We start from the raw sequence: 72089 nt of genomic DNA, 5'->3' as shown, positions 1-72089 counted from the left end.
AAAACTCTTAGAAGAAAATATAGGAGTAAATCTTTGTGACCTTGGATTAGGAATGGTTTCTTAAATATGACACCAAAAGCATAAGCAACAACAAAAGAAGGTAAATTGGACATCATCAAAATTAAAAATTTTGTGCTTCATTTCAAGAAAGTGAAAAGACAACACACAGGATGGGACAAAATATTTGTAAGTCACTTATCTGTTAAGGGACTTGTACCAGAATATACAAAGAATTCTTAAAATTTAACAATAAAAAAGAAATAACCCAATTAAAAATAGGCAAAGGACTTAGATATTTCTTCAAAGAAGATATACAAATGACCAACAAATGCATGAAAAGATGCTCAACGTTATTAGTCATTAAGGAAATGCAAATCAAAATCATAATGAGAAACCACTTCACACCCTCCAAGATGGCTATAAGCAAAAATTTGGACAATAACAAGTGCCAACAAGGATGTGGAGAAATTTTGACCCTTATTATTTGTTGGTGGGAATGTAAAATGATGCAGTCACTTTGGAAGGCAGTTTTAGTTCCTCAAAAAGTTAAACATAGAGTTACCATATAATCTAGCAATTCTAGTTAAAAATATCAGTATATGTTCACACAAAAACTTGTACACTAATATTCATAATTGCATTATTCATAATAGCTAAAAAGTGAAAATAACCTAAATGTCCTGATGAATGGATAAGCAATATGTGGCATATCCATAAATGGAATATTATTTGGCCATAAAAAGGAATGAATATGAATGAACCTTGAAAGCATTATTCTGGGTGAAAGAAGCCAGACGCTGAAGGCCACTTATTGTATGATTCCATTTACATAAAATGTCCAAAGTAGGCAAAATCCATAGAGACAGAAAGTTGATTAGTAGCTGTTGGGGTAGGGGCACTGGGGAGTGACTGTTAATGGGTATGGGGTTTCTTTGGGGGCTGATGAAAATGTTGTGGAATTTTGGCTGATAATTGTACAACTCTGTGAATATACTAAAAACACTGAATTGCACACTTTGAAAGGGTAAATTTTTTGGTATGTGCATTACATCTCAATAAACCTACTGTAAGAAAGAAAGAGAAGGGAAGGATGGAAGGAGGGAAGGGAGGGAGGGGGGAAGAAAAATAAAGAGGGCTGTATAGAAACTCATCTGTGATGGTTAGGTCACCATCATCCCTGACAGCTTCAATGCTGTCAGGTATTTGGATTTATTAGCTTGTATTTAGTTGTGTTTTTCCTTTTTTTTTTTTTTTTTTTTTTAACGTTGAGGCTTCAGTCCAAGTCATCCAGCCAAATAGATACTCAAACACGTGTTTCCAACATATCTGAGTCCACGGCCAAATGATCCAGATTCAGCTAGGAAATCACGACCCAATTCATTATGTTATAGATTAACAGGCGGGGGGGGGGGGGGGGGGGGCGGGGCTCTAGAGAATAGGTTCCCTTTAGTGCCAGGTTAATAATAATAATCAATTTAAAAGTTAGAATGAATAACAAATGGAATGAAACACACACAGACATTCAAACATATCTTGAGGAATCTTTTATATTACTGTATTAAGACTACATAAATATAAAAAAAGAGCTGTACCTGTATAATGATTTTGGGTGGTTATGCAGCGCCCTTCTTTTGAATTGCTCAGACTGCTTTATAGCATTTACTTGAACAATTGTCACAACATCCTTGTGGGTGGCAAGCATTGTGCTAACAGTGCAGTACAACTGCAGGTCAGACAACCAAGGGACACACAGTTATCACAACAAGTCTAGAGCACAGGTAGGCGTGAAATCCAGATGGTCCATCTAATAATGCTTCATCCACATCTGACCGAAGTGGCATCCTCTTGGACTGATAACCTCTCTAACCAATGATGGTTTTGAGTTCTTATTACTCTGGATTTTCCAAGAGTATCTGCCATTTCCTAAACAGATGGTCAGTATCACACGACATGACTGTTTTTGATGGCAATAGAAATCACATGGCTAACACTTCCTGAAAAAACTGGATTAGATATTGAAAATTGGACTTTGGGGGTTTTTTTTTAAATTTGATTTCCTGTTTCATTTCCAGAAAAGCATAGGAATACTGAAAGTTTATAATAGAAATAGATTAATGTCTACATTTGTCACATGGCATACAATTTGGAGATTTGAGAAGGACCTATAGGACAAGACATATTTTGTTTCAAGAGCAAAAATAGAGAGGCCAAGAGCACAGCCAGTTTCACTTATACAATATTTTAGGCCTCAGTTTCCTGTGTAAAATAAAAGTTTGGACTAACTGATCTCTTAGGTCCCATGCAGCTATTTGATTTGGTGATTATGATATTTTCTCTGATCAACTCAAAGCTTAGGCAGGGATATGTGTGTAGGGACAGCATCCAACTTATTTACCACTATATTCCCTATGCTTAGCACAGTGCCTGGAACATAGCATGTGCTCAAAAAATATCTTTTGAATAAACACACACATCTACAGTATTTTTGGGGAGCAGCCCACCAGCTGCTCCCCTGATGTTACAGTTCATTTGTTATTGAACAAAATAAACACACATCTACAGTATTTTGTTTTATAAGATTTTCTATGACTGTGAAGCACTACAGTTGAAGTTAAATTTATCATAACAACCCCTCCCAGGGATATATCTGTTGTATTGCTAATGTGCTTTTATTTTTCCAGATTTCTTTCATTCCTAATCACTCTTGACTGACCATTCACAAAAGGATATTAAGCTTTGAAGATTTCCAAACTCCTCTGGCGAGGGAATTTCTGCAACTGTTCATATGTTTCTCACTAAATTTTAAAAGGTTATTTATATCTGCAGTATTTTTGGCATTTTAACAAATAATAACATATTCACATTACATCAATACTTACTTCATTGTTTTTCCTTTACAAGTTCTTTTAAAAAAATTTCAACATCTTCCCTGGTTTTATTTCCTTCATCTCCATTAGTTACCAGTGCTGACTCTATTCTCTTTATTGCCAATATTCCTCCAGAAAACTTAGAGGAGATGACCTATTTGTCTTCGATTTTTTGCTTCCAAAGATGCTCCACCAAAGAATAGAAACTCCTTATAGAATGCATACGCTTTAGGGGCATCTGGCTCTGTCTTTAACTTGACAAAAATAAAATAATAAAGTTATGTGTTTCCTTCACACATTTAAAAGCCAGAAATAGATTTAGACGTACATTTTTCAATCCGCGTGCCAACCTAACAAGCCGAGCGAAACAGACTGCGGCGCGGAGGGCCGCCTCCGCGCGCCCCTGCCACGATCTTCCTCTCCACCCCTCCCCGCCCCCCCCAGGGCCCAGCCTCCAGTAGCCCAGCGGGAAGTCCACCAGCTGCTCCCCTGGCACACTCGCCTCTGGGGCTGTTCCTGGGCGTCATTAAAATCACAGCATCACGGCATGACTTTGGACTAGCTCCTTTGACACCACTGAACTTCTGCAGATCGTTTACTCTTCACACTTGGCCATCGGGAATGGACTTGGGGAGGCACTGGGGCCAGCTGACTGTCAGCTGTGACATCCTGGGCATGGCTGGTCAGTCTCCTCTGAAAGCAGAGGTCCAAAGATGTGTTCTAGGCCCCCAGGGAGATGGGCCTGACGGTGGGAGGCCCACCTGTTCACTACTTTTTCACCCTTCAAGGAAGGAAACCTCCCTGAGAATTTAGAGCCAACAGTGTAACGTGGTTTTAACTAGCAATATATACGATACACATTTTTTTTTTTTTAAAGATTTATTTATTGATTGATTGATTACTATGTTGGGTCTTCGTTTCTGTGCTAGGGCTTCCTGTAGTTGTGGCAAGCGGGGGCCACTCTTCATCGTGGTGCGCGGACCTCTCACTATTGTGGCCTCTTTTGTTGCGGGGCACAGGCTCCAGACGCGCAGGCTCAGTAGTTGTGGCTCACGGGCCTACTTGCTCCGTGGCATGTGGGATCTTCCCAGACCAGGGCGCGAACCCGTGTCCCCTGTATTAGCAGGCAGATTCCCAACCACTGCGCCACCAGGGAAGCCCTACGATACACATTTTTCCTTAGAAAATATAAAATCAGTTCTGTAATGCCTGTAACTTCAGTCTCTGTTATCACACAAATTATTGAGTGAAGAGTATCCCCCCGGCCTGAGCTGGGCAGATCAGTCTTTCTCACTGGAGTGTGAAATTGAGACAAAAATGCTCATTTCAGTCTGTCCTGGTTTCTCCAAAAGAGGAGAGAGGAGAGATGGGGAGCTGTGGATCAGCAGTGCTTGGGGCTGTGCACCCTGAGGAAGTAAAAACACCTGCAGAAAAAGAGGAAAGAGATCTACAGAGAGAAAAGCAGAGAGGAGAAGAGAGCGGGCTTCCCTGCTTCCTGCAGGCTTCCTGGCTCTTGGTTCTAGTCCCTCAGGAGACAGGGCTGCCTCCACCCTTGGCCTGAAGTTCACTTCTCTTCTGTGCAATGTTAAAAAGTCTTTGCTAAAACATTGACTCCACAAGTTATCTGACAACAAAGCACAATCGTAGGCTTTTTATCAAGTTCAATTATCCAAACTCTCAAGAACTTTAGAACACAGAAGTAATCCTACGATATATCCAAATAGTAAAAGGTATGTTTTCAGTCCAGAATGATACAGAGCATCACTTGCAGCTGCGCCTAACCCTGCCAACTATCTTTCCTCAAAAAACCAGTAATTCACCATATATATATTGGGCAGCTGCTATAGGCTCTATTCCAGGTCAAATACTGAAGGTTTAAAAACCATTAAGACACAGCCCCTGCCTCCTAGGAGCTCTCTATCTAGTGGAAGTTAAATAAGAAGAGTGTACCATATTTCCCTAATGTATACTGGTGAAAGAGTTCATTCTCCTTAACACTGCTCTCAATGAAAATCTCCGTGTTAAGAAATTATAATACTACTTTGTAGATTTTATGTTTCATATTTCAAGAAGCCAAGCATGAACATCAGCTACAAAAATCTCAAGAATTTTTAAGGTTTGACTAACTAAAATTCTTTCAAAGGTGTTGGATGAGTGTTGCAGAGTTCTAGATGAGGAAGAAACAGTGTCTTCCAAGATGCTTACATGTCCAACCAGATGAAGCAGATTACACACGATTTAACTTCCCTCCTCTGGTTGTGTAGAACCACCAACTTTGATATGATCATGTTGAATTTTGAACCAGGCTATCTGTGTTGACAGTACAGCAAAGTCCTTTTCGTCAAGGTAACAAACCTTATTTAGACACTGTCAGAGACCAGTTATAGTATCAAGTCATTTTAAGAGATTAAAGTATAGAAATCTTTATATTAATATTTTTGCCACTTTTATATTGATTATGGATCAAAGTTCATGTTGTATTTTTAAGTTAATTTTGTGTTTAGAATAGGACTCAAAAATAACATCTATCTGATTATAAATTAACACGTATTTAATGCAGAATATTTGCATAACATAGACCAATATTTTCTGGCCTAACTCACAAAGCCATTTTATTGCTATAGTCATATCTTTATTTTTATAATAAATTTCTTAGACCTTTACTTGCCCTATCAGCAGAAAGTCTAATATAGACTCTCCTCAAACTGTCTAAAGACGTCAGGGGTTTAGTCCAAAGGACAAGTGTGAGTTGTGTTTCCAATGCCAGGTCTAGAGGGAAAGATCTAGGCCCTTTCATTAGTACATAGTCCATTTTGTGAAAATGCCTTTGCTGGTTTTGGCCCCTGCCCAGCCATGGTAGGGCCCTGACCTGTGGATCTGCAGTTGCAGCTCTCTTCAAGTCCTTCACATACTCAGCAATAGTTACCATTTTCCCCTAATGCACAGTATTGGGCCAGGGTGGCTGGGTCCCAAGGAGCTTCCAGCCTAGCCATGTACTATGCTTCCTCCAAGAATGCCTAGGCTCTTATGTTTATGACAGGACACCTAAGTCTGCCCATTCCTAAAGATAATTTTATTTCAGGGCCTCATTACTGTTCTCTGTTAATGGGCTTTAGCCAGGCAATCCTGATAAATCTCAAAAAGAGCAAAATAGAGTGTTTGTCCCTGCCTTTCCAGATGGTCAGAGCTCCATACGCAAATTGTCCAGCTATTTCAACAAAAATCAATTTTGTGGTCACTGTAATATATGGTAATATATGGTCACTGTAGAATATGTTGACTATACAGAATATTACAAAGAAAAAAATTGAAATTACCCATAATCTCAACCATAGGTAACCACTGCTAATGTTGTACAGAAGGATTCTTGTCCTGACTTAACTTCTTAACACCCTCTGTGCCACTCTCCCATACCCACCCTTGATACGGAGTGAGCATGCCCTACACTTTACTTCTCTGTCCATTGTATTTCCTTTTCCTGGAATGCTTTCCTCACTGTTTTCACCTGTTGACATGTACTTCTTTCAAGGCCCGGAATGCCACTTCTCAAAGGCATTTTGATCTCATCCTAGACTGACTAGCCACACCTAGACTGACTAGCCACAATCTGTATATCTCTAAAGGCACTTATATTATGCTCTGGTATTGTTCTTACATGTCCAGCCAGATGAAGTAGTCTCAGTAGTAGTCTCAACACTCTGATTAAATTGCAACCTTGAGAGTAACTCTTACTTGAGAGTAAGGATTTTCTTTCACTCAACTTTTCATCATCCATATCAACTGGTGCAATGCCTTCCTTGTAAATAGTAGGTACTCAGCAAATATTTGTTGAAAAATATATGTATGTACCAGAAATAGAAGGATGACATATCAATTTAGTTAGCCCAGTCAAATTCTTTAACTTTATTAAAATCAAAATGATATGTATTAAATGCCTAGTACATGTAAGACACCAGATATTTACTATTTCAAAATTTTCTTAAATTTATTTTGAAAAAGTTCAGATGTGAAAAATTTAAAGAATAATATAATAAATACTCATACATCTACCATCCATATTGAAAAATAAAACATTACTAATGTAATTAAAGCCCTGTGAACTCCATCTGAATACATTTTTTTCCCCTCTCCACCATCTTGAGCCAAATGCTGAACTTGGGGATTACTCTTTCCAAGCATTTATTTATACTTTAACCATGTTATACATATATTTATAATGTCTGTTTACTGAATTATTTATAACTATTCAATTCTGAAAGACTTGTCCTCTGAAAACTATAAGACACTGATGAAAGAAACCAAAGAAGGCAAAAACAAACGGAAAGATATACCATGCTTATGAATTAGAAGAATTAATATTGTTAAAATGACCATACTACCCAAGGCAATCTATAGATTCAATGCAATCTCTTCCAAAATACTCATGACATTTTTCACAGAGCTAGAACAAATAATTCTAAAATTTGTATTGGGACCATAAAAGACCCAGAATAGCCAAAGCAATCTTGGGAAAGAAGAACAAAACTGGAGGTATCAAGCATCCTAAAACTATACTACAAAGCTATGGTAATCAAAACAGTATGGTACTGGCACAAAAACAGACACAGATCAATGGAACAGAATAGAGAGCCCAGAAATGAACCCACACTTATATGGTCAATTAATCTATGACAAAGGAGACAGGAATATACAATGGGGAAGACAGCCTTTTTGATAAATGGTGCTGGGAAAACTGGACAGCTACATGCAAAAGGATGAAACTGTACTACTTTCTCACATCATATATAACAATAAATTCAAAATGGATTAAAGACTTAAATATAAGACCTGAAACCATAAAACTCCCAGAAGAAAATATAGGCAGTATGCTCTTTGACATCAGTCTTAGCAATATTTTTTGGATCTCCTTAGGCAAGGGAAACAAAACCAAAAATAAACAAATAGGACCATATCAAATTAAAATGCTTTTGCACAGCAAAGGAAACCACCAACAGAACAAAAAGGCAGCCTACTGAATGGGACAAGATAATTGCAAACAATATATCCAGTAAGGGGATACTATCTAAAATAAATAGCTCATATAACTCAACATCAAAAAAACAAGCACCAGACTGGGCAAAGAATCTGAGTTGACATTTTTCCAAAGAAGACATACAGATGGCCAACAGTCACATGAAAAGATGCTCAACATCACTAATGATGAGGGAAATGCAAAAAACCACGATGAGATACTACCTCACACCTGTCAAAATGGCTATCATTAAAAAGGCAACAAATAACAAGTATTGATGAGGATGTGGAGAACAGGGAACCCTTGTGTGCTGCTGGTGGGCTTGTAAACTGGTGCAGCCACTGTGGAACACAGTAAGGAGGTGCCTCAAAGAATTAAACATAGAACCACCACACCAATCCAGCAACTCCACTGGGTATTTACCCAAAGAAAACAAAAATACTAATTCTATAAGAAATATAGGGCTTCCCTGGTGGCGCAGTGTTTGAGAGTCTGCCTGCCAATGCAGGGGACACGGGTTCGAGCCCTGGTCTGGGAGGATCCCACATGCCGCGGAGCAACTGGGCCCGTGAGCCACAATTACTGAGCCTGCGCATCTGGAGCCTGTGCTCCGCAACACGAGAGGCCGCGATAATGAGGGGCCCACGCATCGCGATGAAGAGTGGCCCCCACTTGCCGCAACTAGAGAAAGCCCTCGCACAGAAACGAAGACCCAACACAGCCATAAATAATAAATAAATAAAAATTTAAAAAAAGGAAATATACACACTAATGTTCATAGCAGCATTATTTAAAACAGCCAAGATATGGAAGCAACCTAAGTATCCATTGACAGTTGAATAGATAAAGATGTGGTATATATATATAATGGAATACTACTTAGCCATAAAAAATGAAATCATTTGTGACAACATGGATGGATCTAGAGGGTATCATGCTAAGTGAAATGCACCAGACAAAGACAAATACCATATGATCTCACTTTTACGTGTAATCTAAAAAACAAAACAAACAAAACAAAATGAAAACAGATTCATAGATACAGAGAACAAACAGGTTGTTGCCAGAAGGGAAGGGGGTGGGAATGGGCAACATAGGTGAAGGGGATTAAGCAGTAACAGCTTCTGGTTATAAAATAAATAAGTAACAGAGATGTAATATACAGCATAAGGAATATGGTCAATAATACTGTAATAACTTCATATGAAGACAGATGGTTACTAGACTTATCAAGGTGATCATTTTGTAATGTATGCAAATGTCTAATCACTATGTAGTACACCTCAAACTACCATGATATTATATGTTAACTATATTTCAATTAACAAAGAATATTCAATTCTGCTTTAAAAAATAAGAGATATGAATACATAGGGAGAAAAGTGAAACTAGAATTAAAGCAAATAGCTTATGAGACAGGCAAATTTTGTAAAATACGTAAGATAAGTCAGTAACTTCTGAGACATGTTAGACATAGATAAAGTAAGTAGACCATTTGAATAATGAACTATAATGAACATAATTCTAAATGGATGGAAAGACCAAGAAATACCTAATAGTCATGATACACTAAACATATATGAGGCCATGAATCATCAAATACTCATGACACACTGAAGATACAGGAGGCGCATGAGGCATTCACTATTTACGAGGTCTTAGTTCGGCTGACCATTGGCTCCTCACGTCCTCTGCACAACTAATGCAAAATAAAATCCATTACTGCTCATCAGGCTAATTACAATACAGCTATCAGCCAGATGCACTTGCTCCCAAACCTGCAGAGCAAGTGTGCATTTTGACACTAGGCACCTTCTATGTGTTGGGTCGCTTTGCTCAAATCTCAACTCTGGTCCTTGCTAGCATACCCTTATCGAGGAAGATAGGGACAGGGCTGAGGATTCAGGTAGTGTCATCTTAAACTACCCCAGCTCTTTCACCTTGCTTTTGGCTGTGTGTTTTCAATTGATTTAATAAACCATGAGATTTAAGCACCTCATTTTGGTCTGTAAGAACTTCTGTTCTGTGATCTCTTGGATAGCTTGCCTGTAGTTATACTTAACAGGCTTCCGTAGCAGCAAGGTAATTTCCCACACAACAATAGTATTTACAATTTTTAACCTGGATATAAATGTCATCATATTGTACACATTTATCTGCCACTTGCTCTTTTATCCAACATCATATTTGTGAGATTCTCCCATGGAAGATATGTAGATCTATTTCATTTATTTTCACAGCTATATCCACTGTATGAATATATCACAATTTACTCATAAATTCTCCTATTGATATAATATATCAACAGGTTGTTTCCAAGTTTTAAGTACTGCAACCAGTGATGCTGTGAATATTCTTGGGCATAGGTAAGAGAGTTTCTCTGAGAATATACCTGGGAGTGCAATTTCTGGGTCAAAGAGTATGCACACCTTTAACTTGACTAAATATTGCCAAATTGCTCTCTAAAGTGATTACATCAATTTATACGTATATGAGTCCTTATGCTCTTAATCCTAGCCAACACTTTGTGTTGTCAGACTTAAACATTTTTGCTGATCTAATGAATGGACTGACAGACTTTGGTTACAAAGTAATAATTTTGGCAATTAAAAATCCTTGCGGCATTTCCTCAGTATTCCAGTCATGAGGAAAAAAATCTGCGCACATTTTGTGTCATATTTTTGGACTTTCCCATTCTCTGTTTTAGGCCAAGTAAAGTTTCCCCTTTCTTTTTCCAACTCTGTGAACACCAAAGGAAAAACAAAATTTGTCTTTTTTTTTTCCCATAGGGATTACGGTTTGGAAGAATACCATGTTGGCTGCTTTATGTCACAAAAATATCCCTCTGATTATAAAGGGGCACAAGAAAAAGAATTTAGCTGCATCCATGTAAATCACTTATCCTTAAGTACATGACATAACAATGGTGGGTCAGTAGCTGAACAACTATTACTCATAGGCTAAGCATGCACTCATTTAAAAAATTCTAGAAAGTTGCTCCTTGCCCCAGAATATCTACCCCACGGGCGTGTTCCATGCCTTAAATTTGACTATTAGAAATTATTGTACTGGGGTCAAATTTTTTCATATTTAAGAAACCCCCAAAAGAAAACACATCTCAAAAAATACATTAGCACCTTGTTTGTCACATCTCTTTCAAAAGCAAAGAGGGAATGGGATATAGGACCTGCAAGTGCTATTGGGTATAAGATGGAAGCCTCCTCAACGTGTTGCTCTCCCTAATCCAGCACATGCAGACAGGCAAATCTTTGCTCTTAATTTCCTGCTTAAACATTTTGGGTGACTCCCCAACAGCCCTAGCAGTGTTCTCAAAGTGTGGTCTAGGGGTCCCTTTTGGCTTTAGATCCTCCAAGGTAATTGTTTAAAAAATGCAGATTCCTGAGTCCCAGCCCAGGCCTACACTCAAGAATGTCTGAGTGTGAGGCCCTGGAATCTGTGTTTTGAACAAATTACCCAGTTTGATTAAAAAGAAAACTTTTTTACAATTGAGAAGTGTAACATGCATTAAGAAAAGTACTGAAATCATAAATATACAGTTCAATAAATTCTTACAAAGTGAACAGCCATATAAGCACAGTCTAAAACAAGAAAGAGAGCCTTGCCAACACTTCAGAAGTCCTGATTGTTTCCTTTCCAATCACCTCCCTCTTCCCTAATTTTAACTACTATTCTGATGTCTAACACTACCAGTTTGATTCTTGCACTCACTGAAGATGAGGACTATACCAACAGGATAAAACCCACAACTGCTTAGAGTATCATATGAGGATGCTACCTAATTTGTTCTTTGCAAGCTCATCTTCTGCCTCTACCCTCCTCACATTTCATTGTGAAGTCATTTGGAACCAGTTAGGTTTCATTTTACAATTATTGCCCTAATTCACTGCTCTTGCTTCATGCTGTTTCACTGCCTCTGTACTTGCTGGGGAGTGCCCGTACTTCCTGAGTCTTTCTATTAAATTCATCCTTCAAGACCTGTCCAATTGTCACTTTCTTGTAAGCCTCATGACTTTCACCCCTGTGCCCCATCCAAGGCAGAATCATCACCCTTTCCATTGTGTGACTAAGAACATCTTACAATGTGGAGCAACTATTCTTTCACATGTCTATTCCCCTTTCTAGACCAGGAATTAGGGCAGAGGCTTATCTATTTATTTTTCAAATTCTCTTGAGTATAGTACAGTGTGTGTGTCCTTCAGTAGGTGTTTAGCTGTTGCTCAAACAATCTCCAGGTAGGCACATCTTTGGAAAAGTAGCACACTGCAACATTAACACCTCCAGGTATATCTGGATCAGATCATATTCTTCCTTCTCAGGAAAGAAACCAAACTCAGACATCAGGAGAACACTGGGTGCCTGACGGGGGTGGGGGGGGGGCCGGTGAAAGCTAGTGAAGGAAGTAGGATGAAATCCAAAGTGATGTTGCCTGGATCTCTGTGCAGCCCTGCAGAGCAAGGAGCAACCACGTTGTTCCCGGCAGCACTGGGGACCTGCCTCACCTGAGTCCCCCTTTCTTTCTCAGACAGGACACCTAGCTGTCAGACTGCTGTGCTGAGTGGGAAGCCTAGACTATTCTTACTTCTTTTTTTTTTTTAAATTAATTAATTAATTTATTTATTTATTTTTGGCTGTGTTGGGTCTTCGTTTCTGTGCGAGGGCTTTCTCTAGTTGCGGTAAGCGGGGGCCGCTCTTCATCGCGGTGCGCGGGTCTCTCACTATTGTGGCCGCTCTTGATGCGGAGCACAGGCTCCTGACGCGCAGGCTCAGTAGTTGTGGCTCACGGGCCTAGTTGCTCCACGGCATGTGGGATCTTCCCAGACCAGGGCTCGAACCCGTGTCCCCTGCATTAGCAGGCAGATTCTCAACCACTGCGCCACCAGGGAAGCCCCAATTCTTACTTCTTTACAACATCTTGTCCTGCCTCTAATGGCCGTTCCACTGTCCGTCTGTTTCTGGGTGTCCATTCTTGTTTGAAAAACGCCACCTTATAAGTAACCTGCCTATTTCTTGACCTTAGCAGACAAGGAAGGTGGAGCGTTCAGTTCTTCAAAACTCCTACTCCTCCATAGTATGTGTGAGTAAGAGTGGAGGGCGACAACCGGGCACACAGAGGGGCCTTGTGCAACTACCCTGGTGCTCAGAGGATCTGGATCGTAAGCATCTGGGCAGCCTGCCACGGGAACCTTCTCAGCAATGTAAACAGTCCTTACGCAAATGAACCTCGACTGTTAGGCAAGCTGAGAGGCTGGAAGAACAGGAATGAGAAGAATGACTCATAATTTATATAATCCAGAAAAGATACTGTAAGACAAATTTAAAATCTATCAGAAAGTAGTCTGAAAGAGAGCCACTGCCGGCAGTTTGATTCCTGGGATGGGGATAGGAGTGGCTTTGAGTCTGGAGCTGACCAAGGCCAGCATGGAGCCAACACTCTTGGGAGATGGTTGTGTTTGTGAAATGAAGGAAGAGCAGAGCCCTGCAAAGGGCAGTCTTGGAGATGGAGAGTGGGCTCCTCTGTCCTCCCCTAAAGAACCACGCAGGCTGCAGAAGGGTCTCAGCAGTACTGGACCAGCACTGCATCTGGTGGGCCCAGTTTACTGCGGCAAAACAGGGGCAGTGAGAAACAGTGACACCAGGGGCTGCCCAGAAGCCAATTCTGTCGCTGTTTGCCTGTGGAAGCCCAATGAAAGAATTACAAAAGCCCAGGGACTGCATACGTCCCTGCAGTAGGGGCACCTTCAAGAAGATACAAGTTTATACCTGCCTGAATGATTACTCAGAAAAATAAAAGAAGGATGACTATATTTGTAACATTATATATATATATACACACAGATATATATAATGATATATACACACATATAATGATATATATATACACATATATATAATGATATATATATATACACACACACATATATTCACATCTCACACATGGTAGGCTCACAATACACAGAGTTATACAGGACTAATAACGTACGAAGGGCTCCATACACACATATTTGTTGGATAAGTTCCTGATTTTTGTTGCTGTCTTCAAATAGATAAACATACAATTTTGTTTTCATTGTAAACTGCTTTTGAAGCAGGATCTTTCTTTAAAATAACATTTAAAATTCCCCCCTGATTTTTAAAGTAATGCATGTTTGTTGTTAAAGTTTTGAAAACTAAAAGAAGCATAAAAAATTATCTATAATACCATCATCTAGAGATAACTACTGCTAACATTTGGTAAATTTCCTTTCATATTTAGGTAGAGTGATTATAGTTTGTTCTGCTCTGTCCTATTTTGACCACTACTATTGTATCATGAGCATTTCCCAATGTTATTAAATGTATTCCATTACGTCGATGTGCTATAACTTAACCAATTCATCATCTCAGATGTTTTGCTTTTTCAATTTTGTAAATAATGTTGTAATAAATATCTTCCTCTTAATGTTTATAAACTTAGAATAATACCCTAGAGGTGAATCTGTTGGATCAAATTGTATGAACACTTTTGAAACTCCTGGCTCAATTTCCCAAATTACCCTTCTAAAGATAATTTACCCTTTGACCAGCAATTTGCGTAAGAGCCCCGACACCAGATTTGGAAAATTTTATTTGAGGAATCTATTTGTAGTTGGAAAAAACTCTCACTCTGTCACTATTAGAGACTGTTGTTACAGTAGAAAGTGAAAAAAAATGCAGCAATACTTTCTATTATTAAGAAATCAAGGTCCTTAAAATTTTTGACTACCATATATTATTGCCAATCCTGGGCAGGCTGATGAGTCACGATGTGTAAATCTGGGTAAGCACAACAATATAATCCAAACTGTAACTTGGCAATTATATGTGAACAGAACCATGTTTGATTTACTTTTATCTCAATAGTTCTAAGTCTCTTATTGTACAATACATGCATTGTCCTTTCCTAGTGTCTGCTCCTAGAAGGCAGTGTTGAGTAATTTGTTGTGACAATTAGCCCAATCATTAATATTAACACACTCAATTTCTTCATATGTGAACAATAGTGTGGTGAAAGCACTTGGTGCAGAGGGTGTTTTTTGAACCCATTCTGCTTTTCTTTCCTTTTCCTGATACACACTTGTACCTGATACATTCACCACCTCTTCCAATCCAACTTAAAGATAATATACAGGCTCTCTTCAAGTGAAGAGAGCAGGATGCCTGCTGTTTCTCTGTCCCTTCTTCCTGCACATCTATCCCCAATACTCCATCCCATCATTGCCATCTGTCCCAGGTCAAGAGCACACTTTTGTGGCGAGCTTAGAGGAATTTATGTTGGGATGATCTCTTCTCTGTCTCTTCTTTTTTCTCCTTCAGGAGAGCCATGGACTCGGGTACTTTTTCTTTGGTTTTTCACTTCTTCCAGAAGAGTTATGTCCACTTTAGTCAGCATCTCACAAATGCAGTTATCTTCTTTTTGTCTCTTCATCTCTTCCCACTTTCTTCCAACTCTTGCCCATTTACTTCAAGAAAGGCTCTCTTCCTTCACATGCTCTTTTCTTATTCCTTTGCTCCACATCTTGGTTAACAAGTCATACACCTTTGTTAAGGAAACAAACAAAATCTTCCATCCACTCTCATGTGGAATGCTTAAAAGGGGGACTTGAGCTGGTGGGTCCTCTGCCAGCAGAGTGTAGATATGAAGAAAAAGACAAGCACAGAGACAAGGTGGGAGAGTGAGCACAGACTTGCTGTCAATCCAGCAAATTGGGTGGAGAAGAGCAAAAGCTAAACATGGGATTGTGAGGAACAAGAAAGAAAGCCAAGAATGAAGTGTGCAAATGGAAGACGGTTTAGATAGATTCCAGAGGCTGAGCAGAGTATTTTTTTTTAACCTACTCTCCACTGTGCCTTGTGTAGTTAGCTGAGAATTATTAATGGCCAGTGCCTTAGTCCATTCAGGCTGCTATAACCAAAAGTACCATATGGGACTTCCCTGGTGGCACAGTGGTTAGGAATCCACCTGCCAATGTAGGGGACACAGGTTCGATCCCTGGTCCGGGAAGATCCCACATGCTGCGGAGCAACTAAGCCCGTGCGCCACAACTACTGAGCCTGTGCTCTAGAGCCCATGAGCCACAACTACTGAGCCCGCATGCCACAACTACTGAAGCCTGTGTGCCTAGAGCCCGTGCGGTGGCAACAAGAAAAGCCACCGCAATGAGAAGCCCGCGCACCGCAACTAGAGAAAGCCTGCGCGCAGCAGCGAAGACCCAATGCAGCCAAAAATAACTAAATAAATAAATTTATTTTAAAAAGAAGTACCATACATCTGATGGCTTAAGCAACAAACATTTATTTCTCACAGTCTGGAATCTGGAAGTCTGGGATCAAGGCACTGGAAGATGATTCTGCATCTGGTGAGGGGCCACTTCCTGGTTTATAGATGGCTGTCTTCTTGCTATGTCCTCACATATCAGAACGGTCAAAAGAGCTCTCTGGGGTCTCGCTTATAAGAACACTAATCCCATTCATGAGGGCTTCGACCTCATGACCTAGTTGTCTCCCAACAGCTCACTCCTAATAGCATCATATTGGAGGTTTGCATTTCAATATATGAATTTGGTGGGGACACAAACATTCAGTCTGTAACAGTCAGGAATGAGTGGACAGTGGTCAGTGTTGTTGAGGCCTGAAATAGTGTCATGGAACAGTTAACTATACAGGTCCTGCACAGTGAATGCCAGAAAAATGGGAAAAGGTGGGAAGAAAATAGAAAGAGTAGCTGAGTTGTAACCACTGCTGCCAGAGAGGATAGAGGAGGAAGAAAAACAAGGCATTATCCCTAAAAACTGTCCAGAAATTCTCTTTAGAGAGTCTTTTCAAAAGTTTCCATTTACAGTCTCTTCTGTCTTGAAGACAAACTTTTATTTTTTTAATAAATTATTTTTTTAACCACTTAACATTATTTATTTTTCTCTCAAATTCCAAGAATCTTTATTTGCAAAATGAGAGGATTATTGTCCCTGAATGCCAGTTTTTTTAGAAATTTTTATTTTATATTGGAGCAGTTAATGAAACCAGAATTACTCTTCATTCAATTAAACGTTTGGCTGTATTTACTGCCTAATACTATATTAGTATTTTTCTGCTCTTTATATCAGGAAGGTATAGTATAAATGTCCTTATCTGTAGAAGTCAATTGGATTAGATGATTCCTAAGATCCTACCTAGCTCCCCACTAAGTCTGTAATTATGTATTTTCACTTGCATTTTATAAGGATTTATAGTCCATCTTGGGAATATAACAATTTCCTTTTTTTTCCCAGCAGGGATTGCAATACAAGTTCCAAATAACCAACTTATTGGAAGCTAGACTAGTTGTATGCTGAATTTCTGAAAATTATTTGAAAATACTTTGAATATACAAAGGAGGTTGAACTAGGTGAACTTCACAATCCTTTACCTCTTAAAATTCTATAGTGTCAAGAGAGTGGCATGGACTTATATATACTACCAAATGTAAAATAGATAGCTAGTGGGAAGCAGCCGCATAGCAAAGGGAGATCAGCTTGGTGCTTTGTGTCCACCTAGAGGGGTGGGATAGGAAGGGTGGGAGGGAGACGCAAGAGGGAGGGGATATGGGGATGTATGTATACGTATAGCTGATTCACTTTGTTACACAGCAGAAACTAACACACCATTGTACAGCAATTATACTCCAATAAAGATGTTAAAAAAAAATTCTATAGTGTCTTGTAATAAAATGCAATGTATGAAGATTTGTTTATTTTTTTAGAAGAGCAAATGTTTTTAAAGTCACGGCTCTTGGAATGATCAGTTATATATACTCCTATTAGCATACCTTTAAGAAACTTGTTTATAATCTCCCTATATTTTAAAATAGTCAAATCTCTATGCACTAAAAAATCTATTTAATCTATATACACAACCAAAACTTTAAATTTCATATTGCAAAATAAGGGAAATTTAAATTATATTTCTGATATTATGAATATTACACAGGACTCAGTTAACTCTAGGACCACCACCACATAAAGTGGAAAATTCGTTAAGTATGGAATCATTCTAAGGCAACAGAAGAACAACAGGATAGAATTATACTATATCTTAGATCTTGTAGGTCACAAGCCATAGTGTTATTCCTTCTCTCCTCTAAGAACATTTAAAATCATTTGTTCTTTTGTTTTGAATCACTGAAGCATTTTAAAGAAATCCTTCTAAAAGTAATAAACTAATGCTCTTTCAGGGAAACTTTCACTCTAATGTCAGAACCACTATCAACTTTCTACATTTTTTTTAATTAAAAACTTTAGTTTTAGTTTCACAATGTGGAAATTTTTTTTTGTCCAAAAACCCCTTATTTTTGCAAATGCACTAATCACCGAAGTATTTTTAATAATTTTTTTTTAAGATCCTATTAAACATACATTTACTGAATTCAAGGGAAGTGTAAGACATACTTACAGGATAGAATGGAATATAGAATAATCAGAAACCATAGTTGTTACCTTACAGGATGGAATGCTGTTCCTTAACAAACCACCAGGGCCTGGATTCGAATGGCAGAAGACTGTGTGTGTGTTGCAGAGGAGGTGGTGTTCCGGGGAGCACTGGCGATGAAAGTAAGTGGTAAGGAGGTAAATAAGAATCAATGTTTCTTTATCTGAGCTGTCTCAGATACGGGTGAATGCCTCCATTCTCTTTTTAAGCAGCCATATTAACTACACTGTTGTCATACAGACATACAGAATTAGATGCTAAAAGCTTAAAATTTTATCTTTCCTTCATTTGCCTTCCTCCCATTTTCCCCAGCACCATGGGTGTTTAAGGCAATGCAAAGTGGGCCAAAAATGCCATTCTTAATGTGGGAAAAATATACTACCTAAATGTGCTCAGAAAACAAACAAGGAGAGATTTCAGTGCTTAACTGTAGAAATAACCAGTTACAAGTCAGAAAAAAAACCATCTGCCCTGACACATTTCCTTTTCAGCATTATGTTCAGTGCTGGTCAGACAGATACAAGTTTGGGAAGAGGATTTAATGTCATTTCTTCCAACTCTGGAAACAATTTTACTGGGAGGCTCAACAGTCCAGGTAAGACTACTCATTTCATGACTTATGAATCACTGATTGTACATCTTTATGGAAGAAAATTATCTTTCTCTAGCAGTTCAGAACAATGTTTGCAGAACGTCAAGATTCCAGAGAGGAACTGGAAGAAAATAATTTTGCAGATTTCATTTGTTCATTTGAAAATCTGTTAACCTATACCTTTCCAAAAAGCTGTCTTTATTTTATTACAACTGAAGTTAACTTTCTCTTCAGCAGAACAGGGTCCACAGCTGCAAAACCGAGACAATTAGGCTAAGATACACTTCCAGTAGTGATTCTTCCGTTGAAGAAAAATTCAAGGAAGTAAGCATGCTTATTCATATGAAAATCAACACAACTATTCCAGACAGAACCTTTCACTAATACTGGAGAAAGAGGTTTAATTATATATATTCCACTGTGGCATTACTCATTCCTATAACATGTTTTTGCAAAAAGTAAAAGATTCAGTACTTTAATAAGGTTTTTTTCTTTCAATGTTATCATCCCCATCCATTGCTGCAACATAAAGATGTGGTATGAAGAATTTCCCATCTCAAAGAATGCCTTGTATCCCCATCAGCAAAGTAGGCACACTCTGGGAGGCCAGCCAGGATGTGGGACTGGCCTCCTATAAAGCTGAGTTTGTATATGTACGTTTAAACGGAATTTTACCTGTATTTGCAGTAGTTTTAGATTTACTAGATCCCCTCTACCCTTCAAGAACACAGTGCTAAAATTCGAGGAATTCTTCCCTCTTCCCGTTTTTGCAAAGAAAGGAAAAATAGACCCTAAAACAAATTTCCAAATTTTTTGGCAATAGTTTAAGTACATTTTTGGAGGTGTTTTAATACTTTCTTTGGTTAGAAAAAGCTAATGAAAACCAAACTCAAAAATTCTATAGCGTGCCTTGGGAACTCTATTCGAACACACGCCAGGACTCTTCTAGCGCTGTTGGATTTTTACACCGTGGAAATAGAAAATATTAACCAGTAAAATAACAAGCAGGTTTACAGGAGGGTTGAGAAGGTTGGAATTAAGTTACCCAGCAAACAAGACAGTTGTCAACGCCGCACTTCGGGTTTGTGGGTTCCCACTCCTCCCCTCCTCCCTACGCAGGGCGGTGGTGGGGATGGGACAAGATGGGCGGGGCTGAGATGCTCTGGAACTGCCAGTTTTCCTCCCAGCGCCGCGCACCTGCCACCCCCACTCCGTGCGGTCGCAGCCCACTTCCCGCAGGATGCCTGGGCCGGCCGGGAGGGGCGCACCTGGCCCACCAGCCTCGAGCCGGCGCGGGCAGGAGCAGAGGCGAGACGGGCGCCCAGATTAGTGGGCTGAGCGTGCTATTTTTTTTTAAAGTCAGTCTCCCGGGGGATGTTGGATTTGGCGGGGCGTGCTCTTTGAAACACTATATTGGGAACCTCACACATTTAAAAAAAAAATTTTTTTTTTTAAATTGCAAACCTTCCCAGTTCCTTCGGCAGCTGGAGAGCAGGCCCGAGGCGGCGTCCCCTCCCTCCCGCCACCCCCGTTTTCCTCCTTCCCGCCCCCTCCCCCCGCCGGGAGCAGGATTCGCGGGAGCCGCCCCCTCCCGGGCGCCCACTTGGTTCCTCCCAGCTGCCGAGTGAATGGGCCGCCCTCCGGATTCCGCGGAGGGGGGCGGCGGGAAGAGGCCGAGGCCGAGCCCGGGCCCCGGCGGCCGCCGCCCCCACCTCCGCCCGGCCGCTGCCCACGCCGGGATCTGCGTCACTCGGCCGCGCGTGGGCGGGAGCTAGAGCGGCGAATGTAGCAAGAGCGGAATCTCCCAATGTGACAGCGGGCGGGTGGGGGTAGAGGCGGCGGAGGCGGGCGGGGGAGGGGGAGGGGCAGCGCGCGCGGGGAGGGAAAGGGAGGCGGGCAGCAGGGGGGGAGGACACGGCGGGGGAGGTGCCGCCGCCGCCCGCGCCGGGAGGAGCCGCTGCCACCGCCACCGCGGCCGAGCGAGCGCCGTCGGGGCTGGCGGGCGGGAAGGAGCGGCGGGCCCGAGCAGGGGGGGGGGGAGCAGGGAGAGAGTGCCCACCACCTTTCCTTCCCCCCTCGATGGGAGCGGGGGCGTCCCGGCCGCAGCAGCCGACTGAGGAGAGAGAACCGGGGGCCGTCACTTCGGAGTTGCTGAGGCGTCCTGGGGGAGAGCGCGCGAAGACCGCTGCAGCCGCTGGCCGAGTACGTACCATCTCGCTGTCCGCCAACTGCGGGATGCGTTCAAGCTCGTGCGACCGCGGGCGAACTTGGAGCGGCGGAGTCTCCGGGCCGCGCCGGCACTTGGGTGGGGGCGGGCGTCCAGGGCAGCTGGCCCCGCGCGGCCGCCGCCGGAAGGAGAGGGCGGCATCGGGCTCGTGTGGGCGATTCCCGGAGAAATTCGGTGCGCAGGGGCAGCGAGAAGAGGGCGAGCAAGGCAGCGGGGCCGACCTGTGCATTCTCCTCTCAGAAAGCCGGGGGCGCAGCGTCCATTCTCCTGACCCGGCTGGGGCCGTCGCGCGGGGCGCGGAGCGCGGAGCGCGGAGCGGTGGTGGGTTGCGTGGTGTGTTGTGCGCGGTGGGTGCGCGCGCCGGCCCCAGAGTTTTGCAGCCACCTTCCGCAGGGGCAGAATCTTTTTGTTGGTTTGTTTACTTTGTAAGAGTGTTGCACTTAGAGCCTTAAATTTCGTCCTGGGTATCCTCTCCTTTGGAATGTAGTTTTCTTTTTGAAAGCGGAAGGAGAGTTTTGTTTGGAAGTGGCTTACAGAAACTTGGCACTGAGGTGCGATGGAAGCGAGAGACTCGTGCTCGTTAAGGCCGAGTGTGGAATTTGCAAACACATGTGGGACATACAAGCTTTGGATGCAGTAGTCTGTGACCTTATTCATGGAGAAACGTTGCAAGTGCAATCAAATGCTTATGGGCTGCATTGTCAGGGTTCACAAGGCTCAAGATATGAAACGACACTTCGAGTGAGCCTAATTGTTGTAAGATCTCGGGGGAAAGGATAATTGAATTGGAATATATTTGCATTTATAGGTTCCGCAGACCAAGTTTTGCAGCAGGTGATCAGGAGGAATCCTTGACTTGCATATACTTAATTCCTCACTACGTGAGATCCGGGAGGCATGGAAAATTTGGGGGTAGATGTCAATTTAAAATTTCCTTCCGAAAGAGTTGATTTGGAGTAACCTGTCACTACCAATTGGTTTGCCAGTGACGTGTCTGCAAACTTAAGGAGTGCAAAGATCAGAGCTGAGAGGGAGATACTCAGATCTTGTTTAAAAATATTTTGGCAGTTTTAATAGATAATATTAGATTGCATAGGAACTGAATTTTAAAAAGATTAGTCACGTAGGAAATGCTAGGCTGTTTTGTTAGAGAAGTGCGCACGCAATGAAATACCTTCTTAGATTTTCACTTTTTTGAACAATTTCCCCTCTAAAACATACCAGATTATGACACGTCCTGATTTATGTGTGGGTTTTAAGAAGGCATATTGGGAGAAAGGATGCAGAGGATTTACTTTCTCTATTTTGGGTGGGGACTGATATTTTCCAGAAGACCCAGAGAGCTGCTTCTAGTCTAATCTAAGTGCCAGTAAAAGTGGCTTAGATTCAGGGGATATCCTTTTTTTCTTCCATTTTCCAGCATTAGAAACATTTAATATTTTCATTAAGTTGTAAAAAATATGTTGTCTTTATAGGTATTACCTTGCATGTAAGTGTTCTCTTGAGAGTTTATAGATGTCCGGCAAGGTCAGACTTCTTTATTCCTGTTTGAGTATTAGTTATTGAAAGTCTTGAAAGAAAATGTTAAGGAACCATTGGAAGCTTTCTTGTTTTAATTTTACTATTTTTAACATCTTGCACAAAAGTTAATATGCCATCCTGGTGTTGGAAAAATTTCGTTTTCCTTGGCTCTGGTGATTTCCTATTATATGTGAATAAATCAATAATAATAATAAAAACATTGAGGTAGTGTAGATTTTTATTTCATTCTTCCTGCTAATTGTGGATGTAATGAACATGACAGAAATCCTTAGGAATACTATAGCTGATACAAGGAAATTTAGTGAGCTTATATAGCTAATAAATAATTTGATATATCTGGTGAATACATCTTGTTTCAGAATTATTAATAAAATTGAATAATCTCAGCTAAATTAATTTAAAAATTTTCTTTTTTGATGACTAGTAAATAATATCCATTGCCCTGTAGAAAAGTTAATATATTTTCATTCTCCTTGTTGCTATTTGGAGAATCAGTTAAAGTATTAGATATTTTCTTTTAATCACATATTAAGAGCATATTGGTTTATTATTAAAGATTTTGGGTGTTTGTACCGTGGCTGCTTTGAAAGAAGAAATTATAATGTATGACACAGTGGGGGAGACCGTTGAAGAATTTATTGCATGAACTTTAAAAATTTAAAGTAAAAGATGGTTGCATGGAAACAGAAGTATGTCAGGTTTTTGTGTCTGTTGATCTAGACTCTGTCCTAAGACTTGGGGTTCATCTATTCCATTATGTTCAGTCAAGTTGTTTTTGTTGGTGCTGTTCATGTGCATTATTGGAAATAAAAGCTTTGTACAATTTACCTTTAAGTGTGAAGCTGTATTCTGGATACCACAGAAGCATGATATATTTTATGTTACTTTCATGGAAATGACCATTTTTTAATATGTTTTGAACAGGTTAAGATCTTGCTCGTATAATCATCTTGTGTATGCATATTTCATGTGGAGTTTATTAAAAATAATAAGGAATAAATAATGCCCACTTAAGCATAATACAGGGTTCCTAGCCCCTTTGCTTTGGATTTAGTTTTATTTTAACTGCTTTGTTCATTCTTTTTAGTAGAATGAAGAGCAGTACAGTTATTATATTAAATGCAAATTTCCTTTTTGATCTGACATTTTCAAAAACTAGTGCAGTAGTAGAATATACTCCCTTAAACTTAACAATGGAACAAGTGGGAAATTAGAGAAGTTGACTTTGGGGGAAAAAGTAGCAATCCTCGTCTTGTCAGAATTCTCACAGCTAAAACATACCATTAAGCTTTCAAATAGTTTTGTCATTTCTCAATACATTGTATTTAGAGAGTTGCACCTTAACTTGTACAGTATGTTAATTTAATAATTTTTAAAGATAAATTTCTGGGAAAAAAAATGATAAAATTTATATGTCCTGTGTGCATACTACATGCTCAAATGGCACTTAATGTTTGTTGAATAACTTGACTGTTAGTTGATTGAAGAATTTCCAGCCATATTATATGAAATACTAGTGTTTACCTGTTGGTGTCACAGTTAAGTTAATGCATAGTTATTGTTTAATTGCAAAATAAATCTGATTTTTTTCTAATTTTGATAAATTTAGGGTTATACATTGAAACTTTAATTAAAATTTTGAGGTTTATAAGAAATTTTTTCCAGCTTCATTCAGAATTCAGAAAAAATCAGTAGGAGAGAACATTTTAAGTTTCCTAAATTACTGTTAATTCATTAGAAGCTGTATGATTAATTCATAGCTATTACAGTAATAAGATCCAAAAATATCTTGACTTAAGATATATCCCCACATGCTTATTAATAAATATGCCTAGTTAAATTGTTTGGTACTTGAAACACATACACAGGAGTGAGGACCTGGGTCGACCTGATATCTTAAATAACTCATGATGTAACTAAACTACATTTAATTATTTTAGGTTGAGTTCTGGGACTGGGCCAAAAATGAGAAGAATTCACTTCCTAGGCTTAAGGCTTATCCTTCCCTAAGCCAAATTCTGGCTTGTCATAAACCTTTCCAGTCTCAACCTGTAGTGTACCCATTGTACCCTTTCCCCAGGCTCCTATACCTTCAGGCTACATTCTCCCAACCTTGGCAATACTTCCGAGGCTTTAAACGCGGTCACTCGCCTCAGATTTCCTATCTCCTTCCTTGCCATTTCCCATCTCTAGCTTTCATTCCCTTAGCGTGTACTGGATCTCATCTAGGTGTTAGAGGAAAACAATCTGGTGGAACTAATTCACCTTAATCTGTAAGTGACTCATGAGCTAACACTTCCCAATTTTTTCCACATTTTTTTAGAAGTCTGTAAGAGGTTGCTGTTAACTTAGATAATTTTAAAGTAAAAATTTCAGGCTGTGTTGGGAGGCAGGAATTTATAGTCCTCTGCATAAATAAGTCAGATTTTACTAGGATTTTGCCCTTGGTTTCTCCCCACTCCTGGCAGAGTCTCTCTTCTTTGGAATGGCATGGATTTCGTAAAAGTGTGTGTATACATATATATTTCCTGTATCACGAAGAGGAGGATTCAAGTGTAGTGTTCATGCATCCATTTGAGTCTAATGATCATGTATAGGATTGAGGATTATTAGGGGATAACATTTTAATTCGTCGAAACCAAGAGGAAAGAGACCTGGGATCTCTCATGCCTGAAATTGACTTAAAAGGCTGCTGTTGGGGCTGGGCTAACATGATGTCTGTTGTCGCCACAACCATGTGTGTTCCTGTAAAGGGAGAGCATCCGGCCATCTTATGGGAATCCACCACACAGGCTATAAAAAAGGGGAAGTATCGAGGATGAGAGAATGAAAAAGATTGTAGGTAAAGTAGCAGGATGTGCTTTTGTTAGATTGGACCCTAATTTACACAGAGGTTATTCCTTTTGGAATATAAAAGGAGGTTGCTGATCAGATTCTGACTCAAACGTTGGGTTTCATTCAACAGAAGCCTTTATAGAGATGTTGTTCTACCTTGAACGCTTTGCTGGGAGTAGAGGGGGATAAAAGATGAATGAGACCGAGACCCTACCATCAAGGAGCTTGTAGTCTAAGGTAACCTGTTCTACAGGACCATGTAAGTCTGCTTCTCTGTTCCATGGCTCCTTATGTATTGAAGATAACATTTGGCATAGCATTTATCAGAGTGGTTAAGTGTGTGCTTACTCGTCTGTATCCTGATTCTTAACAGTTTCTCTGTGAAGAACCATTTGAGGAAAGTCCAGTGTTTGGCACGAGCATAGGGGCAGGTTAAGGACCACAGAGGAGGCTGGACAGGTCTGGGATGCCTATATGAGTAGTTTGGATTTTTTCCTCCATGAAGTGGGGAGATTTGCATAGGTGAGTAAAGAGCCACACCTGTACTTTAGGAAGATAAAGTTGGCATTGCAGTATGGGACGTATTGAAGGTGAGGTAGCTGTTTTCAAAGTTGGGGCAAGAAGCAAGGGGAAAATTAGAATTAGGTGCTTTTGAGGCAGAGAAAGAAAAAGGGTGGTGATGTGGCCTAAGGACATGTAGATTGGAGGAAGGAAGAGGAAAACAAAAACATGAACGGATAAAGAGGATATGGTATATACATGCAATGGAATATTACTCAGCCATAAAAAAGAATGAAATTCTGCTATTTGCAACAACATGGATGGAATTGGAGGGTATTTTGCTAAGTGAAATAAATCAGAGAAAAATACTGTATAATATCACTTACATGTGGAATCTAAAAAGTAAAACTAGTGAATATGACAAAAAAGAAACAGACTCACAGATATAAAACAAACAAGTGATTACCAGTGGGGAGGGGCAAGGGGATTAAGAGGTACAAACTACTATGTATAAAATAAATAAGCTACAAGGATATATTGTACAGCACAGGAAATACAGCCAATATTTTATAACTATAAATGGAATATGACCTTTAAAAATTGTGAATCATTATGTTGTACACCTGAAACTTATATAATATTGTACATCAACTATACCTCAATAAAAATGAGGAAAAAAAAGGAATCTCTACTTTTATTAATCCAGGAAACTGGAAGAGTAGTGGTGCAACTAAAAGAAATGAGCGTTGGGAAGAGTAGATTTGGGAATCTGGAAGAAGGAAGGAAAATGAGATAACATACTTGCTTTGGGACTTACCAAATTTGAGATGTTTGACAATCTCCACATGGTAGTTGAAATGCTGAATTATCAGAAAAACAGTTTGGGTTCTCAAACTTCAGGTATGAAGATCACTTTTTAAACTAAAAAAAAAAAAAAAAAGCAAGTACTCATTAATTTTGTTTAGTGTTTGTTGGTATAATGGCAACAACTGTGAATTCAGTTACACTTTTAAATGAGTTTGTATTAAATCACAAAGTATTTATTTACTTTTATTTGCAAAGTACATGTATATGTGTGAGCCAGTGCTTGGTATATGTTTGGATTTGAGAACACTTCGCAGGAACTCCACAAACCACTGGTCCAAGCTACAGATAGCAGTTTGGGGGTCAGTCTGCTATAGGTGATATTGAAGCCTGGGAGTGGACAAGATCATCATGGGAGAATATGGAAAGACAGTAGAAATGGGGTCCAATATAAAACTTTGGAGAATTCCTGCACTTAGAGTAAGGGAAGGCAACATAATATAGCAAAAAGTCAGGTGAAGAGCGTTTCAAGGAGTGATGTCAAGCTGTAGAGAGGTTAAAGAGAAAAGCTGGTGATCACTCAGGAGTTACTCTGAGAGTTTTGATCGAGGAGTCAGGACAGAAGGCAGGCTGAAGCTTCTTGGAACAGATTGGGGCAGGTTTGAAGGAATGGTTCTTCTTTTCCCTTGTGACCATTAAAGACTCTGCCTTACTCTAAATCCCCACGTCCCAGCTTGGAGAAAGTCAGAGTTTTGTTTCCCATATTCATATTAAGTGCTGTGTTGTGGTTCGAGGACAAAGCTGGAGTTGACCAGTCAAGTTTTCTGAGCCAAACCAGCTCCTTATTTCACTTAGCATAGTTTAAATCTGGCAGATGACTGATCCTACCCCATAAGGAGCCAAAGTGAGTTTGTTTTTAAAAGGTTCAGGAACAAATCATTACCATTTAAAATAGATCATTGAATAACAAACAACAACAAATGGCCTTAAATGAGTCCATTGTTTAATTCCTCTTCCTCTGGAACTGACCAGGCTGAGGAACATTTAAGCTGGTGCAAGTGGAGGTTTGCTGTATATAGGCCCTTGGTTTAGCTTTTGAATGCAGTTAAAAAATGGGTAACTGGTTTCTCTTCATTGTGGAATTTATAAAAAGGTCACACTCAGCATGGTTGTTCCAGCATCTCTTGAACAGGCCAGGTAACTGGAGTTTGCAGCTGAGTAGATTTACTCTACTCGCAGCTTCCTATATTATATAATGTTGTGTTAGGATCCTTTTATGTTTACTTCAGATTGGAGAGATGCAGTTTTCCTTTGATTTATTTGGCCTGCATGTCGAAGCACGAATAGATAGAGTTTGTAAAAACAGAAAATCTCATAAAAATTTTCTTTTAAATCAAATCAAGTTAATGTATGAAGTGGTGGTTGTTTAAATTATCCCAGCAGGCTTTGTAGGAAACTGAAACATTCTCTTAAAGCAAAAAGCTTAGGGAGAAAACTCCTTTCCCAGCAGTAAGTGTGGGCCTTTAGAAAGCCTCCTGGGAGTCTAAATAGTTCACTTATTTATCTTTCATCTGGTGTCTTGACTTTGGAAATGTACACTGGGTCCTATCAGTCCTTATGGGGATATTATAATCATAACTACTTCCTTACCGGAACATAGGGCTTTCTCTTAGGAACTAGGGGGTTTCCTTTCTTTCTGGGTAAAGATGAGAAAGGATAAAAGTTGAAAATTAATATTTTCTAAAATCATTGCCTTATCTCAGAAGAATAAAACCTAAGTTTGGGTTTTTAGTTCTCCTTAAGTTTCTCTTTTACATTTGTCCATCATATATTCTTTGTTCTCTTATTGCTCATAAAAAGATTCAAGAACTCTGTTCTAGATTTTCTCATGTAATTTTTACTTTATTCCATAATTTGGGGGAGTGTATATGGTGAGATCATTGATGACACCATAAATCTTGCAAGGTTACAGCCCTCTTATAAAAATGATTTTGTGGGTGTATGTGCATACATATATATTTATATGTGTGTATAGATATTTTTGTGTGTGTATACTCTTGAGTTGAAAGCCTGTGGAGCTATTGCATTAGGTGTATGAAGGGAAAGTAGGTTTCCTTTCCTCTACCTCAGACACTTTCTAGAAACCCTTCCATTTGGTATGACTTTAACTTGTGTCTGTAACTCCCAAGAGCTTGTTTTTGTGGGTTAGTGTCCAGCTGGATGATAGATTCTCTCCCCAAAAAGTCTCCCCTGGAGTGGGAGGACAAAGTAGATCCTCCTGTGGGTGATTCAGATGATGCAGGAATGTTTTTTCCAGAGAACTGAGGTGGCATGAACATGACAGTGGTCTCAAAACCTGTAGGAGTTCGTGGTGCCCAGAGAGTGTACTAAATAGGGATCTTCTAGTGTAGTTTGCCAAATTTGCCAAATCATGAGAGTCTCCTGAGATGCAACCCAAGGACCTAGGAAATTATATTTTTTCAGAAGCACCCCACATGATTTCCTGGCTGTCAGCAGACGTTTAGTGGGCTCAGATTCAATCTTTTTTTATGTATCTTGGGAAGTCATCAGGTCACCTGGCAATGCCCTTATGAAATAAAGAACCATAAAATTTGAGGAGGTCAGTAATTGATTAGAGCAGATTGTGGATGACACAGAGGTTCCAGGAGATGGGGGCTTCCCAGGAGTCAGTCCTTAGGGTGGTAGGGAAATGCATTCTCCTTGGATGGGATGACTGAAACTGGAATTTTGGGTAGAATTCTGGTTGATGGCATAAAGCAGAAGTCCCAAATTTGGTGATCTGGCCTTCAGGGGTGTTCCTAATATTCCTCTGTTTGTCTTATCTCCCAGTTAACAATTGCTCCTAACTTTCCGAGTTGAGAGTGGAGCTTTCACTTTCCTTTGGTGTATGTATTCTTTTGGCCTACTATAATTTTTGCCCTTAGAGGGCTATAGGGTCCTTTTAATCCTAAGGGTCCATTGATTACAAGTTTGTTTCTCTTAAACGGAAGTACTTGGCCAACTCCTCTTTGTCTGTGGAAGGTCTCCAGGCAACTGTGAATAACTTTTAAAGGCTGCTAAGAGGTCAAGAAGTGCTCTGCTGGGTCTTGTTCTGTCTCTTTAAAGGCAGACTTCTCTGCCTCGCTTGAGCTCTAAAAGTATTAGTTCCTTGTCTCTGTCTTAGGCTCTCTGCTGCTTCTTTGGAGGGATCTCCCACCCTCCTTGGCTTCATCCTCTGTCTCTAACCCTGAGACACACTTAGGCTCCAGTCTGTTATTCTGCACACAGGACAGTTCTACTTAAGCATTCCACCTTGTGCCATGTTCAAGTGCCATGTGTTTGAAAGGGAATTCCATCATCCCTAATTTTCTGTATCCCCAATGCCTGTTGCAGTTCTAGACATTTCCTCTCCTTTCATCACTTATACCTAAGTGATCACCAAGTCTTGTCTGAATTTTTCCTGCCTCTTTTTTTCTCAGTTCCTAAATATACCACCTTCTATCTTATCAACTGCAGTTCATACTGAATTCTCTCATCCTCTGCCTGCCAGACTAATCTTGCTACTTTTTTTTTTATAAAATGGGAATTAACTATACCTATCTCACAGGGCTGTTGTGAGGATTAGACATAAAGTGTTTGTCATACAGTGTGACACAAAATAAGTATTCAGCGCATGGTAGCATAGTATACTTCTTACCCCTTTCTGAATTTGATTATCCTTCACTTTGTCTCTGTGTCCACACCATGGAAGCAGCAAAGTGAATAGTCAAAAATATGGGATATAGAGCCCTGTGAGCCTTGGTTTGAGTCCCTAGACTTCTGCTTAGCTAGTTGTGAGATCTCAGGCAAGTTACTTATCTTCTTTGAGCCTTTATATATTTTTCTTTAAAATGGAAACTATTACTGAATATTGACCATTAAGGTTGATAGGAGGGTAAAATAAGATAACTTATGCATAGAGAGAATGCTTCCTTAACAGTCAGTTGCTATGCAAATGCTCCTTGGTTTTTATTCTTCCCATACTGAACTCTTAAATCCTATAGTGTCTAACAAATAGGCTTAAGAAGTTTGGAGCAAGTGTGATGAGTATTTCCTCTTCTTTTTGCAGGTTAAGCCCATCCACAGTAATGGCCGCGGCCCTACCCAGGACCCTGGGGGAGTTGCAGCTGTACAGAATATTACAAAAAGCCAATCTGCTTTCTTATTTTGATGCCTTTATCCAACAAGGTGGTGATGATGTCCAGCAACTCTGTGAAGCTGGAGAAGAGGAATTCTTGGAAATCATGGCACTCGTGGGCATGGCTAGCAAGCCCCTTCATGTTAGGAGGCTACAGAAGGCTTTGAGAGACTGGGTTACAAACCCTGGCCTTTTCAATCAGCCGCTGACGTCCCTGCCTGTCAGTAGCATACCCATCTATAAATTACCAGAGGGATCACCAACCTGGCTGGGACTATCCTGCAGCAGTTATGAAAGGAACAGCAGTGCCCGGGAACCTCATTTAAAAATCCCCAAGTGTGCTGCCACCACCTGCGTGCAGAGCTTGGGACAGGGGAAATCAGACGTGGTGGGGAGCTTAGCGCTGCAGAGTATCGGTGAGTCCCGACTCTGGCAAGGCCACCATGCCACCGAGAGTGAGCACAGCCTCTCCCCAGCTGACCTTGGCTCTCCAGCTTCCCCAAAAGAAAGTAGCGAGGCGCTGGATGCTGCTGCCGCGCTCTCTGTAGCCGAGTGTGTGGAACGAATGGCCCCCACGCTGCCGAAAAGTGACTTGAACGAAGTGAAAGAGCTGCTAAAAACCAACAAGAAGTTGGCCAAAATGATTGGTCACATCTTTGAGATGAGTGATGATGATCCACACAAAGAGGAGGAAATTCGAAAATATAGTGCAATATATGGCAGATTTGACTCCAAGAGAAAGGATGGGAAACATCTCACGCTTCATGAGGTAAAAAGCCCACATTGTTCTTTGTGCATATGTGGTGTGTCGTGTCTCTTAGAGATTAATCTGGTAATAGTTTGCAGCTAAGGAGATACATTACCTGAAAGCAGTATTAAAGACATTTAGGGTTAGCAAAATGTAACTCTTTAGTGAAAATAGACCATATTTATTGTGTGTGTTAGGGTATTTTTGTGTTGAATTCAAACATGTTGAGCTTTGGAACTACAGTGTAGGGTGACTTTTAGAAAAATATCAGCATTTAAGCAGTGAAAGCATAAAGTCTTTGCATGTACAAGGCAGTTTGTCTTTTAATTAAGAAATAACATGAGATTTTAAGTAGAACAAAAATCATTTTTGTAGACTTTTTTTAGGAAAAAAAATTGTAAACAATAACCACAACTTAAAGTGATTTTCAGCTAGCATAGAAAACAAAATTATTTTAGATGAATGTTAGAAGAATTATTATAGCTTTGAATATTGTTTTGGTTTGACATTTGGCATTAAAAATTCTCATTTTATTTTTGTAGCAGTCTATCCAGAAATACTTTGCTTAAGCAGAAGAATGCATATACGTGTGTCTTTCTCATTTACTCCCTTTTTCTTGTCTATCTGGCCAACACATCATATTTAAGACTCGAGCATCTTTAAGACCTTAAGACTCAAGCATAAGCTTAAGTCTTTTTTGATATGTTTTCCCCCAAGTGACCTTTCCTTTCCATTTTTATCCCTGTATAATATACACTTCTGTCACAGTAACTTCAACATTTTATTGTACTTATATATATACTGGTCTATCCCTCACAGTATACTTTGGGATTCTTCAAGGCAGAGATAATGTCTCATTCATTTTTATATCCTCAGAATCTAATGTACCCAATAAATGCTTGAAAAATAAATGCATTTCAAAAGTTAAAAAACGATTGCATAGCTAAAATTTATAGCCATTTATCCGTTAGAAGAAAGAGAAACTCTCCTTGAAAAAAATGTTCAGTTGAATGCAGTATTTCACGTTAGAAACATTAGATCTTTCCCCCCCAGACTTATACTTTAACACAAAAAATATTATATATTTATTGAAAAAGTATTCAATCATTACAAAAGGATGTGAAGTAATTGAATCTGTAAACAGATTCTTTTCTTTACATATACAAATGTGGGATCATATTTTGTACACTCTTCCTCCAAATTCTTTTTTTTAAACTTAACAATATGCTCAAAGTACAGTATACTGTTAGATATATTTTTTAAGTGATTACATATAGAGCTACCTTATTCATTTATGGGTTATATTATATTTCACAATATGAATGTGCTGTTATTTACCTTAGCCATTCACTTTTTGATGTCACTTAAGTTGTTTCCATTTTTAAAATTTTATATATGGTAGGACGTGAACATGACACATATATATCTTTACAGACTTGTGCATGTTTTCCTATAGAATAGAGTCCCAACATGTAAAATTATGGGATCAAAGAATAAGTAGATTTAATATTTTAGTAGATACTGCTAAATTGCCTTCTAAAAAAGCTGCAGCGATTTACATTTTCACTATCGTTGTATGCAAGTGTCCATCTTTCCACTCTCTTGCATTTATCATTTTTAATCTTTGTCAGTCTAAGAGATGAAAAAATTATCATTGCTCAAATTAACTTTCCTTAGTGAGGATGAGTATCTTTTCTTATGTTTAACAGACATCCAATTTTATATTCATATCCTTTGTTTTAATGTTGGAGTTGTTTGGTTGTTTTGTCTAACCTTTAAAATATTAGTAAGAACTTTTTATATTTTAAGGATATTAACCTTTTGTCTTATGTTGTAAACATTTTACCAGATTATCATTTGTCCTTTGACCTTTCAGACTGGTTGCCATGTGGAAGTTTAATTTTATATAGTAATATTCATTGATCTTGTCCTGTGTGATTTCATTTGTCTGATTCTCTATTCCTTCACCAGTATAGAGTTACTTTAATTACTGTAGCTAAATAATGTATTTTAATATATGGAAAGGCAAGTGCCCCTTCTATAGTACTGTTCTGCAGCCTCTGTTTTTTTAGGTAATCTTACACATTTCTCCTTCCAAATGAAATTTTTAATGCATTTGTCAAATTTCCCCAAAATTTCTGTTGGTGTTTTGATTAGAAATGCCTTAAAGGTATAGATTAATTTGGAAAAAAATGATATATTTACAATAATGAAAACTCCCGTACAGTAATATAGTATATGTGTTTACTTAGATCTTTTATATTCCTCAGTAATTTCTTAGTTCTTTATTCATAGGTTTTGCACATTTCTTGTTAAGTCAAATACTGTGTATTATATATGTATGTTAAATGTCTGTATCATAAACATATATTTATTTTGCTTATATATACAAGTATATAAGATATAAAGGTGTATAATCGTAAATGAAATTTTTTCCTGCTTTTTAAAATTACTATCACTGGCCGATTTTTGTATATTAATCTTGTCTTCAGCAATTTCACCATCTGATATTTTAAAATGAATTATTTTAGATATGAATGGATACTGGTGCTTAATATCAGAGAAGTGGTTAGCAAAATTAGTCACAGGGAATTCTGTGATTTGATCTATTTTGGGCATGTCCTTTTGTAATTGTTATATATTGTTGCCATACAATAATGGACTCACAAGAACTTGTGAGTAGATCTAGAAAATACAGGTAGCATTATAATTCGGATACACTTTGACACTTTCATCACCTATGAACCAATAGAGAAATCTACTATAAGGTCGTCAGTAATAGGAAACAAAGGGCAAAACATGTTGGCAGTTTTAGGTTCATGCTATAATCCAGTTTTCATATAATTTTTAAAACAGAGCAGATGAAACACAGTCAAGGGCCTGTCTTTTTATTAAAGCAGAAGTATGTTAAAGAGATGACTTTAATAAAGCCTATCAACCTCACTTAAAATATCCTAACCTACTTTAAAAAAATCCAAAATGAACTATTTCACACTTAGCTTTGGCTAAAGGGCTCTTTGGATAAATAGGCACAGGCGGTATTTAAGTAATGAGACCATTGTGGGTTTCCCAGAATAAGGGAACAGTCAAAATGAATGCCAGCGGCTGAGATGTGGGGTTGGGGGTTTTGGAAAGTGTGGCTTGTGAAGCTTAACTTAGACCGCTTATTATTTGTAACTCAAGTATGTGAGTCTGGTCTAATAATATAGTTTAGGATAGAAGTTTATGAATCAGGACACTTTCTTCAAACTAGTAACCATTCAAGAGTTTGGTGGAAATCACAAAATCCCGAGGGAATTAAAAGAAAGAAGGTACTGTCAAGTGTACCTTTTAGGTACACTTGTGATAACTTCACATTTTTTCATTTGACTATCTACAATGAGAGAAAGATTTTTGAGTTTTTCTAAATTCCTAAGATTAAAGAATGTTACTAATTTGTCCTCAATTTCTAAATAAGGAAATACGTGACTTATTCTTAATTCACTTTTGGTAGTATTTCTGAGATTTTTCTTCATATAAACACTGAACACTCTCTTTCAAGACATATAAGTAGGTCACGAGCAGATGAAAATCAGGAAGTTACCTATACCTGAAAAAATTTTTTCAACTCACAAGCATATAAAATTCTTATTCTTATATGCATTTTTATACTTGTTTCTAAGTATACATTGTAAATATATTGTATAATTCTTTACATTTTACAGTAAAGAATTGTAGAATGAATCATTGTTATACACACTGTTTTTAAGCTAGAGAATCAGTGATGGTCTTAGGACATGGCTAGGTATGGCCTGGTCATAGGAGTCAGACCATGAAGATGGTGTGAGGGGCTGAGGCCTAGAACCACACTAGTTATTGGTGTGGGACAGGTGCTAAGGGACAAACCCAGAAGCAGTACTAGAAGGAAGTCCAGGCAGGCAGAGTTCCATCTGTCCAAAGGTGTGTTGGCAGAGTGTATGGTAAACTAGGTAAGCAGTATGCATCAAATCTTAAAGCAATGAATGGAGAAAGAGAGAGAAACAAAGTTGAGAATAGCAAGGCCGTGGAGAATGTAGGGGCTTGTAATATTCAGAAATAAAAGCACATAGACAAGTCGGCATTATATCAATAGAGTATTTGTCAGCAGATAGCAACTTCCAGCCGAAGAGCTCTGGAACTCAAAGATAGGAAGGGGAAGAAGAGGAGAAGGTGGGGTTAGTGGGTAAGTTGTAGACCTAGTGGAAATGCTACAGGAACTGGAGTGCTAAGCGGGTTACTAACATAAGGACCTAGGCCCATAGAATACATGGTGATGCCAAGTTTAGGTCAGTTACCACTGTAGTGTTGAGAAGGCAAGGCTGAGTGTTTCAGAGAAGCCCAACAGTCTTAGTTCTGAGAGAGGGGGAATGCCAAATCCGGGAACCTCTTAGACCTGAACCTATTACTAGTGAGTTATGATGCTGAATTCCGAACTCTCAGCTTGAGTGTATCAGTTTCAACATCTAATACTTGAAAAGAAATGTTGGACATTTCCTTTTGATCATTTAAAAAAGTGGATTATAGGACTATTAGGGTAGTCTTTCTTCTTGAGTCACTTTTGATAAGTCATATTTTTCTGAGAATTTGTCCATTTCATCTAAGTTTTCAAACATATTGGCATAAAGTCGTTTATTGTTTTTAAGACCTAATATTGTTTGTACATTTGTCTCTTTTTCCCTGATCAGTCTTGCCAGAGGTTTGTCAACTATATTAATCTTTTCAGGGATCTGCAAACTAGAGCCTGTGAGCAAAATCTAGCCCACTTCCTGATCTTGCACATAAACTTTTATTGGAATACAGCCATGCCTATTTGTTTATGTACTATCTGTGGCTACTTTTGAGCTATGATGTAGCATTGGGTAGTTGTAACACAGACTGGCCTATAAAGCCTAAAATATTTACTATCTGACCTTTTACAGAAAAGCTTTCCAACTTCTTTTTGAGGAAGCACTTTTGGCTTAATTGATATTTTTAGTTGTGCTGTGTTTGTGTTTACGTCTACTTTGTAACAGTTTATTTTATTGTCCTAACTTACATTTCGTCCTGAGTTCATTAATGTTCAGCTGTTCTTCTTTTCTCATGTAAGGAGTGAAGGCCATAAATTCTCACTATGTATTGAATTAGCATTATTCCCAAAGTTTTGATATGTGGTTATTTTATTATTTTTTAATTCTGATTATTTCTCTTTTTATTTATGATTTCTTTTCTGATCCGTGAGTTATTAAGAAGTTTTTTTCATTTCCTAATATGAGGGGGTTTTTCCTTTATTCTTTTTCCCAGTGATTTCTAACTGAATTACATTGTGGTCAGAGAACATGGTTTGTATGATGCCAGCCCTTTAAAATTTGTTGAGATATGAGTTATGGCCCAGTATGTGGTCAGTGTTTTTAATGTGCTTCTGCAGTTGTTGGTAGAGTGTTCTGTATATGTCTGTTTTAACAAGCTTATTAACTCTGTTTTTCAAACCTTCGATAGACTTTTTTTTTTTTTTTTTTGTCTGCTTGCTCTATCAGTAGCTAAGAGTTGTGTGTTAAAATCACCTACTCTGATTGTGGAGTTGTCTATTTCTCTATGTATTATGCAGCAACCTTATTAATCTTTAATAATGCATTTTGTTTTAAAAAACTTTTTTGTTTGATATTAATATAAATACATATGCTTTCTTCTTGTTAGTAATTTCTTGTTACTTCTTTTTTCCATCCTTTTAGTCTTTCTGAATCCATGTTTTAGATACATCTCTTGTAAATACCAATAATTGGATTTTTTAAAAATTCTCTCTTACATTCCTTGTCTTTTAACTGCAACATTTGGTCCATTTACATTTATTACAATGATGTTTTGAATTTATTTCCTTTACTTTATTTTGTATTTCTCCCCTTCCTCCTCTTTGTATCTCGTATTTACCATCTGGAATTAGTGTCCTTTAGCCTGAAGTGCATTATGTAGAATTTTCTTACTGAAGGCCTACTGATAGCAAACTCTGTCCTTCCTCACCCCATTGGGAAATATCTTTATTTTGCCCTCATTCTTAATTGCTACTTATTCTGGGTATCAAATTCTATATTATCGGTTATTTTCTGTTAGTAATTGAAGATATCATTTCCTTGGCCTTCAGCTTTCATTGTTGTGTTTAGAAGCCAGTGGTTATCTGACTGTTGTCTGCTTTTGAAATCTTCTGTTTTACCGTGCCCCAATTTCTTCTCTCCTGACTTCTCAATTTTTCTTAGTCATTTTTACTATATTACTCTTTAGTCATATTTTCAACTCCTTTTATTTCTTTAAGTGAAGTCTTTGAGGGTCTGTTTCTGCTGTCTGTTGTTTCTGCTGGTTTTTACTTTTGGTTCCTTGTTTCTTTGGATGTTTTATGATTTCTGTCTATGAACTCATATTTCTTGGAACTGTGGAAATGTTTTGAGGCCTAGGAAGAAAATGGATTCTCCTAGAGGCTTTTGCTTCTACCAGGCACCTGTACTCTGCACATAACAACTCTGGGACCCTATGAAAATTAATTCTCAGGCTGTTTAATGTGAATTAGGGCTGAAAATCCATTTGAAGAGCTGATTTGGGGTTATGAAATCTCAGGAGAGTATCTTCTGTTCTCTCCCATTTAGTAACAAGGTTAAAGACAGGTAATTCTCCTTGCATTCTCCTGTGGGGTATGGGTATATTTCTAATTCTGTCTTGCATCAGGCTGTAGTACTTTTGTATTGTTTTTCGTAGACTCCTCAGCCTCACCTTTGATGGATACTCAGCTTTTCCTGTTATTCTCTTCCCACACTCACCAGCCCAAAGAGGGTGTAAAGATTGAAGTTCATCTGGTTTAGCAACTGTCCTCAACTTACTCCTTTGAGATACTGTCTTCATTCATTTTGGCCTGAATCGTTCTTACTGTCTTGCTGGCTTATTGATGCATTTAAGATATTTTTTCCTTCTATTTTAGCCAACATTTTTCCTGTGAGAAATGTGAGAGGGGCCGGTCACGGTACCTAGCCCTCCCTGTGCTAGAAATGAAAGTCTTGATTGCCTTTAGAGCCTCCCTATCACACAGCATTCATGTAGTATTTTTATGCTAACACTTACTTGAAACTTAATGGAAAGTCACAATCATTTGATTGTTAAAGATTATAACTACCAGTAGAGAAAGTTTTAAAATCTAGTTAAAAATAATAGAAAGCTAACTTTAAGAAATATTTTACATGAAGATATGAATGGAATTTTGGTATTTTTAGCCATGAAAGGAGGAAGTGGAGGAAGTAAGTAAACCAATGAGGGAGAATATCTTATTTTATACTTTTAACAAAATTAGAAACTTAGAACTTTTACAAAGCTAGCTTGGTGCTGCAGTGAATGACTACTGGTTTTGGAGTATTTGTATCATTTTTCTATTTAAAATATATCATAATAGTTATTGATTTAATTATTAGCAACTGGGAGCATGAAATCGAGAAGATACAGAAAATACATTTTTGAGGGGAAAGCTTGATGAATCAGCTTCATGTTACAACTTGGGGTGAGCTATAGTTATTTCTCCAGCCTCAGTTTTTCTACCAGAAGGCTCTCTGAGGTCCTGGAGAGTTCAGTATAGTTTTTCGGTCTGTTGGAGCCTGAATTCAATAACAAAGATTGTGTTATGTTTTTTTTTCTTGGTTTCTGGTAGGATGATGGAAGGAATACTAGAATATTGTTTTATTTTCTGTGGTTGTGAATGAGCTGGTACCTCTGAATGTTGTCAATTAAAATATCTTACTGACAATCAGAATTTCTCCATACTAATTTAGATGTCTGAGTACAAAAAAGAAACAGCTACATAAAAAGCAACTTGAGAAGGATCTTTCAAGGTCATTGTAGCTACTGCTAAGCTGAAATTGAAGTTAATTTATTTAGGAAATTATTCTTTGAAGTATATTTTACTTTAAACTCCTGTAACATTGTGCCTGTCAAAAGCACTTAGGGAAGAAATTGATCTACTGAGGATTCTTTAGGAGGAGGGGAGAAAGCTGAAAATAAATTCCTCCTATTATGTTTTTATATTCAGTTATGGGTTTAAAATAAGAAGCCTGGGCTTATTGTAACCTTGTTGCCAGTAGCCACATTACAAGCATATTGGTGATATTGCAGGTTTGGTTCCAAACCACCACAATAAAGTGAGACACACAAATTTTTTTTGGTTTCCCAGTGCATATACAACTTACATTTACACTATACTGTAGTGTATTGTGTGCAGCAGCATTATGTCTAAAAAAAATGTACATACCTTACTTAAAAAATACTTTATTGCTAAAAAATGCTAACCATCATCTGATAACACAGGGTCGCCACAGACCTTCAATTTGTAAAAAATTAGTATCTGCAAAGTGCAATAAAGCGAAGCACAATAAAATGAGGTATGCCTGTATTTGAGAATAAGCCAGTGTAACCTACAGTTGGAAATCTGGGGAGGAGGATGTTAGATACCTATATCATACCATATACTGTATACCATAACACATTCTAGATGGAGTAAATATGTGGAAAAAATAAAACCATTAGACTAAATTATAGGAGAACATTTATATGTATTAGGGTGAGAAGGGAGCTTCTGTGCATAGCACTCAAGACAAAACTATAGGGCTTATGACAAACTATGAAAAAATAAAAAAACAAAACCACTACATATAATGAAGAGTTAATGCTCTTAATACATAACGAATTCCTCAAGTCCCTAAGAAACAAAATAGTGCAATAGAAGAAACAGGCGGCTACCATGAGCAAGCAGATTTTAAAATAAGTCAAAAACATAAAAATTTCAGTGTTATAGCCAAAGAAATACAAATTATAACCAAACATCATTGAAAATACATCAGATTGGTAAAGCTTTTAGATAACAGCCAGTGTTGGTCAAGATTCTGGGAAATGAACTCTTCATATAATTGTTGGTAGCATTAAGATTTGAAACAATTTTTTTGGAGAGTAATTTGATGAAATATGTAAATCTCTTAAAATTTAGTATATTCTGTGACCAAGAAGTCTCTTTGTACTAATTTATTCCAAGTAAATAACTGAATATGTGTGTAAAGATGCACATTTAAGAATGCTCTTTGCAACTTTCTTTGTAGTACTTGAAAAATGAGGGTAATGTCCAGAGTGAGGTTGATTTAAATAATGCATTGCTGTTTTCTACAATGTAATTAATATTATATGTCTAGGTAGTAAAAATTACATTGTAAAGGATATTTAAATTCATCAGTCAATCAGTGTTTATTAAGCTTACTAACCATGCCAGATACTGATGTAAACAAGCTAAGTCTCTGCCTTAATATATGAAAAAGTAAAAAATGCAGCATACATAAGTGAGGGAAAGGAAGTTACACATCTACATTCACACGTATATATGTACACAGAGAAATATTGGAATAATATGCATTAAAATATTAATAGTCATTCTGGATGGAAGGACTGCATGTTGCATTCATTTTCTTTTGCTTCTCTGTATTTTCAAAAATTTTAAATAAGAAAAACTGTGAATAAAGTGGGATACCTGGGTAGGGAGAAAGGAAAACGAGAACTAACACTAACAACAACTTTGTGCCAGCTGTCTTCTCACTTATTTCTTGTTACAGTCCTTGGAGGTAGTGATATTATCCCATTTTGCCTCTGAGAAAATTGAGGCTCTGAGAAGTTTTTACATGTCCAAAATCACACAGCTGGTAAGTGATGGAGCAAGACTCATCCTAGGTCTCTCTGCCATCAAATCCCATCAGTTTGCCGTCAATCATGCCTGGAATGAGTATGTTTCTTGCTTTTTAAAAAAGTCTGATATACCTCTTGGCAGTTCCTTACATCTATTTAAGTTGACAAAATTATGTGAAAAACATTTTGTAGTCTACTAAGCAAATTATAGATTTTCAGTTTAGAATAACCTTTGATATTTTAAATTTTAGTACAGGTGTTTGGTCAACTAGCAACTCTATATTGGCAATATTTAACACTTAGATGAAAAAGTAGAATTAGATGAATCTTAGAGATTTAGTGACTCCAAGACCTTGATTTTCCATTATAACCCTCATTTGTGATAATGCTATCTTTTACTAAGTGATTTTATAAATACTTAACTAAAATCGTTTTTTATTTCTTCCTAAGAATTTTCATGTCAGTTCACATTAAAAAAAATATCTGTCAGACCATGTATACTCACTTGTAGTTAAGGAAATATTATCAGCATATCATATAATCATATCCCTTGGATTCTCATAAGCAAAATAAGGTGCAGAACATTTTTAAACTTTTTATTTTGCTTATTTTCTATAAACTCTCCTACTTAAACAAAAATAAATAAAGCATATAAATAAATAAAACCAAGATGACTATTTTGATTAGTTCGAGTTCTGAGAGATGTAGATAACTTGATTTTCTTCTGAAATTAGGCAGTAGGACTAATTAGGAGTAAAGGCTATCCTGATTTTCATAAATTATGATTTCATTATATAATGATGTGACTTCTTATATTCTTAAGTGAAACATTTTCTGTATTGATGAAATAAAAATGTTTATAATTTTTAAAACTTTATTTTGAACATGCAGCTCACTGTTAATGAAGCGGCTGCTCAGCTTTGTGTGAAGGATAACGCTCTACTGACAAGAAGAGATGAACTTTTTGCCCTGGCTAGGCAGATTTCTCGAGAAGTCACCTATAAATATACTTACAGAACCACCAAGTAAGTGTTTAACTAATTGGCAGTATTTTTGCATTGTTTGTTAGAAGTAGAGCTTGAAACACCATCCATTGATAGAATATAAGCATATCTGAAAAAGTTGAAGTGTGATTATAGTTCTATAAGATTAAACAGTGAAGTGACTTTTCAAAACATTATTGCTGAAGTGGTTTTCATTGATTTGTTTAATCCTCTTTTATTGTCTTTTGAAAGATAGTTCCCTAGGACTATAGCATTGGTTTGGTGTGGTTCTCGACATTCTTCTCTCACACAGATGCTTTCTTTGGTTTTGAGTGTGATGATGGGATTTAGTCATCATTTATAGACCTATTTGTATACCCTACCAACTACATGAACTTGTTGAGCTCTCTGCAGAAGCAACGTGTTTCCTTTTGCAAGGTGTCTGCGATCTAATGAGATTAGCTGAATAGATAAAAAGACTCCATTGCCCAGTATTTAAAGGAAAAATTGGAAAATACTAGGTTACTAGCAAGGGCAATGTGGAACATGTGTTTGAAATAAAAAAACCCATGTTGAAAAGCAGTGGTGATTTTAAAATTTAATGTAAACATACCTTATTATTCTTCATCTTATCCTCACCTGAAGCCTAAGCATTGTCTATAGATAGCAGACCATTTTGATTTTGTTCACTTGTTCCACATGGACCTGATTCCCAGTGCACCATCGGTTGTGCTTGCCACTGCTTCTCTGAGGAGATGCATTAGTATGACTGAGTGTGTGTTAAAAAAAAACACATCCTGAGCACCCTTTCCAGCTCTAATAAATCACATTTTTGGGGGATGGAGCCTTAGAGTCCAAACTTTCACAAGCATCTCCTATGATTCTTGTGTATATTCAAGTTTGAAAACCACCGATACAGGTACTTGCTGTCATCACCATTATTTTCCCCAACTCATAGCAGCTTTGTTGTCTGTCCTATCTCAAGAGCCCATATACTTACAAACTGGGAACAAGTAAAATTATGCAAAATTAATGAACAGGATAAGAATATACAGCAGTATTATAGGATTATTTACAAGATTTTTTTTGAGTTGAGTGATCAAGAGCTGATTTTTGTGACTTTGTTTTCTTCACTGTATTATACAATATTTTCTTTCTGACTGCTTTACTTAAATAATTTTCTTTAATCAAAGTAGTATGTGTACATGATTTATGAAGTCAGATAGTACACAAGGCTTATCACGAAACTCAGCAGTTCCCCTGCTCCATCCCCCTTCTTTCTGAATACTACGACCCAGAGGCAACTGCTTTCAACAACTTTTAGTTATTTTTTGTAGTATTTATTTACATTTATGTATTTTTAAAGTTAAATCATTTTAAAATACATAAGACTTTTACATTATTTATAAGCCAAAACTGTGTATAAAGCTAATGCAAAAAAGTTGCACTCTCATTTCTGTCTCTTTTTACTCTGTTCCTCTTCTCATTGTAGGTAGTTTTTATAATTTCTTTTTCATCCTTCTAGTGTTTGTTTATGCACATGTAAATAAATATAAATAAGTTTTCTCACATACCTTTTTTTGAAAAAACAGTAAGTAGCATGTGTCTACATTATTCTGTATTTTGCTTTTAGTTTAACATGTCTTGGAGATCTTGCTATATTAGTACATATACATCTTCCTTATTATTTTATACAGCTGCATGATACTGCCTTGTGTGGATATACCATGATTCATTTAACTAGTCCCCTGTTGATGGATACTTGAGTTGTTTCTAGTCTTTTGCCATTATAAGTAATACCACAGTAAATAACATCACACGTATCATATTTTGTTGATTCTGAGGTGTATTTTTCCACATTTTAACATCTTTCAAGTTGAGGTATAACTTAAAATTTATGACTTGCCATCGTTTAATTGGCAGTTATATTTCATGTATATGTAGGTGCTTCTGTGGGAGAGATTCCCAGCAGATGGATTCCCTAGGTCAAGGGAAAATGCATTTATAGTTCTGATAGACAAAATGCATTTTAATCTCATGTAGCCTTAAGCATTCGTCTTAAATGGCCATTTTTTTTCATTTTATCCTAAATTATACTGATCCATGAAGGGTGTCATGGAATACAGTCCTCCTTGATTTTTTTTTCCTTTTTCATTATGTGGTACTCATTAATACTTATTGAGTACTTTTCTGTGTGAGGCATTCTTAGGTAGTGTGCAATAATTTTAAAATGTGTAATATAACTGTGTCTGCCTATTTCCCCAGTGTTAATTTAGAAATGATAAAAAGTCTCTTTTTCACTATTTTAATGTTCATTATGAAGTCTTATTTCTGGTGGCAGGGCTCCAGGGTTATATGTTTTGGTGGAAGCTTATAGATTGAGGTGCCTTTAGAAAAATTTGTTACCTTCTCAAGTTTTTCTCTCTCCCCCATTCCCCTCAGATCAAAATGTGGAGAAAGAGATGAATTATCCCCGAAGAGAATTAAAGTGGAGGTATGATTATGTATTATATTTTCTTATGCTAATAATGTTTGCTTACTAGTTCAAACTGAAAAAAAAGAATGGTCCCATCAACTAGTGAGAAAATGTGAATTGTAGAATCTTAAAAATTATATAGAATTTGGTTGCTTTGAAGTATCTATAGTAATTTGAACTAAGATACTCAGAAAGTTCTTAGAAAGAAACAACAGTGATGAGCTTGATGTCCAGTCAGTTTATCAAAGGTTGATTTGTAAAGAGTTGTTTCTTACAGATTTAAAACTCTTTACTGGTTAAACTATTCCTTTTATAATTTTATTTACATCATTAGTCATCGTATCAAATAGACTGAGAGGAGCTAAGGTTTAATTTCTTTATATTAAATATCTGAGAGAAGTGACAATTTAGTAGCTGCAAGTTATGGGGACTTTACTGTAATTAAAAGCCTCTTTTAGGGGATCATGGTTGAGGCAGTCCTTCTGATTTTAGACCTGCAAGTCGTAAGGTGAGTTGAGCAAGAAAAATGTGTTTTTCTTAGGGCTCTCAGAACTGGTTTCAGAATGACTGCTCCTTAATTTGGATTGAATACTTTTTTAAAGGCCAGTCTTGCAGCAGAGCAGAAATTTGAAGTCAGGAAACTCCTTCCTTTTTTTCTTGGGCGGGGGATGGAGGTCAGTACTCTTAGCCATTCATTATTTAATTTCAAGTTAAAGAAAACAAGCTATGTTTAACTACCCTAAATTTCCATGATCAAATTATTCTTACTAGTAATTTGTTAGTAGCATCTGTTTGTATGTAATAATCTTTCATTTATACCAAAGCCAGAGTTAATCTTTTAAAAACATAAATCCCTTTTCTTGCTTCAGTCTTTCCAGTGGCTTTCCACTGTGCCTAGAATAAAATCTACGCTTTTTCCTGAGACATCTAAGACCCTGCATGATCTGACTCTGGCTTGCATCTCTAACCTCATCTGCTACCACACTTCCCCATTCTTACTGTGTCCCACCCAGCTCCACTGACTGACTTTCTGTTCCCGGAACACGTCAAACTCATTTGTGCCTCAGCCCTCTCTGTTTGTTCCTCCTCTGTAGATCTTCACATCGCTTCAGCTCATAGCAGAGAGTTTCCTCTGACTTTCCTGCTTCCCTTTCTAAAGAGGCACTGTTACCCCAACATCACATTAAGGCTCTTTGTCCTGGCTTGTTTTGTTTTCATAGCACTTACCAGTTTCTGAAATTATTATATATTTATCTTTAATTTATTATTGGTCTGCCCCATTAGATGACAATAGAGCTCTTATCTGTCTATCCACTACTTTTACTTAGCTTATAATAGTGCCTTGCACTTAATAGAACTTAATAAAATCTGTTAGGTGAAATGATGAATGGCCATGGGTAAACAGCTTTGACTTCTGAAAGCTTTAGCCCCAAGCAGTGGTTCTCAAAGAAGAGAAAAATGTTGTCCAAAACGAGCACCTTTTTAAAAATTGTGCTTATATTTGTAATCTATCTCACTGTTAGCTCTGGAATAATGTTTAAGATGGGTTAGCCTCAGCTACCACTCAAAAAATTTATTGAAATGACCTAAGGCCATTGAAAGAGCTAACTAGTGAAATAGTTTTCTCCTGTTGCATCTCAAGATAATGAGTAAGAGAGTATCCCTGTGGATTTAGCTGTTAGTGATACCACTGAAAGGGAAATTGGATAAACAAAGAAACTGCTAAAAGGCACGTGCCATTGGAGGATTTAGAGGAAGGAAGGTACAAAACCTACCCAATGGCCAGGAAAGGTAGGCAGCTACTAGGTTAGAAATTAATGTCCACCTCTCTTTCTCACCATTGGCCCTCTATGTCATCATGACTCAAGCTGTTCTCACATTTAAGCCCTGGTTTGTCTAGCTTTAGAGGTCACTAGTGAACATTGAAGTTTGAAATCATGAATCTCATGGACTCTTGGAGCTATAGTGTTTTCTTGTTAGGCTGTGTTGATGATAAGTCTTTCTGACCCTCTCAATGGCCCTGATCTGAAATGTAAACAAATTGTTTCTTGTATCCAGTTACAGTGTTGTGAGTTTCTTTTTAGGAGCTCACAATGTTAGGTTATAGCATTAGATGTGACCCTTCTAGTCCTTTATATTCCACTAGAGATAATTGAATTATAGTTCTGTATGATTAGTTTGTTACTTTACTAGACATCACAAAGCCATTTGAACAGTTGCAGATTTAGAATTAAGATAATCAGTGTTTCCTTTTTCTGTGAATAACAATTCTAACCCTTCCTAAATAGACAAGTGACTAATCAACCCCAGGTGTCTGTAAATGTTCTTATAGACACTAAACTCTTGATTTGGTTCCCAGAAATGAATAGTGACTTTAGCTTTGAATTTAGGACAGTAGTTTACTTTTGTTGGTTTGTTTTAATTTTGTCTTGTTTTTGCTTAGTTTTTTAAAAAGTTTGTGTTTTGCAGAGCATCAATATCTGCAAAATGTGTGTGTTATACGTGTGTGTATACCTACACATGTATATAGTGTAATGTGTAATCCTTTGCAAAATACACAATATTGGCATAAATGCTGTCTAAATTCTCTTGTGGTATACTCTAAGTCTAATTCGAGATACTGGAGCTGTTCATTTGGTTGTGGAAGCTGATACTGAGGTAGTTAGTATTGGTCATATAGGGTTACTACTCCACTAAGAAGATTTTTCACCAAGCGTTAGTACTTTATTTATGTCTACCTTCTCTGTGTCCACTGGGGAGGAGGAGAATTTCTGGCATGAGGAGAGATTAGAGGAGGCTTTATTGAGGAGATACCATCTGAGCTGGGTTTTAAAAGAAGGGTAGGATTTCAGAAGGTAGGGATGTGAGGTGGAGGGTGGAGGGGAGTTGCAAAGACAGACTAGCATGGGCAAAGACACAGAGGTAAGAAAATACTGTGTGTTTAGAGAACAGTGAGACCAGTTTGTCCAGAATATGTGGCTGACAAAAAGGACAGTCATAAGTAAAACTACAAAGATTTTAGAATTCTTTGAACATACTGTTTGTCTTATTTGATTATTTGTTTTGTGATTCTTAGCTTATTAACTCTGTATTAAGAAAAAGTAATATAAAAATAAACTTAAGCTTAGCCCATTGTAAAGCAGTATAAGATTCCTAATTACTAGGCTCAAATTAATGAGTCCTTTTTTCTCTTCCTTTTCATCTTTATTTTTCCAAAATCCTTGACAGCAACCAATGAGCATACATGCCAAGTTGCTAAGTTTTTTCAATCTTAAAAAGATCATTTTTATACCTACACATGTATATAGTGTAATGTGTAATCCTTTGCAAAATACACAAAATACACAAAATTAAAAAGATCATTTTTAAGATCAGAGAACAAAAAGAAATGTAATGTCCAGTAGATGAAATAGAAATAACTCAAAATAGACGGGTAAAGGAAAGAGAAACGTTTTCTTGTATGCCGTTTTCAGTGCATGAGTATACACTAAAAAAAATTAGTGCTTTGTTCAAGCTCAGTAGTTGTTTACTTATTGCTAAATGATGTATTTTCCTGATGTTTGTGAAGGGTTGGGTGGAATGAAATTTTAAAATCCTTGTCTTATTTTTCTCCTCTTGTTATATAGTAGGTTGTTCCTGCCCTAAGGATAGTTAACTATTTATTTGATTGTCGTCGTTGTTGTTGTTTAACATCAGGATATATGTTGTGAAGTACTCAGGATAATCTCTTGTCCTTGAATAGTGCGCCTTCCTACAGGGCATGTAAGACATTAAAAAACATAGAGATTTTGAACTTCATAGTTCGTAGAATATATGAGATAGTCACAGAGGAAAAAGCCTGCTAACTTCGGGAGGCCTTATTAGGGTAGCCTGTCATTTGGAATGCAGCCTCTAAGGAAAGCCTCTTTAGCCCTATATGTCAGTACGTGAGGTTTGGGAATATCCTACTGAGGCTAGATGAATAGCTTGTCCACCTGGAATACAACCTTCTGTGTGAATCTGCTTTCAGCTGAACTGCAAATGGATTACGTTTATTCTTTTCTCTTTGATCAGAGGCCTCAAATCCAGCTCTGGGTCAGTTGTAGAAATAACTGTTTTTTGGATTTTTTTTTGAAATAGCTGTTTTTATTGAATCTGTTGTATGCCTGTCCCTGCTAGGCATTTGAAATTTATCACAGACCTTGTCTACTCTATATGGAGGCTTTATGATTTCCATTTACAGCCAAGGAGAGACTCAGAAAGGGCTTGGTAACCTGCCCAACTTTTCACATGGCAGTGGCAGAGCCAGGGCTTCAAATCTAGGTCTGACTTCTAAACTTCAAAGCAATACCACTCTCCTGGGTGCTAATGAGCATTCACAAAGCATCTTAGGTGTGAAAAACACTATCCGGATTATACCTTTCCTCCTGCTAGTACGGTAAGAAGGGCAAAGTGTGCACAGGATTGGTAGTCTTTGAAGAAGGGGAAAGAATCACAGTTATTTTCTAATGCAAGGAAGTTTAACAGTTATACATTTTGAGTAGAAAATTTAACAATATAAGTGACAAAATGTATTTAAATATAATATACCACCATTTGACATACTTATTTTTTACAATGAAGAAAAACAGTGTGTTGGGAAGATAAACAGTAAATCAAGAAAAATTAGTTTGATTTATTTATACTCTACCTGTGACAGAACATATTTAAGATGGCTTGACTACCAGTTAAAGGAGATGAAAAATCAAGAGCCAAAGTCCCTGGCTCTCTTGTCTTCCTCTCAGTTTTTTTAAAATTAGTTATAAGTGGATTCAGTTGATATCTTTTCTTTTTCATCAAGAACATCTCCTATGAACAAACCCTGTCATTGCCTCCAGTATAATAAGTATTAGAAGAGAGGAAGGATGTGTAAAACAACCAGTCTCAGCCCTGGTGATGGTAGCTGACTAAATGGACGGTTACTGTTCATATCTTGTCTGTCAGTTTTCTTCGTTCACTGAAATTGCTGGAGACTAGGCAGAGATGAGAGGTGACAGCATTCTTCATCCTGTGTGGGCTGGGAGTGCAAAGCAATCAGAGATAACTGGATGAAAGAAATGAAGTTTGTTAATAGAGACCAGAAAGTCAGAGAATCAGGGCTTGAAAAAGAAGGACTTAGAGGAAACATCTGCTAGCAGTTCCAGTGGGTTGGGGGTGGCAGAGTGAGGAAGGGGGAGGGAAGAGGGTCAGAATACCCACCTACGCTGTTACTGAGCTTGTTGAAAAGAAAGCTGGTCTAATTTGATGTAGACTCTTCCCCTCTGGATCAGAAAAACAGAAGCATTACAGTCTGCTATTCATATAGAAAGTGTGAGTAGAGAAAGGGAAAATGCACGTGTGAGGCCGAGAACATCTGTTGGAACAAGTTGTTTTAAAGATAGCTAAGCAGTGGTTTTAAAGCAACTTGCTAGTATTTGGTGGAAAGGATGAGGAGGAATGGGGGTGGAGACCAATGCGATGAGAGTAATTAGGTCATGAACAGCATCCCACCCTGTATCTTTTATTTTCTCAGTGCTTAGACTCAGAGTCTCGTAAGGGAACACTGTGATTAACGGCAGCAGCCAAGAATATGACAAGAAGATAAATTGCTCATAGCATGGTACAGCTGGTTCCTGGGAAAAAAGCTTCAGAGACGTATAAAAAGAGTCCTGCAGCAAACATAATGTGAAAGAGACCGTTTTCTCGGGAATGTTCTCACTTTTATTTCTAAGTCATATATTTTGGAGTACAAACCTCCTTTGTATGTCATGAAGTGATAGCTACTCAGCCCAGTAGTCTTTCCATCCACGATGAACTGTCAAAGATTGAGAGAAAATCAGAATGAGTAATGTACCCAGTTGCAGAGAGACCGCTGATCTGTGTTATTTATTGTTATTTGTTTCTTATTGCTGCTTGTATTTCTCTTTATTAATGATGGAGCAGTGTCCATTTTCTAAAAACGTTTGCATGTAGAGCTTGAAGTTCCCCCTTCCGGCTTTTCAGTATTCTCATGGTTAATAATCCTGATAATTATGCCACCATATATTTGTATAGCAATGTATACTTTTTCAAGCTTTATTATTTGCATTACTTTATTTAATCCCCACAAATCTCCATTGGGCAGTTAAGCTATGTTTTAATCTCCGTTTAAAAACTGGGAACACTGGAAATAATGAGGTTAACTTTCTTGCCTGAGACTACACTTCTGGTTCCTAACATGAGAAGATTAGATCACTCCTTTCTCCTTCTGCAGACTCCATCAAAGATAGTATTGACATATTCGAGCTCCTGGGGGTTCTGGCCTGGGCTCACTCCACTCAGGGCCTGATGGGCTGGAACTCTCCAATCTGGTTCTCCAGCCCTGACCTTACCCCAGGTTCCACAGTCAGTGCATCTGCCTACCAGAGGTCTCACCAGCAGCAGATCAGACTCAATATGTCCCCAACGAAATTCATCAACTTTCTGCTCTCTCCTCAAACCTCCTGGTCTTGAGTTTCTGATTCTAGTGAATGTTATCACCAAACTCCCAGTTGCCAAAGCCATAGCTCAGGAATTCATGTATTTCTCTGTTGCATCTGCCATTGTGTGGGACTAGGCCACTAGTCTCTGTCTTCACTACAGCCCTCTAACCACCATCCTGGACCCCCCTCCCCCAGTACATTATCCCCATCTCATTCTGATTGGGTTTTGTAATGCAGATCTGATTAGTCTTTTCCCTAGATCTTCAAGGACTTCTGTATGCCTTTAGGATAAAATCTAAAATTCTTAACATGACTTACAAGGCCTCATAGAATTTGGCCCTGGGTTTCCAGCTTCTCAGACCACTCCCTCTTAGTGTATTCCCTGTGTTACCTATATTACTGTATTAAGTATTTTCCAGTTTCTCAAGGGTATCTTGTTCTTTTTGCCTCTAGGCCTTTATATAAAGCTGCTCTCTTTCCCTAGAGATCTCTTTTCTTTCAAGTCTCAGCCAAGACATCATGCCCTCTGGGAAGCCTTCCCTGACACAGTGACTCCCCTGTGCTCTGGATCTCTTTGTCCATTTCCCTTTCTACACTGTATTTGTCAGGAGGGCATCACTGAGTTCAGACGATAGAACCTGTTAGGCAAACAAGATTGAGTGAATAAACAAGTGTTTCTAGATTTCCATTGTTTTTTCACTAAAATAGTTCCCCACCAATATAGTCAATATTCTCTTGGTGGTTTTAGTGTTAAATGCCTAGCTCATTCTCTAAGATAGCTATACTATGTAAATATTTCTAAAATTTATCTTATTCCCCCTGTATCACAGAGATATAGTAATATCACTTACAGCATGCTATTGTTTTACTTTGATTAAATCTGGTGGCTTTTTGGGTTAACTTAATAAGTATCAGTAACAAACATTTATTGGGTTAATTTCTGCATGCCAAGCATTATGCTGAGTGTTTTTCAAGAATTTTTTGCTTCTTTAAAATTGTTCTGAAGTTAGCTGGGTACTGTGGTTATCCCCAGTTTTAAAAATTTTCTTAAAGAATTTTTTTAAATCTATTTAAAAAATTATTTTTTATAGTTTTTAAAGGTTGCTTTCCATTTAGAGTTATTATAAAATACTGGCTGTATCCCCGTGTTTTACAATACATCCTTGAGTCTGTCTTACACCCAAGAGTTTGTACCTTTACTCCCCACCCCTATATTATGCCCCCACCAACTGGTAACCACTAGTTTGTTCTCTGTATCTATGAATCTGCTTCTTTTTTGTTATATTCACTAGTTTGTTATATTTTCTTAGATTCCACATATAAGTGATACACAGTATTTGTCTTTCTCTGTCTGACTTACTTAGCATAATGCTCTCCACATCCATCCATGTTGCTGCAAATGGCAAAATTTCATTCTTTTTTATGGCTGAGTAATATTCCATTGTACATATATACCACATCTTCTTTATCCATTCTTCTGTTGGTAGACACTTAGGTTGCTTCTATATCTTGGCAATTGTAAATAATGCTGCTATGAACATTGGGGTGCATGTATCCTTTCGAATTAGTGTTTTTGTTTCTTTCCAATATATAAGCAGGAGTGGAAGTGCTGGGTCATATGGTAGTTCTATACTACAAAGCTACAGTAATCAAAACAGTATGGTATTGGCACAAAAATAGACACATAGATCAATGGAATAGGATAGAGAGCCCAGAAATAAACCCACACAGTTATGGCCAATTAATCTACGAGAAAGGAGGCAAGACTATACAGTGGAGAAAAGACAGTCTCTTCAGTAAGTGGTGCTGGGAAAACTGGACAACTACATGTAAAAGAATGAAATCAGAACATTCTCTAACACCATATACATCAATAAGCTCAAAATGGATTAAAGACCTAAATGTAAGACCGGATACTATAAAATTCCTAGAAGAAAACACAGGCAGAACACTCCTTGACATAAATCACAGCAATATTTTTTTGGATCTGTCTTCTAAAGTAAAGGAAATAAAAGAAATGCCTCTATTTACTGTTGTGAGTCTCATAAAGGTGGCAACTCAAGGATTTTGTGATTTTAGCATAGGCTTTGAAGCTAATCTCTGTAGCTGTAAAATGAGGGAAACCCAGGGTTGTTTGTGTGAGGATTAAATGAGACAATATAAGTAAATTACAGAACATATTCAGGAACTGGTTCATTGTAGGCACCTGAAAAATGATAGCTGCTCTTATTGATGTTGTTTTCTAAATCTCCTACTAGCTTACCTCACTGAACTTTAGAACTTAAATTAAAGGAGAGTTTGTTAAAGATAAAGCTGGATTTTTAGGCCTAAGTAAATTCTTAGGAGAAAAATGGAATGACTAAGAAAAGTGCACTTTTCATTTAGATTTCAAGTGTATACACTTGTATAAAATTCATTCTAGCTCAGTTAATGATTATATTCTATACATTCCTCTAAGCCTGGGGTCCTTGGTCTTGTAGGGGCCTAGAAAGGTGGCTATTTTTAATAATTTTAAAAGGCTGATTGTATAACCCACCATGGAGCTACATAAGACTATTTCAAGATGTTAAATTTATTTGCTCTTGATTCTAATTATTTTATTTCATGTCTTTGAATTTTAAAAAATGGGAAGTTAATTATTACTTAGGAAATGAATTTTGGTAGATGAAGTATTTGAAAACATGAGATTTGCAGTGGAGAAATACTTTTTTGAAAAGACCCCAGTGGGGAAAATCTTTGAACCAGTGTTTCATTTTTCACATAAGGTACATATTTTGTTATTATTACAACTTTTTCTGCTCTGTTATTATATAACAACTTCAGTTTTTCATTATTCACCCTTTGCTACAAATATACAGCTTTATCAAACAAGGAGAGAAATGTTTTGGAGGTTAATGACAATGTCTTTGAGGGTTCCTTGAGTAGTTTTCAGTAAAGTTAGTAAAACCACGCTATCATGATGTTTGTAGTTATAAATTTCATGTGGAGCACTAAACAGGCCAAAAAGAGACTTAATAAAATTAGTGAACGGATTTGCATATATGTGTGTGTGTGTGTGTGTCTGGTATAAAATGGAAATAATTTAAGTTGAAGTGTTGTGCAGGAGTACAGTGCCCCAAGTACACTCTACTTAATATAAGAATATACTTAGAATATACTTATGTTTAATATAAGAATATACTATTTAATATAAGAATACATATAAATAAGAATATATAAGAATACATACTGATACTCAGCAGTTATTGTATGCTAAAGGCAATATCTCATTTACTTTAGCTCACAACAACCCTAATAGATAGGTTCTCTTATCCTTATTATTCATATGAAGGAACTAAAGTTCAGAAAGGTTAAGTTACTCATCCAGTGTCATGTAGCTAGTAAGTGGTGGTGGAATCGGAACACAAGTGCAGGTCTTTCTAATTCAAAAGCCCTGTCGCCTGTCCTTTGAACTGGTAAAGGAGAAATCACAAGTCAGCATGGAAGAATTCTGCAGAAATTCAGGTTGGGAATTTACTTTGGACTTTTACCACATTACATATAACAAAATAAATTCCAGATGGGATAGAGAGTTAAATTTAAAAAACAAAAGAAACAATAAAATAAAGCTTTAGAAAACTAGAGGGTAGATTTGAGTACTTCTCAAATCTCTAAAGGAGAATGTCTATTTGAATTGTATAGTAATAGAAGAAATCACAAAGTAAAATATAAGTGTATACAACTATAGTATACAAAATTAAAAATTTTTTTGATTATCAAAACAAAGGTATATATTGGCAACAATTAAGAAAACAACACCCAGTACTGGCAAGGAAAACTGTCATATATTGCTTATGATACAATAAAGCAATGAAGGCCCTTGAGTAACATATGTAAAGGACATAAAAATGTTCATCCCTTTGCACTAATTCTACTTCTGGGAACCTATTGTATTAGATCATCTAAACTATGGAAAATGCTGTCTCCATGAAAATATTTTTGCAGTGCTTTTCATAAAACCAAAAATAAGGCAAATAATCTAAATGTCCAATATGAAGATAGTGATTAAATTGTCAAACCACCAGATGAAATGTTATATAATCATTATTATCAATGATCATAAAATCTATGTTCCAGTGTAAAACACTGTGGATGTATAAACTTTTTAATCTTTTTCATTTATGTTTTTATTGAGGTTACAACTGTAGAAATAAGGTAATTGTACCTTGAGAGACTGAAATGAAGTATTGTGCATTAAAATCTTAATCATGATTATTCAGGTAATAGGATTACGGTGGATTTCTTTACTTCATTTTCTGAGTTTTTGATAATATGGTTATTTTAAAGTAAAAAGGACATATTCTTTGACCCACAGGATGGGTTTCCAGATTTCCAGGACTCCGTGCAGACACTCTTCCAGCAGGCTAAAGCTAAGAGTGAGGAACTCGCTGCTCTTAGTTCACAGGTAACGTCAACCACCAGTTACTATTTCATAACAGCATCTGTAGGTTAAAAAACAAATGGCTGCTTCGACTAGCTTCAGTTTTAAATTCAGTTTCATCCAAAGACTGAATTTATTTCTGGTTGTTTTTACAATGTCATCTGATCCACAGCTGTATCAGTAAGATAGCAGTATCAACTAGGTTTAGTTTGCTTTGTGAGCAGAACCCGACATCTGCTACTTATTTATTCTTTGAAGTTTTGTAGGAATTAATACAGATTCTCTACTTAAGAAAGAAGCAACTTGATACCAGGAAAACAGCCATGTTGATTATGTGTGTAATACAACTCTGAGATAAAATAGTTCTAGTTCTCAATAAAATATTAATAGTCAACATTGTAGCTATTGTTGAATCATTTCAATTCCTGTATAATGAAAAATTAATATGTAGCTTCAGGTGCTTTTGCTGCTAAGTTATTTAATCGTGTACACAGAAATTAACATTTTAAAAAGTCATTTTTGCCTTTTAGAAAGTACTGTAAGTTTTATTCCTGTTGATCTTCTCACTAGTGACTGCTTTTGGTCAGATTTAGTAGTGCCAAGTTTTGTGTTTTCATGTTAAGAGGATGAAAAATACATTTCCCCCTCAGAAATCTTATTGAAATTTTATTAATTAATTAGTAACAAATTTAAATGAATTGAAGTTAATGGTTCCTTTTGATCTCATTTATTTATTTATTTTTAACATCTTTATTGGAGTATAATTGCTTTACAATGGTGTGTTAGTTTCTGCTGTGTAACAAAGTGAATCAGCTATACGTATACATACATCCCCATATCCCCTCCCTCTTGCGTCTCCCTCCCCCCCTCCCTATCCCACCCCTCTAGGTGGTCACAAAGCACCAAGCTGACCTCCCTGTGCTATGTGGCTGCTTCCCACGAGCTAGCTATTTTACATTTGGTAGTGTATATATGTCCATGCCACTCTCTCACTTCATCCCAGCTTACCCTTCCCCCTCCCCGTGTCCTCAAGTCCATTCTCTACGTCTGCATCTTTATTCCTGTCCCGCCCCTAGGTTCTTCAGAACCTTTTTTTTTTTTTTTAGATTCCGTATATATGTGTTAGCATACGGTATTTGTTTTTCTCTTTCTGACTTACTTCACTCTGTATGACAGACTCTAGGTCCATCCACCTCACTACAAATAACTCAATTTCATTTCTTTTTATGGCTGAGTAATATTCCATTGTATATATGTGCCATATCTTCTTTATCCATTCGTTTATTTGATTCAGAATAATAGTATAAGCTTTTATCTATTCTGTGAGTTAATATATTTCACCTATTGATTTTTACTACTGTGAATCAGGATTGTTTGTAACATATATATAGTTTTATATAGTAGATGCCTTGTACTGCTCTTCTATATAGCATGGCAGTGATCCCTATCTGTGTATTTTGACTATTACCTCCTTGGAAGAATATCACTGCTTTGACTATCATAGGTATTATCACACATAGGTAATTTAGAGCAGTGCATAGAGAAGGGACTTAGAGAACACATGCAGAGATAAGTTTATATGTCAGCCAACTAACTGTGTACTTTAAAACATGTCTTTTTATGATGGGTTGGAAAATACTTGTTTCATTCCACGATGAAGGTGAAGATCCTCGTCGGCACTGATATTTTTCTGCATAATTTGCATTGCTTAATTTTAGAGGGAGGTGTGTTTGTCTTGTTCTTCTAGACAGCCGTTTTACACCTTTTCTCCCCCAAATATACTGTCATCATATCAGAGTTTGTGTACTGGCAGATCCTAAAATAAAAATGCCAAGACTTTGCCCTGTGTTTTAGAAGCAGTTTATAACAGATGTTGCTGTTGCTCTGAGGTTCCTTTTTTAAAAAAATCTTTAAAAGGACTCGGTATCTTAGAAAACAAAGCTAAGGTTATTTTGCTTTTGAGCTAGAATGGAATTCTCTTTATAGGATTGAGCAGAAAGCTTTTTTCCTTTTGTACAAAATCTAACATTCTGTGTTTTAACATGATGATATAGACATCAGTGCATATTTATGGAACGTGTATACCACATGAAGTATGAACTAATTTTAATGACTACTAAATATATTTGCTGCAGTCTGAAATTGGCATCTTTAAACCATTAAATAATCTAGAATGTTTTAGTTACTTTATTTTCACTTTACTTACTAGCAGCCTGAAAAGGTGATGGCAAAGCAGATGGAGTTCCTTTGCACCCAAGCTGGCTATGACAGACTGCAGCATGCTGAAAGAAGACTGTGTGCAGGACTTTACAGGCAAAGCTCAGAAGAGCACAGCCCTAATGGCTTGACTTCTGATAATGCTGATGGACAAGGTACATCTTTCGAGTGACCCACACCTTTAGAGCCAGCTACTCTGTGTACTTCAAAGGGAAACAAAAAATTGCTGATTTTTTAAACTTGATATTTTATGGAGATTATTTTATAGGTTCTCTATCAAAATTAATTTTTAAATTGTCCCTTTTTCTAAAAAGGAAAGAATTCTTCCTGCAAATATAACTTGTAGAGTTTTTTTTTAACCTTATTATCCCTAAACAATAGCTGGCACATGTGATTGACATGTATTTTGTAGAGGGTGGATGGGAATGGGAGATGTAAACAGTACAGATCATTTTTCCTGAAGAAATGGATTCCATGGGAGATGTTTATCATTTTTTAAAAGATTAAAACTTTGGATTTTTTTAGACTTCATAAACAGATTTGTCTGAAATTTATAACATTTGGTTCCTAAGAGAATGTGGTGACTGCTTCTAAAGTACTATGACAGAGTACAGAGATTTGAAGAGACAGTATAAGAATGGAGAGACTTGTAGAAATTTTGTCTTCTTTCAGGCTTCACATTGGCCTGTAGTCCCTAGGAAAATATTTTGTGTGGTGTATACTTTGGAAATTGTTCTCTTAAACTCAGGTGTAGAAAGTTTTGATTCATGAGCATTTTTACCATTTTAAAAATTATTTCATTTTTTTTGTATCCACATGTGAAGAAAATCCCAAGTCATTGTCATTCACTCATTCAACAGATATTTTTTTAGTATCTCCTATGTGCCAGGCACACTTCTAGGCACTGAAAATGCAGCAGTGAATAAGATAAAGTCCCTGCTCCCTTGGAGCTTGCACTTGAGTGGAGGGAGATGTATAGCATATAGGTATAGAAATAGATCCTCTAGTTTCAAATAGTGATAGTGTTTGAAGAAAAACAATTTTGTAGGACTTTTTTTTTAATGTATTATTATACTTTTTTCAGAGAGTGGTTACTGTAGTCAAAAAAATAAGATTTCTTTCTAAGTAAGAATACCATCTTAACCAGCATTCTTCAACTATAGAGTAAAACATTACACATCAGCAGATCAGAGTACTGGCAAAGAATGTTCTTCCTTTTTAAAATATTACAGAAACTTTTTAGTGGAAGTCTTGTTTAACTTCTCCAGTCATCCTTGACAGTTAAGACTGGAGTTAAGGGACTTCCCTGGTGGCACAGTGGTTAAGAATCAGCCTGCCAGTGCGGGGGACACGGGTTCGAGCCCTGGTCTGGGGAGATCCCACATGCCGTGGAGCAACTAAGCCCATGCGCCACAACTGCTAAGCCTGTGCTCTAGAGCCTGTGAGCCACAACTACTGAGGCCCTTGCGCCTGGAGCCCGTGCTCTGCAACAAGAAAAGCCACCACGAGAAGCCCGCGCACTGCAATGAAGAGTAGCCCCCGCTCGCCGCAACCAGAGAAAGCCTGTGCGCAGCAATGAAGACCCAACACAGTCAAAAATAAATTAATTAATTAGTTATTTTTTTAAAAAAAAAGACTGGAGTTAAGATGCAAAGGCATTAATGAAAGATTTGATGCCTCTAATTTGTGACCCCAGGATAATCCAGTGTAGGGCAACAATTTCCCAAGTATGATGGACTTAGGTTTATGATAGAGTATGATTTGGCATATGAAACCTTTTTTACCATATCTGTTCTAATTACATTTTTTCGTGGATTTGCCATAGGTTTTGTTGTTGTTGTTGTTCTAGTAATGGGCAATTGGCTTGAAGCCATCTCTGTCTCTGTAGTATTTGTTGTTATGTGGTTAATGACCTGCCTTGGTAAAATGGTTGCACTAGTAAGAAAATGCCCTACAGAGGTGATGCATTATCTGCCAGAGTTGGAGTGCATATTGGAAAGCTCAGTCTTTTGTTTAGTTTGTGATTAGCTCTTCAAAATGTCCTGGCAGAATGGTAAATCTTGAGACTAGTATGAGTTGCCATTTTCCTCCTAAACTATTATTTTAGAAATTTCTCCAGCTATTTAAATTCTTCAGTGCCTGTTGACTTTCCTTACTTATTTCCTAAGGAGTGTTCAGACGACTTGTGAAAACTTATTTTTAAGAAAAACCATGATGTGTCTTTAATTACTCATACTGCTTTCTTTTCTTTTCATAGGCGAAAGACCTTTGAACCTCCGAATGCCTAATTTACAGAACAGACGACTCCATCATTTTGTGGTGGATGGGGAGCTGAGTAGACATTACCCCAGTGAGGCGAAGTCCCACTCATCAGGTGAGAATGTGGGATGTGATTAGAGGGAGTAATATTTGAATAAAACATCTTTCTATTCTAATCTCCTAACTTCCACTGTCCCCCTCCTTAAAAAAGGGTCATTACTAATAATGTTAGTAGTCCGTTTTCTCCCCTTGGAAATAATAGATTGCCATATTAATAGCCAGTCTTTTTGAGAACATGATATTCCAAAGGACTGACAGGGAAAAGCTCTTGAAGATTGAGATCATTTTGATTAGCTATTACATGAATGGTGACTTTATACACAATTCTGAACCAGATGATAAATGGCTGGTTTCAGGTATGTAATTCCCTTTTCCAGCCTTTCATAATATGAAATTGGTGGACTGTATGTTTGCTGTCCTGCTAAGAAAACCTTGTGTACCAAAATCTAAACTTTTCATGCAGCTGCATTTGGGGGATGATATTTGTATTTCAGAAGTAAACTGAACTCCGTAAAAGGATAAGCTGTTCCTTATTATAGTTTGGTGTTTTCATGTTTTTATCCAAGTAAAGTGAGTTATACAGACTTAAAGTATTAGACACCAACACCATTTGAAAGAATCTGATATCATCCAATCTTTGAGTTAAAGTAACTTTAGGAGTTACTTGAGGTCAGTTGTTTCATCTGTAAAAGAGAAATAATTTCTGCTTCATAGAATAGTTATGAGGATTAAGTAAGATAGCCTATATGAATTGCCTGGCTGATAGGAACTCAGTAAATGGTAGCTACTATTTTTATTCCTTTTCTTATGCTGAATTTCTGTATAGAGAGGGAAATTCATAAGGTGAACTGCCTAATTTCAGATAAGCTATTAATGTTGGTTACTTTTCTAGAATCCTTTTTAAAGTGTGTGGGGGTGTGTGTGTGTGTGTATCCCCCAGTATTAGTACTTCATGTAAATATTACATTTTATTGTCATTCTGTAGTATTTGTTTGAGGTTGAAATAATTATTCATGTAACTCGGAGGAATGAGTCCTTAAGAAAATAGAATCTTCATTCTTTTATCCCTGTTTCTCCCACCTTAAGGTTTCATGGCTAGAGAAACTTTTAAAAATAGTTCATGTTTAAACATGGAAGTTTTTTTTCTGCCTCATGTCTTCATTGATAGTAAATATTTTAGTAACTTCGTTGCATACGAGTGACCAGTTTTATTTTATATATTTTATGTATCACTTTGGACCAAGCATTAAATAAAAATCAGTAGGTTCTATATGCTGTGTGCTTTACATACATTTTATGATTTAAGTCTCATATCACCCTGTATAGATACTATCCCCATTTTATAGATGGAGACACTAAGGCTTAGAGAGGTGTGTAACTTGCCCAGAGATGTATACAGCTAGTAATTGGCAGAAATGGAATATAAATCCAGAATCCAAACTCTTAACCTCAACTCTGTAAACATAAAAATTGTATATGGAATTGCAGAGTCATGAATAGTTGATACTGCTTGCTTTGGAGTTTGGGGGTTTGTTTATAAGTTTGTTTGAGTTTGTTTTTTTGTGACCATTGATTTAAAGTATCAATACATTTTGTGTTTCTCTTTTTATTCAGAGAGCCTGGGGATTTTAAAAGACTACCCTCACTCAGCTTTTACTTTAGAAAAGAAAGTCATCAAAACAGAGCCTGAAGATTCAAGATAGCTATGATTCTCCCACTGTTCTCTGGAAATGGCATCAGATTTAAGAATAATGCTCCATCATAGAAATAAGCCTTAATAACCAATGTTGCCTCATTCAGCACAAACAGATTTCATAGCCAAAGCTTAAGGACTGATCCAGTAATCTGTGGAAACCAGGAAGACAAAACTACAGCCACAAAAGAAAATTAAGAGAATGTTACAGTCTGTAACAGAAATACTGATCCACATTCCTCTGTAAGTCATTTTATGTGGAAAGGCTTACAAATTAATATTGTAAGCATTAGTTATTTAAGAATGTACAATGTATTTGTATAATTTATAGAAGTAAAATCTAGATGTTGAGACCTCTTTGGGCCAATAGGTGTGGATACAGTTTATCTTACTTGAAATTTCATTGTCTACTTTGTGTGTTTTGCGTAAATATTATTGTATGTCAGAGTTTAGAATCTTTGCAGTCATAAAAAAGAAAGTTTAAGTGATGTAGTTATTGGCAAAGTTGCAATGACTTTGGAAAAATGGAAAGCAAATACTCAATTTAAGTCAGGAAAATGTTGTAGATTTAATATCTGATAAAACTGATATTGTTTAATAGGAAATGTGTCATTTCTTAGTAGTCAAATGCCATTTTTACTGGCTTAGTTAGGCACATAGTTAATAAATACTGGAGTAAGGTCAAAAAAGTGAGCAATAGAGTAGAAAAACCTCTCTTACCTAGTTGACCCAGGTTGCATTTTATAATAGCTACTTAAGGTATAACAAAAATAGGAAGCTATTAGTTGGACAGAGAACTAGAAACAAGTGGACAGATGTGTAAAAGCCTTGACTTAAAATTATTATTTCAGAATGTGTTATATAGATTAAGACATAGTAAGTTAACCCTAAATGTGATAAGGATGGTGACTGTTAACAAAGGCTATAATATATAGTAGAGTAAGTACTGTTTTATATCCAGAAATTCTCTACACACCAGAGTCAGAGAAGCTAGATGGCTCTCCCTGGGGAATGTCTTCCCACGCAGACCATCACAAGTTTAGACAATCAGTGCATCCACATTTGCAGGCATATCTCTATGGAGGTTTAGTTGACACATATTATTTATTTTACAATTTCATTTTCGTATACTTTTCAGATTTATGAATGCAGTTTTTTCTTAAAACTCATTTTAACTTGAAAATCTGTTTTAATTCTCCCTATTTAATGAATGGGTTGTATGCCTATATATGAGGGTGTGCTTAAATGTTAATAACATACTTGCATACTTACTAGAATTTCACATTGGAATGCATAGTGAAAAACAAATACTACTTCTACCAATTTACATTTTTTCTGTTGGTTTAAGAGAAGATGTTTGACAGCTTTACCTACTTCCTCCAGATTCATCTAAACCCAGATATTGCTGAGAAGAGTGTATTGACTTGGAATATGTGTTTTTTGTGTTGTTTTCGGTTCTGCTCTAGGTCATAACTATGTAAAAAATATTAAGTTATAATCTGTTATACTAAAATTCATCAGCCAAATGTTAGATGAAATGTCTGCACTGTAGTCTCTGATCACTGTCACATATATAATTCCTTTTTCATTTTGATTTGTAGAATAGCTTTACAGTAGAAACACCAGTAAACAACTTTTATACTATTAAAAGGCTTTTTTCCCTTCCTAAATGTTTTAATTGTACCATAGTGTTTTGCCCCCTGAAGAAGCTTTTTATGGACCTTGCAACTTTGTTGCTAGCTTGAGGTTGATTATTGTGATTGTATTGTTCACTGTGCGTAGAAATAGTATGAATACGATTTACATAGATTGTTCAGTTTTTAATATTAGCCATAGAACTGGTTAGTATCTCAGTAGTTTCATGAAACGTTTCCTGTATTCTAATCTATTTTGAGAAATTCTGTGGGTTTTTTTAAAATTGTGTCTATGGTTCAAGTTTGTAGATTTTAATAAGCAAAAATTTTTAAAGATGTGGTAATCTTCCAACTAATATTTATCTGTCTTTCATGACCGCACAAACTGCATCTTTAAATCCATAAATAAGTTTCCTTAAGTATCATACTTTTCTGGTCTTTCATGCTTAGTGATAAGGGGGAAGCACAAGAAAAATTTCAGTAGAATACAGTTTTTATTTTGTAAACACTAATGTATTAAACTTGCTATACATTGAAGCAAATAATATATATTTTTATTTGAATTGTATATATGAATTGGATGTTATAACTAGTTGATTGTTTTCATTGTGTTAGAGGTATTTTCACTGAACAAGGTCAATTGGTTACCTCAGTATTACAACCAATATAGTCCAAGGGACCATTTCTCCCCAAGTCTGTTTTGTACTTTATTACGTGAAGTCTGCGTTTCTGTGACTATTAAAGCTGTCGGTGAGGTGGGATGAGTGCAGTTGCTTCCTGTGGCAATAAAGACTTTGTGTGCCCCACGTATCTCTGTTTATAGAGCTTTCTGCATAGCACTCCTCACAGTACTATTAGCCTACCTGTCTCCCCTCTCTCATTTGGTCTGGGCTTGAGTGTTAGGGGCCAGGGGCTTATACCTTAAGACTAAATACTATCGTCAGCTACCTTCATTTTTATAAAGTTATTTGGCAGACAGGTACTCTGGTCTGTCAGAGAGAGAATTTGGTTTATTTTGTTCTCACTTAAGAGAATGTTACAAAGACATTTTGAAAACTACCCACCATGTCTAACCAACTAAATTAATAAATAAAAGGGGGAACATTAGGATTTAACATTCATGATATACTAATATTTGCAAAGTGTTAATGTGATTTGGCCTCAGTATTAAGGGCTAATTATATGAAATTCAACTAACCTGTGGTAGAGAATTAGCAGAAGCTTTGCAACAAAATTGTAATTGATGAGTTTGGTAGATTAATAAAGAGCTTCAGTGCTGAGCCACGCACTCAGGTGAGGGTGGAGGCCACAGAAGAAATATAAGACATGATCTTTGCCCTTTGGGAACCCAGTACCTAGTTGAATGGGAACTATTACCACTCAGATAAAATCCAAATTTCAGTGTGTTACAGAGGGATGAATAAGGAACTGACATTTAACTGCATTCTGTGTTCAGTAGGCATTATGGTAGTAGATACTTTACAGGTGAAAGCACATTTAGTGAGTGAGACTCGAAATCAGCCAGGACTGGAATAGTTAACAGAAAGAGGTAGGGTGTGCTTATAAAGTCATAATGGTAGTACATTTTACCTTGAGGTCACTTTTTAAAAAATTATTAAGCTGAATGCTTGAAAATAATGCTTGCCATGAATAATCATTCTTTTGACAGTCCCATTGTACCTGTCAGAAGGCAGGGGGAAACAAGTGCTTTTTCCTGTCCTTAATTAGTAAAACCACTTGGGTAAAAGCTTTAAGATTTGGTGATTATGAGCACCTAGTGTACCTTTGCAATTATAGTTGATGGTATTGAAAGACTTGAAACCTAAATAAGCATGCAAGGAATTTCCTAACATATGGTCTGCTCACTTGGCTACTCAAATGTTTTAAGTATTACTGACAGAGTACCCATTTTGCCGGTGACTTCACTTAATACTGCACTGAGTCTTCAAAAGAAAATCAACAAGACATTAACCTAATGAAACTAGGAGGTCTATCTCTTATAGGAAATGAATTCAGTTAGTAAAAAGCTGAAGTTAGAATTGAGCAAACGTGTTGTGTTTGTAACAGCTTGAAGCATAAGACCAAATATGGTAGCTGCTACTTAACTAAAAACCAACTTATGGTCCAGCTGTGTGCATGGGTGGTGTTTCAGGGAATACAGGCTTATTTATTTGTTATTATCTGTGGGTGTTCTCATAAATGAGATTCTCAAGTGGGCCTCCAAAGTTAATAAAAGAATGATCCAATGTCCAGAAATTTGTTGTTATTGTAAATATGTTTAATCTCAAAAATCCTTCCTGTTGACTGTTTCTTTAGTGACTCTATGATTCTTATTTTACATAGAAGTGATCAAAAGCTAAATGCCAGTGTTTTTCTTACTTTCTGAGTATGCAGCAGTTAAAGCTTTAAAACCTCTTCTCTGGCCTTTGTTTCTACTGACCTACGAAATATTTTTAGAAAGGAAAAAAACACCTCTATGGTGTTTTAAATTTCTTATGCAGAGCTAATCAGAAATTTATTTTGTAAGTTCACAATCAACTGATAAAGTTAGAATCCAAAAACTTAACTGTGTTTAACTTTTTAAGTTCAACTTATAAATAAATCTTTTTCTATCCATAAATTTATTTTTAAATTTTTATTATAGTTGCTTTACAATGTTGTGTTAGTTTCTGCTGAACAGCAAAGTGAATCAGCTATATGTATACATCTATCCCCTCTTTTTTGGATTTCCTTCCCATTTAGGTCACCACAGAGCATTGAGTAGAGTTCCCTGTGCTATACAGTAGGTTCTCATTAGTTATCTATTTTATACATAGTATCGATAGCAGTATTAAGGGAACTATGAATAATGGTTGACTCCATTTACAAAATTGGTTAAGATCCTTTATATTTTCATTCTTTCATATTCTTCCTGTCTACTAAGGGCCACAACATTTTGAAGTATTAAAACAATATCCTATTGAATTCTGGGTCTCCTGGTTGTCTGTTTGGTCACAGTTTCCAAGGTTTTATTATTCTGACAGCTAAATAATCTACTTCCAAGTATTGCTCCCAATAAGGTTAAAGGTCTATTCTTTACCAGTTCATCTTCAGTTAAAGGAAATTTTTATGACATTTTTGTAGCAATTGCATAAAACTTGCAAGAGAAATGCGAGTTTTGTGATTCATCAGAAACGAATCACAAAAAATGCTGATCTTAGTTTTATTTCAACATCCATATCAAATGTTTAGTTATGATCCTTTTGCTGTTGCCTCTAATTTTTTTTACTGTATTATACAATTGCTGTCTGTTTAAGTTTTCCAGTGTAACTTCTCAAAAGAATTGACTTCTTCACAATCTCGGAAGTACATAATATTGCAAAATGCAGATTAAGTACATGTAACACTGGTTTAAGATGGTAGCGCCAAACAAATGTTACAATCAACCCGAGAATTTTTGTCATCAGCCTATTAAGAGTGACAAATTTTGTGAATTTCCTGGTAGTCCAAACAATTTGGTAATCAACCCAGGCTAGTTTTGCTGTGGGTGAGTACCAGTGATGGTATAAGTTAGATTGTGCTTCGTATTTACACATTCTGAAACCTTATGAGTCATCTTTGCATTAAAAGCTTGCACCTCATAAATTTATGCTAAAAGTGCCGTGTTCAACACCCACACACAATCCTAAGCAAATAAGGCCGTTCTCATGTAACTGTCACAGACACCCTCTGCTGACAGGTCACTAAGGCTCAAGTATGTAGGAAGGTATTTAAGTAGTGCACACGTAGGTGGAATCTTAGCGGTAACTGGCTCAGCAGAGGCATTTTATAATTTTCTGAGACTACCTACCATCCTCAACTGTGAACTGTTAAGCCAAACATCTGTGGTCTAGCCCCATGCCCTGCTATTTAGTATCCTTCCCAGAAGACAAAGTGATCTTTTTGGTAGCATGTTCTCATACTGTGGGTCCTCCAGAGTCACATGATTTTAGTTATAATTCCAAAAAGGAGTACACACTTTCTACCCTCAGGTCTCTGACAACAATGTAAGGATGTTTCCTATCAACAGTTAAAATGGATTAGGTCATCTTTTTCCTTTCTGAAATCAGCCAGTTATTCTATCATCAGAACATGCCCATACATTGATTGAGTGAATTTCTTCTGCATGCATCAGCTAATTCTCAAATTGGAGCACATCTTTCTGAGTTTTACTTATGGGAATACAGCTTGTGTAAAATAAGACAGACATATCACAGATATAACCAGGTACTTAACTCCAATTCTTAGAATATTAAAAAGCAATATCCACTTGTTAAAAAGAGTAACATGGAAGGTGAAATAAATTTTAGGTTACCTAACTTATTCAAAGAGAAGAAAAAAATAATATATTGTAATATTTAAAAGTGAGGAGAGAGAAAGATCTAATTTCCCGAGATTTTAACTGTTATGTATATAATAGTTTATAGGAAAAATAAGTCACTTGTATGCTCCTTTATTAAAAAGACAACTAGTTGTGCTTTGCAAAGCACATGATCTAAAACTGAGGCTTATACTTCTAGTGACAGTTGTAGTAGTGCCATATATCAAATTTACCATTTTCTAGCACTGGGCTAACTGCTGTACATTTAATCCTCTCCACAACTCCAGGAGGTAATTATTATTACCCTCATTTTACAGATGAGGAAACGGAGGTCCCCAGATTAGGTAATTAGTTATCACACCCCTAGTAAGTAGTAACTTGGGCAGGTCCACTTGTTGGATGCCAGTCCATGTGCACCCTATCCTGTCAAGTTTCCTCTCAACTGAGTGGCCTGTACTGTATCAATGTTTGACACAATAAACACTTTGAAATGCAGATACAGCTTAACTATACACACATATAGAAACTACTGGGCCAAGACATGGAAAGAACCTAAATGTCCCTTGACAGAGCAATGGATAAAGAAGACGTGGTGTTTATATACAATGGAATATTACTCAGCCATAAAAAAAGAATGAACCAATGCCATTTGCAGCAACATGGATGGACCTAGAGATTATCATACTAAGTGAAGTAAGTCAGAAAGACAAATACCATATGGTATCACTTATATGTGGAATCTAAGATATGACACAAATGGGCTTCCCTGGTGGCACAGTGGTTAAGAATCCGCCTGCCAAGGCAGGGGACACGGGTTCAAGCCCTGGTCTGGGAAGATCCCACATGCCATGGAGCAACTAAGCCCGTGCGCCACCACTACTGAGCCTGCGCTCTATAGAGCCCACGAGTCACAACTGCTGAAGCCCGTGCACCTAGAGCCCGTGCTCTGCAACAAGAGAAGCCACCGCAATGAGAAGCCTGCACACCACAATGAAGAGTAGCCCCCGCTCACCACAACTAAAGAAGCCTGTGCACAGCAACGAAGACCCAATGCAGCCAAAAATAAAAATAAATAAATAAATTTAAAACAAATAAATATGACACAAACGAACATATCTACAAAACAGAAACAGACTCACAGATAAAGAGAACAGATGTGTGGTTGCCAAGGGGGAGGGGAGGTGGGGGAGGGGAGGTGGGGGAGGGAAGGATTGGGAGTTCGGGATTAGCAGATGCAATCTAGTATGTCTAGGATGGATAAACAACAAGGTCCTACTGTTTAGCACAGGGAATTATATTCAGTATCCCGTGATAAACCATAATGGAAACGAATATGAAAAATATATAAATGTATAACTGAATCACTTTGCTGTACAGCAGAAATTCACTCAACATTGTAAATCAACTATACTTCAATAAAAAAATTTTTTTTAAAAACTAGAAAAAATTATCAATAGTTATCTTGGGCAGAGTAGAAGGACGTGCCTTCACTCCCTCTTGTGAGAGCACTGGAATCACAACTAACTGCTGAACAGTCATTGATAGGAAGACACTGGAACTCACCAAAAAAGATACCCCACATACAAAGACATAGGAGAAGCCACAATGAGACGGTAGGAGGGGCACAATCACAATAAAATCGAATCCCATAACTGCTGGGTGGGTGACTCACAAACTGGAGAAATCTTATATCACAGAAGTCCACCCACTGGAATGAAGGTTCTGAGCCCCATGTCAGGCTCCCCAACCTGGGGGTCCAGCAACGGGAGGAGGAATTCCTAGAGAATCAGACTTTGAAGTCTAGGGGATTTGACTGCAGGACTTTGACAGGACTGGGGGAAACAGAGACTCCACTCTTGGAGGGCACACCCAAAGTAGTGTGTGCATCAGGACCCAGGAGAAGGAGCAGTGACCCCATAGGAGAGTGAATCAGACCTACCTGCTAGTGTTGGAGGGTCTCCTGCAGAGGTGGGGGGTGGCTGTGGCTCACTGCAGGGACAAGGACACTGGCAGCAGAAGTTCTGGGAAGTACTCCTTGGTGTGAGCCCTCCCAGAGTCCGCCATTAGCCCCACCAAAGAGCCAGGTAGGCTCCAGTGCTGGGTCACCTCAAGCCAAACAGAGAGGGAACCCAGCCCCACTCATCAGCAGACAAGTGGATTAAAGATTTACTGAGCTCCGCCCACCAGAGCAACACCCAGCTCTACCCACCACCAGTCCCTCCCATCAGGAAGCTTGCATAGCCTCATGCACCAGAGGGCAGACAGCAGAAGCAAGAAGAACTACAATTCTGCAGGCTGTGGAATGAAAAACACATTCACAGAAAGATAGACAAAATGAAAAGGCAGAAGACTATGTACCAGATGAAGGAACAAGATAAAACCCCAGAAAAACAATTAAATGAAGTGGATATAGGCAACCTTCCAGAAAAAGAATTTGGAATAATGATAGTGAAGATGATCCAGGACCTCGGAAAAAGAATGGAGGCAAAGATTGAGAAGATGCAAGAAATGTTTAACACAGACCTAGAAGAATTAAAGAACAAACACCTAGAAGAATTAAAGAACAAACAACAGAGAGAGATGAATAATACAATAACTGAAATGAAAAATACACTAGAAGGAATCAATAGCAGAACAACTGAGGCAGAAGAATGGATAAGTGACCTGGAAGACAGTATGGTGGAATTCACAGCCATGGAACAGAATAAAGAAAAAAAGAATGAAAAGAAATGAAGACAGCCTAAGAGACCTCTGGGACAACATTAAATGCAACAATATTTGCATTATAGGGGTCCCAGAAGGAGACGAGAGAGAGAAAGGACCTGAGAAAATATTTGAAGAGATTATAGTCGAAAACGTCCCTAACATGGGAAAGGAAATAGCCACTCAAGTCCAGGAAGCGCAGAGAGTCCCAGGCAGGATAAACCCAAGGAGAAAAAGGCTGAGACACATAGTAATCAAATTGACAAAAATTAAAGAAAAATTATTAAAAGCGACAAGGGAAAAGCGACAAATAACATACAAGGGAACTCCCATAAGGTTAACAGGTGATTTCTCAGCACAAACTCTACAAGCCAGAAGGGAGTGGCAGGACATATTTAAAGTGATGAAAAGGAAGAACCTACAACCAAGATTACTGTGCCTGGCAAGCATCTCATTCAGACTCGATGGAGAAATAAAAAGCTTTACAGACAAGCAAAAGCTAAGAGAATTCAGCACCACCAAACCAGCTCTACAACAAACGCTAAAGGAACTTCTCTAAGTGGGAAACACAAGAGAAGAAAAGGACCTACAAAAACAAACCCAAAACAATTAAGAAAATGGTCATAGGAACATACATATCGATAATTACCTTAAACGTGAATGGATTAAATGCTCCAACCAAAAGACACAGGCTTGTTGAATGGATACAAAAACAAGACCCATATATATGCTGTCTACAAGAGACCCTCTTCAGACCTAGGGATACATACAGACTGAAAGCGAGGGCATGGAAAAAGATATTCCATGCAAATGGAAATCAAAAGAAAGCTGGAGTAGCAGTACTCATATCAGATAAAATAGACTTTAAAATAAAGAATGTTACAAGAGACAAGGAAGGACACTACATAATGATCAAGGGATCAAACCAAGAAGAAGATATAACAATTATAAATATATATGCACCCAACATAGGAGCACCTCGATACATAAGGCAACTGCTAACAGCTATAAAAGAGGAAATCAACAGTAACACAATAATAGTGGGGGACTTTGACGCCTCACTTACATCAATGGACAGATCATCCAAACAGAAAATTACTGAGGAAACAGAAGCTTTAAATGACACAATAGACCAGATAGATTTAATTGGTATTTATAGGACATTCCATTCAAAAACAGCAGATTACACTTTCTTCTCAAGTGCGCATGGAACATTCTCCAGGATAGATCACATCTTGGGTCACAAATCAAGCTTCAGTAAACTTAAGAAAACCGAAATCATATCAAGCATCTTTTCCGACCACAACACTATGAGATTAGAAATCAATTACAGGGAAAAAACAGAGGAAAACATAA

The 72089-nt window shown here is 37.4% G+C and overlaps 1 protein-coding gene across 2 annotated transcripts; it reads left to right on the top strand.

Annotated features, from left to right (window-relative positions):
- Positions 1–20944: 20944 nt before the first annotated feature.
- Positions 20945–64501, top strand: NAB1 (NGFI-A binding protein 1). Of its 2 annotated transcripts, none has more exons than XM_068544772.1 (8): positions 20945–21172; positions 30988–31825; positions 42383–42516; positions 44917–44968; positions 55763–55852; positions 58041–58200; positions 60303–60419; positions 61979–64501. In XM_068544772.1, exons 2-8 carry the CDS (start codon positions 31007–31009, stop codon positions 62065–62067), a joined length of 1461 nt encoding a protein of 486 aa, XP_068400873.1. In that variant the 5' UTR covers positions 20945–21172; positions 30988–31006; the 3' UTR covers positions 62068–64501. The 2 variants fall into 2 exon arrangements, with proteins under 2 accessions (XP_068400873.1, XP_068400872.1); XM_068544771.1 differs by having other exon boundaries at positions 20947–21172; positions 58038–58200.
- The last annotated feature ends 7588 nt before the right edge of the window (positions 64502–72089 follow it).

The sequence above is a fragment of the Eschrichtius robustus genome, chromosome 5, assembly GCF_028021215.1.
Source record: "Eschrichtius robustus isolate mEscRob2 chromosome 5, mEscRob2.pri, whole genome shotgun sequence".
Taxonomy (NCBI): domain Eukaryota; kingdom Metazoa; phylum Chordata; class Mammalia; order Artiodactyla; family Eschrichtiidae; genus Eschrichtius; species Eschrichtius robustus.
This window is presented reverse-complemented; position numbering and strand designations above follow the sequence as displayed.

Coding starts and splice junctions, on each gene's coding strand:
- NAB1 (XM_068544771.1), top strand. CDS start 31,007: ATGGCCGCGGCCCTACCCAGGACCCTGGGGGAGTTGCAGCTGTACAGA. Junction 55,853..58,037: donor TCGCTGCTCTTAGTTCACAG/GTAACGTCAACC, acceptor TTTACTTACTAG/CAGCCTGAAAAGGTGATGGC. Junction 60,420..61,978: donor GGCGAAGTCCCACTCATCAG/GTGAGAATGTGG, acceptor CTTTTTATTCAG/AGAGCCTGGGGATTTTAAAA.